The 72,089-nt window shown below is 42.9% G+C and overlaps 1 protein-coding gene and 1 non-coding gene across 2 annotated transcripts; both read left to right on the top strand.

The window, feature by feature from the left end:
* Positions 1-40,294: 40,294 nt before the first annotated feature.
* LOC130037220 (transmembrane protein 184C-like) lies at positions 40,295-41,512 on the top strand. The gene has a single exon (XM_056128903.1). It carries the CDS (start codon positions 40,295-40,297, stop codon positions 41,510-41,512), a length of 1,218 nt encoding a protein of 405 aa, XP_055984878.1.
* A 20,181-nt stretch (positions 41,513-61,693) lies between these two features.
* On the top strand, positions 61,694-61,820 carry LOC130037224 (small nucleolar RNA SNORA9). The gene has a single exon (XR_008794477.1). It is a non-coding gene; the product is annotated as a small nucleolar RNA SNORA9 (small nucleolar RNA).
* Positions 61,821-72,089: the final 10,269 nt, after the last annotated feature.

Here is a 72,089-nt window from a genome sequence, read left to right as displayed (position 1 = left end):
ACTAGTGAACAAGACACAAGAAAATGAAATTCACATTTCCCTCTGCTGTGAAATGTCTCTTCTGTCAGACGAATCTACAGGTGAGATCAGAGGCAGCTGAAGACCCTGTCTTTCATCTTCTGTGCCGAAACCTATGTTAAAATGCAAAGAAGTGGGGCTGGAGCAATAGCACAGTGGCAAAGACATTTGCATTACACCTGGCTGACCTGGGTTCTATTCCCAGCATCCCATATGGTTACCTGAGCACCACCAGGAGTAATTCCTCAGTGTAGAAACCAGGAGTAAACCCTGTGTATCACTGGGTATGACCCCAAAAGAAAAAAAAGAAAAAAGGAAAGAAAGGCCAGAGCTAGGTACTGGGGTAAAGGCACTTGCTTGCATGTGACTAAATCCTGCTTTGAAGCAGTAAACATTGATGGTCCTCTGAGCAATGCCAGGAATGACATCTGAACCCAGAGTAGGCCCTGAGCACCTTCGGGTATGTTCCAAAAACAAAATGGACAAGAAAAAAAATTTAAAAAATAAAGAGAGAATATCTCAGAAATCTACAATCAAAGGCCCTTACTTTGTCATTTATGAGTTTCTAGAAAAAGAAGCATGCATGAGATAATAATTTCTTTCTGCCATCACATCCACCAGGCTCTGTAGGAAGGAGATTCAAATAATATGGGCTCCTATGTCATTTAAATTTTTGTTTATTTATGATAACGTTTTTATCATTTCCTTCTGCTAATTTTTTGATCTATCCATCTCCATAGTCTTCACATGTGAGCTCAAATTGATTATTTGAAACTTTCTTACTTGTTTTTTTCTTTTTTGAAATGTAGGCCTGTATTTCTTTGATCTTCCCTCATTCCCATCACTTTCTTTGCCTCATACCCTAGTTTTTTTTGCTGTGTCTCTTGTTCATATTCATATTCATATATCTTATTTATTTCCTCATTGTTTTAAGTGTTTTTCAGAAGAATCTTGTTCTGTGTCTGTATAGTGTGATTCTTACTGTTTGCTTTGGGTTGATTTTTTTTCCTTCGTCATTTTGTAGTGGGAAAAGATGCTTAATTTCATTTAAATATTTATATGATTATTGAGACTTTTGTAGAGGTCTATGATTGATTTGAACTGGACAACGTTCCACATGCACGGAGAAGAATGTGAGTGCTTCCTCACAGGTTCATTCTCTTGAAGCCTGCGAGCTTGTGATTTCTCAATCGTCTCTTCTTCCAATACCAGCAGGTGATGCTGTGACCTTACTTCTGAGTTTCTTTGGGGTCCTTTTTGGAGGAGGGGAAAGGCAGGCCAGAGACAACTTCCCTTAGCCACCCACAGCCCTGGGTAGGGAGGGCAAACCTGAGCACAGAGTTCACAGTTCTCCCAATCTCAGCCCATATCTATGGTGTTGGTGGACAGCATCTGTGTTTCCCTCTGACCTCAGACTCTGAATCCCCAGGGAAGAGGGAAGGGCAGTGGGGAAAAGAACACACCTGTCACAGCCAAGTGTCCAGAGCCAAGGGGCTGTGTACAATGTCCAGTCTTGATAGTTAGCACAAACCTACCCTTTCTCTGTGGAGTTTACTAGGAGTGGGGGATGAAGCTCTACCTCTCCAGTCAGGTCAGCTGACACCTATGGCTCCACTCACGGGGCTCCATCAACTCCATGTGCCTCTCCCTCCTCCCCTTCAGAAAAACAGGTATGTGGTCCTCAGGCAACCTCAGATGATGAACCACTGACTGGTGAGAGAATTATGGACCCTTCTGGCCCTACTTTAAGGGTGATGTTTGGCGGTAGCTACTCATTCCCCATGATGATGAAATCATATTTGTTCTTTGATCCTCTCAGTGTTACAGTTATTCTTTCCTTTTTAAATGTAGAAAAAGTTTGTTAAGCATTAAGGAGTTGTTACTTACATAGTTATTCATAGCTGACTTTGAGGTATACAGTGTTCCAATACAATCTCACCCCTTGTGTTGACCTCTCCACCAGTTTCCCAAAGCTTCCTCCCACCCCCCAGCCTGTCTCCTTGACAGGTATATTTTGTTTTTACCATTATATTTAATGTAGGAGCACTGCTATTTATGCAGCCATTGATTAAGCTGATTGACTTGGCATGAACTCCACATTACTTTTTAAAATTTTGTTAATTGAATGTCCATGAGATGGACCAATACCAAGCTGTTCATAATTGGGTTTTAGTCATATCATGATCCAGCACATGACTACTCTCTATCAATGTACATTTGCCACCACCAGTGTCCCCTGTTTCCTTCCCACCATACCCCAACGCCCCATCCCTCATCCCCAGCCTCCCTCTATGGGAGGCACTTGTCTTCTTGTTCTCTCTCTCCTTTTCCTTTTATGCATAATGGTTTGCAGTACAGGTGCTAAGAGGTCATCGAGTTTGTTCAGAGAATTCAGTATTTTTATTGACTCTGTAAGGCTGGAGTAGCTTTTGAACTGTGTGGCAGCTTTGCGGTGTGGATGTAACTGCTGAGGCTTGCACAAGTACAGAGAGGTGGAGGCAGGTAGCCCATCGAGACACTGAGAAAGTCTGGCTGCTGATGCACTCTCCCCACAGATGCAGGTTGACTCATGGCAGCACCATACCCCTGGACGAGCACATTTTTTTTAATTGGCTGATGTAGTTTGAGTCTTACTCTTAGACTGTTGTTAGCTGTATTATTCAGACATAATATACAGATAAAACTCTCCCCTCTCTACTACTGTGCATGCCTCCTACCCCAGTTACCCTCCATCATTTTCTTCTCACTCCCTTCAGTTTCCTTCCTTCCCTTTATTCCTTACTTCTGTAATCAGGGGTCAAGGGTCATATAGGTATCCCATTTGTTACCTTGCATTCCGTACCCTGTTATTCTATATACCACAGACGTGTGACATTTGTCTGTGGCATTTGTCCTCCTTCTGACTCACTTAGTTCCATTCAGGTTGTGGCAAACTGTATGACTTCACCTTCCGTTATAGCTGCACTGTGTTTGCATATCATACTCTCATGAATTGTTTATCCGATGTTGGATACCTAAGTTGGTTCCATGTCTAGCTATAGTGTTGAGTATTGCAATGAATAATAGTGTGCATTTGTTCGTTTGAATGAATGTTTTTGTGTCTTGGAGGTAATACGAAAATGCAGCATTGCTGGATCATATGGCAGCTCTTTTCTTACTTTTCTGAGAAACCTCCAAACTGTTCCACAGGAGCTAAGCCAGACAACATTCCCAACAAGAGCAGGTAAGGATTACTTTTCCACCACATCCCAACAACACCACAGATTGTGCCCACATTTTTTCCCTGAGAGTTGTCATTCTCCTTTGTGTGATATGATACTTTATTATCATCTTGATTTGGATTTCACTGAAAGTAAGTGATAGCACTGTAAAACTGTCCTCCCATTGTTCATCAATTTGCTTGAGTGGGCACCAGTAACGTGTACATTGTAAGATTGTTAGTACTGTTATTGGCATATTGAATATGCCACGGTAGAGTGCCAGGCTCTGCCAAGATGGCGGGATACTCTCAATAGCTTGCTGTGCGCTCTGAGAGGGACAGAGGAATAAAACCCAGGTGAGCCATTTACAAGGCAAACACCCTACGTCTTGTGCTATTGCTCCAGCCCAGTGAAGACCAGCAAAACGTGATAATGAACCCTTTTTCATGTGTTATTTCATGGCCATCAGTCTACTTTGAAGATGCGTCTATTTCTTTCCTCTCACAAATTTTTAAATAGGGCTTGTGAATTGGGGGAGGGGGGTGAGTCCTCTTGAGTACTTTATAGATCTTGGATATACATATTTACCTGATGTGTTGCACATGAATATTATCTCCAATTCAGTCTGGTGTCCTTTCGTTGTAGACCATGTTGTTAGCTAGGCAGAAGCTTTTTAATTTTATGAAGTCCCATTTGTGTATTTTTGTTTGAGCTGTCCCTGTCAATGGGTCTGATCGTTGGAAACACCTTTGAGGTCCATAGCACTGCTTCCTTCTCCAGGGTGGAGGGGTCAAACCAAGCCCAATTTACCGCCCATAGAGCTCTGGAGCTAGCATGCAGCAGCCTGGCAGGCAGCCACCGGGTGGCATGTATCCAGTCCCTGTGTCTCCTGGGCAGCATTGAGTCACAGGTCCCTCAGTAGAGCCCCTTCTGGCAACTTGCAGGGAGGCCAAGAGTGCATGTCCAGCCAGAAGGCATGCATTACCTCCTCTTGGGACCACACCCAATCCCCTCTGTAGAAGGCTGGATTAACACTGGCCTCCATCTGGCTGGCCATAACTAGAGTCATCCACATACCAAGTTTCTACTAGAACCTGGGTTTGATCCAGCCCCATCAAGTAAGGGTTCGCAAGGAGCTCGCCTCTGGCACAGAGTTGAGGACCATCTACTCATGTAAGTCCCTAGCCCCTGCACAGCTTGAACCTGCCTACACAGGTTTGCAGAAACTCTTCTCACCTAGCTCTGGTGCGGGTTTTGTTTTCCCTTCCATGATCCAGTGCCTGAGCCCTTACTTAGCCCAAAACTGGATGTGCAGTTTGGACCCTCACCAGAGCTGTTCCAACTGTGGGGTGTGGAACTTGATCCTTTGGCTACTGCAGAGGCTGCTGCCATTTCCGGAGCCTATCCCAGGTGGCGCCTTTTGGAGAGGACACATACAGAGAGCACAGGACCTGGGCAAAGTGGGCACCAAAGCCTGCCGAAGCACCAACAATGCAAGGAATACCTGAAAGTGTTTTCCAGGCACGGTCACAGGTGTACCTGCATGTGCTCTGGGATGGCTTTAGTCTGACACAACCCAATTCCAAGAACTTGACACAAACAGCGAGACTCCTCTCGGGCTCCAGGATCCTCAAGGCCTGATAATGAGACCTTTGTTTTCCACCTATCCCATGAAAATGCACCCCTCACTCTTTATCCTGGGCCCATAAAACATGGCCCCCTCTCCAAGGATTTTGAGATGTGCATTTTCTTGGGAGCAGACTGTGTTAATACCTCCCAAGCCCCAGTTAGACCCTTTTCCACCCTCACTCCCGTCCCACTTCAGAGGAATGAAGAGCTGGTCTCAGCAAGCTGCCATCCCTGCTCTAACAGGTAAAAGCCAGGTCCCCAGGGCTTTCCAAATGCTTGATCCAACGTTTCAGATCCTTTATCAGCACCACCACCTCAGAGTCTCCTCCATCCAACCCAGCTCCACAGCCCGGCTGCCCCTCTAGGGTCTGCTACATGGAGGAGGAAGAGCCCAGGACCCCTCAGCTCGCTGACTGTGACTGCAGGGATTCCTCAGTGCTCCCCAGTGGAGAGCAGAGCTTTCTCCAGACACGTCAGTGTTGTTTAAACTCCCAGCGCTTGCTGGGGTGGGGCCAGGTGGCAAGGAGCTCGCCAACAGGAACAACCTGGAGGTTATGGGCTAGTCTATGGGAATGAGCACAGGCCCCGCTGCTGTATCTGGTTCCCCTGCAGGGCAGCTGATCTGCTCTGAAGTCTGGATGCTGGACTTTGTGTGCCCATAAAGGAGCATGCAGGAACAGTAGAAAGGTCTGACCACCTTGTTTCAGCTGTGCCATAGAGTCTGGACATACTTCATTTCTACCACACTGATCACACTGTTAGAGAGAGTAGAACAAAACTGGTGTGGTGCCCAGGAACTGTTCTTGCTTCTAGGGACCAAATGCATGATCAGGCATGTTGAGCCACTTCACACCAGAAGCAACTGGTGCTGTGGAGGATCCTCAAAGTTCCCCTAAAACATTCCCAACAAGAAATGAATCTCGGAACCAGGAAGCTTGCTGAAGAGATGTTTCCTGATCTTGCAGCAGGCCGATTTCACCCGGTTTCCTCAGACAGGGGCAGGTGTTGTCCCTCCACCTTCCCCTTATGAATTCAGAGCCCAATGGAAAACCCAGGAATGTGAGACGAGTGACTGCTAACTCTAGTCCTCAAGGGATCAGGGACAGCTGCTCCTTCCCATCTCCTCGCCTCTATGTTACGCCCATGAACTGCCTTCCTCCTTGTGCCATTTAAGCTCAGTAATGACCATGATCCAGAGACTCAAAAAATGTATCTCAGAATCGAGCAGCTAGCTGCAGAGATGTCTTCGGACACTAATTATTTAAAATTTTAGAATTCCAGGGCGTGCAGCCACTTTTGTGGCCATGTGACTTCTCATGCTATTGATAATAAGCTATACAAAATAAAGTATCAGTCTGTTAGGCAGGCTTGAGTGGTGGTGGTGGTAAGCTTAGAAATAATGGTGTTGGGATGGTATTATGGTGGTGGGATTGAAATATTGAATGTAATCCATTATTGTGAATAACTTTATGAAAATAAAATTTAAAAAATTATTTTGCGTACCAAAAAAAAATCCCATTCCTGACAGGAACTACCTGTGATTTTGAACTCTCTCCAAATAGGCAGAAAGTAACAGAGCACCAAAGGCAATATAGATCCTGAACTATCAGGGATAAAGAAAACTGCAGGTTCAGGACACCATGCTCAGTTTGAGAAGTCGAGACGGGACAGACAAGGAAAGATTAAGGACCTTGCTGTTTGTCTTAGTGTAAAGAAAACACCAAGAGAGGACACATGTTCTCTGGATAACACAAATCGTTGCATCCCTAATACAGTTATCAGAACCTTCGTGCCTGGGGTGCATTACACAGTGCATAAAATCTCTACCCCACAATCCCAAATTTGGGGTTCTCTGCCAGCAGTGAGAGGTTTTTTCCCAGGCTTGCATTCTCAATAAAATTCTTTGAGAACCTCACTTAAAATCTGCGTATCTGCTGTTAGCTAGTACAAGGGAGTAGAAAGAAGCACATTTTTCATCAACCATTGAAGGAATTGCCAGATGTAGCCCTTCTGCACATGGAATATGATTCTGTAGTTAAAGTTTGAACTGTGGACGTGTGCTGATGTAGGTGGACTAGGAAAAGCTGTTCTCAGTGAAAGAGGCCACAGAAAGCTAGATGGCCAGAGTGTGGGAATCTAGAGAAAGAAAGGAATATGAGGTTAAAGACTCAAGGATCAATGGGGAGAGAAAGGGTGATGGCTGAGTGGAGGAGGTTATGGACACCTTCTGAGGATACGAGCTCTATTTTAAAGTGTGGTGAAATTGTTTTAAAAGGTATTTTGGAACTGAAGAAGAAGTAGTACAGCTGATGGGGCAGTTGCTTTGAACATGGCCAACCTGGATTTGATTCCTGGCACTCCATATGGTCCCCTGAGCCCAGAAAGGAGTGCTTCCTGGGCAGAGCCAGAGTAAGCTCCAGGAACCATTTTGTGTGACACTAAAACAAATCAAATTGAATGTTGAGAATTGGGAAAATTGTATACACATTAAGGTGCTTGTGTTGCATGTGCACAGCCCTCGTTCTACTGATGTCTAGCACCACGTTGTCCCCTGAGCTATACCAGGAGTGAGTCCTAGAACAAGGAGCTCTGTAGAGCAGTCACTGTTGGGTGTGGCCCAGGAACTCAGGGAAGAAATAGAAAGAGTCTGTCTCCCACATCTGTGAGAGCTCCTTTGTGTTGCTCTCTCCCATGCTGTGATTTTTCCCAGCGTGATGCCCTCAATCTTTGATGTGCTTTTTGATGCATTCCAAGGAAAAGGCAGCAAACGTGAGCCTCGCCTATAATCAAAGAATTGGGTGGGTCTAGTGAAACTGAGCACATCTCCCTACGGGTGGGGAGGACTCCTCCCTGCTCCAGGGAGCACAATATCTTATAGGAGCCAACCCCTGTAACGCCCTTACCTATTTTCATCTCAGGATTGTCCAAGGAGCATGAGCGACAGGAGATACCAAGAGTGTTTTCAATGAAATGAAATTTATTAACTGTTTACACAATGACACAAAGGGGCTGCTCCAGCACAACCCCACCACTGGGCCCGCCAAACAGTACAGAGAAGTTCTAGCTGGATGAATATCAGGTGGAAGACAAGGCTACTAGGGGCAGCCAGGCTCAGGAGGGAGCCCCCCGGTATCCTACTGGATGCTGTACCCATCCTGTACTGTACTCCTCTGGGCTACAGCAGGCTGGAACCTTCTCTTTGGGGGCAGGGAAGGGCCCACCAGCTCCACAGTCAAGGCTGAGCCCCCAGACACCCTGGGGTGCTCCCCAGGGAAGGGGATCTTCTCAGTAGTGCCCAGTTCTGCGCTCCCACACAGAGACCGCTTCCTGGAAGGGGCAGTAGCAGGGGCAGCAGGATTGCAGGCCCTTCTGTGAGTGGGTTGGGGCCAAGAATCCCCCCAGGCCCTCGGGCAGCGGGGGCCAGTGTCTGAGCCAGGGCTCATGGGGAAGCCCCAGGGCTGAAGGTTGTGTTGAGAGACCTGGAGGAAGGCCAGGCTGGGCAGCTCCTCCTCCTTCTCATTGGAGCCCCCTGCTGCCCCATGTGGCCCCTGGCCAGGAGGGGCCTCTCCCAGCATGAGGGAGACCCTGTTGTCCAGAGTAGGGGCAGCGAGGCCAGGACAGGGGGCCTGTTCTGCATGAAGGGATGGGGATTCCAGGCTCCCCAAAGAGAGGACAGAGGCTTGAGGAGCCATCCCAGTGGCCTCAGCCTGCACAGGTCTTGAGGCATGTCCAAAGTCAGTCTCAGGGGGGCAGGATTCAGTGCTGGCCCCTGGCTTATGGCCCCAGGTAGGTGTTGGGTTGCAGTGACCTGCTACACTCTCAGATGGACTTGAGACCTTTGGAGTCAGCTGGTGTTGGAGACAAGCCTTCATGACCTCCTTGTCCTGCGCAGTTCGCAGATGCTTTTCCACAATCTGAAGGGAGGAAGGAGAGTGTGGGCATGTGGAGGTGCAGGGTGGGACAGAGAGTTACCCCGACTCCTCCCAGAGTAGAAAACCCAGATCTCTGTCCCACTAAGAGCCCTCACCCCCGCCAACCCTTCCCTCACCCCATATTCACGTCCTCATCTTCCCTGAGGACTCAGAGGGAGGCCCCTGGCCATGGCCTGGGCAGGGAGGGCACCAAGTGACTAGGCCCCAGTGCTGGGCGCCCCTCCCTGACTCATGACCCACCTGCTGCTCTGAGTGCCCTGGGACCTGTCCCCTGTGTCCCCTGCAGGGACTCTTTTCCAGCAATCACATGCAAAATGCCTCCTGTTTGCCTTGGGCCGCTACCCATTGCCTTACAGGAAACCCTCACATTATTCCCCTGGGTCCTGCATGGACCGCAGAGACCTATGTGCCTCACCTGTGTGGGGGTGAGTCCTTCCTCTTCCTCGAGCTCCTCAGCCAGGTCCAGGAGATCCAGTTGGGATTCTGGGGAGAGCAGGTGCACCAGGAAGCTGGGGTGAATGACTGCCTCGACCTGGGAGGGGGAAGCGGGTGTGAGGGTTCTCGTATGTACTAGGAAGGAATTAAGATGCAAACACACCAGTTTTCAGCACAGTGCAGGGTCTTGGACGGTTGCACAAAGTCTCAGTCATGTACACACATGACACAAAGACACACACTCTTCCACCTCTAGGCACATGTACAGGTATCCACACGTTTCTGCACAGAGCCCACACAGTACACACAGATGGAGACACACAGAGATGTTCACACATCGAACAAACCCAGAAATTCACAAACTAGGGCCAATTTTTGTACACAGGGAGACACATGTACACACATACACACAAACACAAGTAGAAATATGTCACTACCAAGCCCTGGACAGAAGCAACCCTGCGCCCTCCCCACCCTACAGCAGCGCCCAAAACCCACCTTGGTGACAAAGGCCTCCTGGGAGCACAGCTCGTACACATAGCTCAGGAGCCCTGGGTCAGGGCAGGTCCCAGCCTCCTCCTGCTGCTCCTTCCTGCCCACTGCCCTTAGGCCAAGGGGCGCCATGCAGACTGTGTCAGGGGCCTTTAGCAGCTCGTCCATGATATCCATGTTCTCATGCACGGTCTCAGGGGTGATCTCCTTGGGGGCCTTGGTTTTGGGGGCCCGCTGTGGTTTGTGCGTCTTGGGGCAGGCTGCCCGAGCCCGGGGTCTGGATTTCTTAGGGACACAGGCTGAGGAGGAAGAAGGAGAGAGGGACGTGAAGGGACCCGTGTCCATTGCCCTCAGACACACAGCACTGAGCACAGAAATGGGGACGGATACCTGTGGGCTGGGTCAGGTCAGGTGTGTGTCTACATCTGTGTGTACTAGAATCCCATAACTGCGTGAGGGATGAGGGGGCGTTCAAAGGTAGTAGGTGTCAACCGTGTCCCCAGGTTCTCCAACCCCACTTCAAAGATGAGTCTGACGCCCTCAGGCAGCATGCTGTGCTCAGGGAGAGGGAGAAACCCAGGAACAGGGGGCCGCTGAGCATAGGCCTGGGTATCCCCAGGAGAGTGAAGGCTCCCTGGCAGGGCAGGAACCCTAGCACCTTCCTGGGCCTATGAAAATTAGCTGGGGAACAGGGTCGGTACCTGGCTGCTGGCCTAACGGTGGGCCTGGAGCACCCTGAGGCTCAGGCCTGGGTGGGGCAGGGGTTGGCAGGCCCTGTACTCCGTTCATCCACTGTAGCTTCTGCGCTTCCATCTCTTCCTCAGCCTCAAACTCCATGAACCTGGTGTGGGGAGCACAGACCCCATTGAGTTGGGCTGGCCTGGACCACACTGGATGAGGCACGGACAGGGAACACTCACGGCCAAGCCCTCAGGAGGGTGGAGAATGGGTGGGCACAGACCCCAGCGCCCCCAGTGATTCCCCATATCAGCCTTTTGAGGGTCACAGAAAATAAGGGACTGCGACCTTCAGACTGTGGTCAGGAGCCCCAGAGTGGGGTGGGGAGAAGTGTCCTGGCCCCAGGAGGGACAATCTTCCGCAGGGGAAGGGCCTCACGGGGATGCCAAGGACCCCTTGGCCATCTGGGAGCAGCCCCTGAAGGCCGGTCCCGCAGCCAGCCCCAACCCCCACTCTCTGCCCAGGACTGACTTACTTGGCAGCCATGTTGTAGTAGATCATGCGGTCAAAATTGCTCGTGCCCTCCCATTCCCGCAGGGCCCGGCGCAGGCCTTCCTCCAGGCTCATGGTGGGCTTCAGGCGGGCCAGGGTGCGCAGAACCGGGCTGCAAGGACAGGCTCAGTAAGGGTCTGTATCTGCCGGGAGCCCCGGCTGCCCTACACCCATGCTTAGACCCCCAATGGCGGCCTGGTCTCCCCGCGCAGAGTTGAGTCTGCCTCCCACACCCCAGCTCAGTGGCCATGCTGGTGTGATCCCTCAGCTCTGGGGATAGGTCATGAGATGCCAAGGCCGAGCAGTCACGGCCTGTCTGAACCCTGGTGCATCTGTGATGTGTCTGGTCTTAGGAACAGAAAGTCTGTCCTACCGACCAGAGGTCGGGACCAACCCTGATGAGGGGACTGAGTTGCAGCTTTAGGGCATGACTGGTCACTATGGGATTTGAGCCGAAACCCCGGGATGGCATTCCTGAGGTCATGCTCTCATGGACCCTACCCTGGGGGTCACCCCAGTCCCTTCCTGTGAAGCTCCCATTAGGTCTAGGACACCCGAGGGACTTACATGAGGAAGCAGGAAACGGCCTCAGTGTCCGGAGTCTGAGGAAGGTACCTCCGGGTCAGGGCCTTAAAGCGCTGCCAGCGCCGAAAGTTCTCGTAGACGCTACTGGGGCTGCTGGAGGTTTCAGGTGATGCCTGGTTCCCGGTGGTGGCTGGACCACTCTCCCCACAAACCCACTGGGGCAGTGGTCCACCACTGGATGGGAGGATGATGGGAACCACCTGGGCCACTGGCAGTGGAGCCTGAGGAAGATGGTCTCCTGTCCCAGCCTGGGTGACAGTAGTAACTGGGGTCGGCATAACGGTCTCCGGCACAGATGACACCAAGTAGATGGGTGGAGGATGCCCATTCACGGCAGATGGAACTTCTGGGCCCCCGCAGTTGAGTGAAGCCTGTGTCAGGATGACAGGCTGGTTCTGGGCTGATTCCACAAGCCCCACATCAGAGCTGACCTGGATGATGACCTTGCAAGGTTCAGGCACTCGGGGACCATGGCTGGCAGCTCCTGCCACCACAGGCATCATGGGGAAAGGTGACAGCACCAGAGGGTTGCCAGGAGCGATGGCCGAGGTCACCAGAGGGGGCATCTGGATGGGCTCCCAGGGTGGTGGCTGGAGGAGCCCTGGATTGAGAAAGGGCAAGACCCGGAAAGCAGAGCCGGAGACCCCAAGGTTCATGGTCATCTCTGGGAGCAGCACAGGAGACACTGTGGAGAGGAGGGAGGGGAGTGAGAGGGAGACGGTGTAGTGGGGAGCAAGGCCTCACTGGCCCAACCATCTCTAGATCAGGCCCTTTGAAAGGAATGAGGTGGTGTGCCCTGTCTCAGCCCTCAGTCCCGGGCACAGGCCATCCCTCCCCTCTAGCTGGGTTATACTTCGTGGAGATCCTAAAGCTAGGGTTCTTGTTTTCTGGGAGAGTTCCATCAGGGATGGCAGCAGGTGTGGAAATGGCCAGAGATTTCACCAGTCAGACACTTGGGGATGTTTCCAGAGTTCTGGAGCGGCTAAGCATGTTAGATTGAAAATTGGTAACATCTTCTAAATAATCTAAGACTTTATCCCAGAGACAGATACAGGATAATTATCATCAGGCATAAACCAGGTGCCAGGAAAGAAAATTGTCTGCCACCATCGTTACTCAGGTGGAATTCACGCAGAGACTCGCCCTAGAGACGTCCCAGAGCCTGTGCGCATCTTGCTCACGACAGAGGCCCTGATGTCTCCAACTGCTCTGACGATGCTCTTTCTGCCTCAGTACACTCCACCTCTCCTCAAGGAACAGTCCTTCACAGACTTTTCTCAGGAAAACCACACATATCACACACACACACACACACACACACACACACACAGAAACACACACTCATTCTCACAAACTCACACATAGACTCACACATCCATTTATCCCTTGTCTGTGAGGGAAGTATGCAATTCTCAATCAATCTTCACCTCAGAGCTGAAATGCTTGCTGGGGCTGCACCATGAGATGCCAGACCATGGAAGAACAAACTTCACCAAAAGGAGAACAATCCAGAACAACTCAGGAAGCTGAGTCGTAACTACGCTGAAGTCACCTGTCTCCCAACCTGCTGACCCAAGATACCTGCTGGGCTCAGCCAGCAGAGAGTTTAAGTCTGCAGAAGTGTCAGGCTCTGACTGTGGCCGTTAGTCACTTGCAGCCCAGCTCTGGGGAGGACGCATCATGGCAGAAGTACACACAGACAGCCTCACTCAACAAGGTTCAGGCTGGACCATCTGTGCTGAGCTGTCCACATCAGGTTGAGCTCAGCCCAAGTCCAATTACTTCTAAACTTATTCTAGAGCACAGGAGGGGACATGGACTCAGCATGCCTGGGTCTTCCCTGTGCCACCACAAAACAGTCTCTCCAGACACATGACAAATGGCCTTGTTCCCCCATCCACCAGCGGGACACTCACATATAAAGCAGCCATATGACTGCTGCTTCCCTCTGTCCATACCAATGACCTTCCCCCAGGTATTTTGACACACCTCCAAGGATGCCCTCCCAGACCCCTCAGGTTCTCCTGGGCTCCCTTTGCTGTACAGGTGAGATATCTATGGAGCCCAGGTCTTTCTCCTCTTTCACCCACTCAAAACATGGTGTTCCCAGTCAGGGTGACTATGAACCCAAAGGATTTCAGGGTGGCAGAGACTTTCTCACATACACAGACACCCTCACAGGCTTACCTCCTCCTGACGCCATCGCCATAGACGTGGCCAGACGCCACTGCAGTTTATCAGTCTTCACAAGGGCAAAAATCAGGACCAGGATCAGAGAGTGAACTGCTCACGCAGACACTCAGGATCCCAGTGGGTGAGGGTAAAGTTTGAATTCAAACCTCAGAATCTTGGGCCCAAGACATTCTGCAGTGGGGGAGGGGAGGGCCAGGAGGGCCTGGCTGGGGAAACATTCCAGGAAGGGCTCTGATTGGACGGCCAGAACCAGAACTTTCCTTCAAACTTCTCAGTGGCAGAGCAGCTCACATGGCCTCTTCCAGCCACTTAGACAAAGTTTCCCGATTCTCAGCACACAGGTTGGCTTGGTCTTCGCTGTATTCCAATACTTTATCCACCAGTGTAGTTGTGCCCCTCAAATCTCTCTCCTTCCTCTCTTCCTGTTGACCTCCTTCAACAGAGTCTATTCTTTCTTTGCAATATTCAGTCATTTGTGACTTGTGAACCCATGGAGGTCAAAAATTAAAAGGAGTTTTCCCAAGCAAATGCAGTGGGTTTTGCTTTTTTGTTTCTTTGTTTTGCTGATCCTTCATTAGGGTCCAATCCCTAGGTCTGAAAGTAATGTAGATTTGTCTAACTGTTTGACTAGCTTTTTCAAAGTTTCTTTCTACTGGAAGCTCTTATCCTTCCTGGAATAGCCATGAAGTTTCATGTTAAAACAGCTACGAATCTCAAACTTACTTCTTTGTATTTGCAATACATTTTATGTATGATTTGCCTCCTAAATATAATGTTGAATTGAGGAATATCTTTAGTGGTTCAAAGCTAAGTTTTGCCAAAGGCTCAATGATGTGTTTTTAATGCATGGCTGGGTGTTCCCTTCAACTTTGCCTTGTAATACAATGCTCTCTCCCACACTGAACTGGTTTTCTGTTGTTAACATATTTCTAGACATGTACTATGAACTGAAATCCCTAAGGATCTCATTTTTATGAACTCATAACTGATTTCCACTCTGGTTAAAAGTACACGTACGTTCTACCAGCTGGCATGTGTAGTGATTTCCTTATATTGGTCAAACAGCTTCTGTCTTGTTCAGGAGACTCCACCCCACAGCATGAACTTCTGCAGTCCCTAACTGAATCCTTATTATGCCTGAAAAGCCACCAATCTCGTGCATGACTGGCCGACATTTGCACCACTGCAGCCTATAGGTGCGCGCGCATTGGGGCTGTCCTGGCTCAGTTCTAAGCAGTTAGAGGTAACGGACACGCACGCGCACCTGCATCTCTCGCGGGGTCTGCAACTGCCAACGTCCTACAAGCTATGGGTGTAATGACTCCTCTTTGGGATAGTCGCACCCATGCCTATGTCAGGCTCAACAGAGGGGTATGTGGCACTTTCCAGCTGTCTCGGGGGCGCGTCTCCTCCAGGCTCTGGCAGCGCTGCACACCTGCGCCAGATTGGTTCCGGATCTGGACGCTGAGAGCTAGGGTGGTAAAGACTCCTGGGACCATTCAGACTGCTACTTGGGGTCGGAGCGAATGTGCAGCGGGGGAGGGCCATTGCCTTGCATATGGCCAACCTGGCTTCCATCCTCTTCATCCCAGATGGTACCCTGAGTACCGCCAGAGCAATTTCTGAGTGCAAAGGAATTCCTCAGCACAGCCAGTGTGGCTTCAAACCAAAACAAAACAATCCCAAAATACAACAGCAATAAAACAGCAGGAGCAAACAAAGCCCTACTATCATGTGGACCTTTTGTGTAGGATGCAAAAGCAAACACAAAGTTTTTCCTTATTGAAAACTTTAGCCCTTGAACATGAAAAAAGTCAGGTCACTCCGAAATGGGGAAAATGGGAAGCTCTGACATACATAGAAAATACATACATAGAAAAGCTTCACCTTTGTTTCCCAAAACGTTTTAGAAACCAACAATTAGGTTCCATCACTATTTCTTCATCAATAATTGAAACAGTTTTCTTGACTTAAAATATTGAAGCAATCATAATCTGACATCCAATTGTTGTGCAATTGGTAGCCTGTTTGGCAGGAGATGCAAGAATTAAGCAAATATCGACAGACATATGTAAGGTTCAGTTGAGCTTACAATATTGACAGTGAAACTATGTTTTTGTATATTGTAATGCCTTAAAAACCTCTTAAATGTGTGTTCATCATGTGTAGTATTTTTGGACACAGACACTTCATTTATAGAGAAAAGGTAGAGGTGTCCAGCCATTGTCAGCTCACAAGTACATGGGTGTAATGCTGCAATCCCAGATCTGTTTGAGTTTAAGCATGGTGATTACCAGTTCCAAGAAAGCAGTATGATGGCCAGATGACAGAGACAGGGATTTCAGATTGTTTACTTCAGGAAGCAGCTAGTGAAATTTTGGGCCCAGCAGAGCAAGCTGAGCTTGATGACCCATTAAATATGAGGAACCTGTGGTGGTGGTGGTGGTGGTGATTCTGGTATCATGGTTACACTAATTCATTTTCCTTCATCCCACGAAGAATTTGTTAGGATGAGAAATATCTGCTTTAGAAAGGGGAGAGCAAAGATCAATTGGAAAGAATCTTAAGAAATTCCAGAGCGAAGGAGGATGGTGTACTGGGCAGACAAGGCAGCAGCTTATTGAGTGTGTCCAATCTCTCCTGGGAGTAGCGAGTCATGGAAGCTCTTATGGATTCTTTCCCAGGGCACAGAATGAAGGGTGTTCTTCACCCTGAGTTGTGAAGGTCCAGTGTTGATGTGTTTGCAAAGTTAGGCACATGTGTAGTGGTCATGGGATGTGGTTTTCTGCATGTTATAAGTGCATCGCACAACTAAGGTCATATATGTTGTCATCAGTAAGTCTCGACCTGGGTGTCTTTCCCCACCATTGTCCTCAGATCACTTTCAGTCTCCTTCTTCCTTGACTGAGGTTTTGTTTTGTAATCAAAAGTCAAGACATCTTTTCATTCAGGAGTTTTTAATTACTTTCCTTTGTTTATATAGCACGCTGAGATCCTACAATATTTGTCCTTTCTCTGAATTATTTTGCTTGTCAGGATGCCCTCCATCCACCCAATTTGCAGGAGTCTGCAAGATTTTACCTTTTCTTGTAGCTGAGTAGTGTTCTGTTGTGCATGTTTATACTACAACTTTATCTGTTTATGTGTCCATTTGGGGTTTTCCTGAGTATTGTACTTAGCATGGCAGTGAATATAGGAGTGCATATATCATTTTGATTTTTCTCTTAAGGGGTTTTGGTGGGAACATGCAAATGTGAAATCACTAGGTCTTTTGGAACCTATATTCTTGCTCCACTACTCAACTGCCGCCACACTCCATGCTGCTTTCCACACACTTGGGCCGAGCCTCACATACGAGTGAACATATTCCTGGCCACATCCCTATCCATCATTCCCACACCATATTTGATGGGTTTCAGACAGTAGGCAACAAATGATAAGTAAAGTAAGTAAAGGCCCTCCCGTTGATCATCGATTTGCTCGAGCGGGCCCAGTAACGTCTCCATTGGACACTTTGTTGTTACTGTGTTTGGCATATCGAATACATCCCGGGTAACTTGCCAGGCTCTGTCGTGCAGGCGAGGTACTCTTGGTAGCTTGCCGGGCTCTCCGAGAGGGGTGGAGGAATCGAACTCGGGTCGGCCATGTTGGCTGCCTGCAAGCCAAACACCCTACCGCTGTGCTATCGCTCCAGCCACAAGTAAATATATAAATATTACATATATTACATTTACATATTATATAAATATGTATTATATTTATATAATTCAGAGAGTCCGGTAATCTACTGAGAGTATCCTGCCCACACTCCAACTTAGGCTATTCATCTTTGGATATTTTTTTCCTGTCAATTTTGTTTATTCTTCCAGAACTAAGTAGTGAATTGGCTAATTTTTCCTATCATTTGAGAATTTTCTTATTTCTTAGTTTTAATTTTATTTTTATATAGTAGTTCACAATATTTGATTACATTTTATATTTGATCGCCAATCCCAACACCATTACACATTCCCACTACCATATTTCGGATGTTTTCATCCCAAACCCCAACCCCTGCCCTGTAGCAGAATGAAAATAATTTATTTTGCATTATTTGTTATGAATAAAATGCTAAAAATGCTCCAAAATGGTTCTTTAGAGAAAAGTGTGTGAATATTGTTGTATTTCATGCATTATCCACTAAACCCTTCTATAAGAGATTATGAGCATGTTGTTAAAGGTTCATTCCTTTGTGCATAGATATTGGGCTGGAGCGATAGCACAGCCCTAGGGCGTTTGCCTTGCATGCGGCCGACCCGAGTTCAATTCCTTCGTCCCTCTCAAAGACCCTGCAAGCTACTGAGAGTATCTCGCCCGCAAGGCAAAGCCTGGCAAGCTACCCGTGATTTATTCGATATGCCAAAGAAAGTAACAACAAGTCACAAAATGGAGACGTTACTGGGCTGCTCAAGCAAATCCATGAACAATGGGAGGACAGTAACAGTGATATACATACATACATATATATATATATATATATAAAGATATATTTCCCTCGAGAATTGGTTGCCTTCATCAAATGTGGTGTGACACCCTTGGAAGATGGGTTGTGTCAGGTATGAAATGCAGGCGCAGGGTCGAGGAATAGGTTCAGTCATGGGTGAGGCTCTGCCTGAACATGTGAAGAGCAGCCGTGACCATGGCAGTGGTTGAATTCTGGAGGGTTTTGGCTGCCAGGCCTTGACGTAGGCCTTCAGTGCTGTGAAATTTCTCTTAACTCTGCAGCATGTCACGTGTTTTAGAAAGATGTGTTTCCTTTTTTATTTGTCTCATTTTTCCCCCTCTAATTTCCACTTAACTTTCATTCTCCTACCATTGGCTGTTCAGAGTTTTTTTTTTCCTGCATATATGTAGTTCTAATTTTTCTTTATGATTAATTTTTACTTTCTTGCAATTGTGTTCACATTCGTTACTTGGCATGTTTTAGATCTTCTTGAAATTTCTAAGAAAATTTTTGTGGTCTAACAAATGATCAGTCCTAGCAAATATCCCATGTGCACTTAGGAAGATTGTGATGCATTGATTGCTTTATATATGTATAGTAAATAAGTATGCATGTATATTTTTCCTTCATTGCTTTAAATTTGACTTCTGATTCTCTGACTCTGCTGTGTTGGTTGTGCTCTGGGTTGTTTGCACTCCGACTCTATAGGTGGAGACCCCAGATAGATTGTTGTGTTCCCTTCCACCCATTCCGGGCTTGAATGAGCCCTAAATACACCAGGAGACCAGCACCCACTGCCATCTAGCTCCCAAGTGGGTTGAACACCAAAGGGCTTTATGGATGTCTAAGATGGTTAAAATAATAAGCCTGTGTGCATAGTTTGAGCTAGAGAGAATTTTTCTCATTGCAAACCATCACTACATCAGTCGGTAGCATTTCAAGTCCTCCTAAATGAGGATGATGAGTGACAGGTCTAAGTTTAATCTTTGCAGGTCATGTGTGCCTTCCCTGTTAACAAATAATTAATAACCAACAGTTCTAACCACTGCTTTTTTTGGGGGAACAGTAGTTATTATTACAGTCATTGCATTTCATCTCACCAAAATGCACAAGACTTTCCACCACTATCCATGTGCTACTTCCAGCTTCACATCTTGTTTTATCCCACTCCTCCCCCACGTGCATGGTAATCTCAGGTTTGGAATTCAAGGTTAAGGGGTTGCCATATTTGACACTCTCTATTTTCTTGTTTTCTGACTCCCAATATCACACACGAGAGAGATTGTGTGAGTTTTGTCTTAATCTCTCTTACTTATTTCAACTAAGTTACTTATTGAAATTAAGGCTTTTGTCTTTTTTTCCCCTTTATTATATTTTATTTTTTTTACAGTTGTAAATTTACAATTTTTTGTGCTTTGGTTTCAATTATACAATGATCAGATACCCATCCCTCCACCAGTGCCCATTTTCCACCACCATGGATAATATCCCTCCCACCCCCATCCCCCCATCCCCCCTGCCTCTGTGGCAGGGCAATCCCCTGTGTTCTCTCTCTCCTTTTGGGTGTTGTGGTCTGCAAAAGAGGCATTGAGTGGCAAACATGTTCAGTCCATAGTCTACTTTCGACATGCATCTCCCCTCCTGGGAGGATCCTCCAAACGTCCTTTATTTGGTGCTCCCTTCTCTATCTGAACTGCCCTTTCCTCTAGGATACCCGGCTGGCCTCTAAGTTATGGAGTAATCCTCCTGGTGCTGATCTCAGCTATTCTTGGGTATTAATCTCATGTTTTGTTACTTTTTATCCCCCAGATGAATGCAATCTTTCTATGTCTATCCCTCTCTTTCTGACTCATTTCGCTTAGCATGATACTTTCCATATTGTACCACTTGTATGTAAATTTCATGACTTCATCTTTTCTAACAGCTACATAGTACTCCATTGTGTAGATGTACCAAAGTTTCTTTAACCACTCATCTGTTCTTGGGCATTCAGGTTTTTTCCAGTTTCTGGCTATTGTAAAGAGTGCTGCAATGAACAAACAAGTGCAGATGTCACTTCGACTATACATTTTTGCCTCTCTGGGATATATTCCTAGGAGTGGTATTGCTGGGTCAAATGGGAGCTCAATTTCTAATTTCTTGAGAATCGTCCATACTGTTTTCCAGAAGGGCTGAACCAGTGGACATTCCCACCAACAGTGAAGGAGTGTCCCTTTCTCGCCACATCCACGCCAGCATCGGTTGCTTTTGTTCTTTTGAATGTGGGCCAGTCTCTGAGGTGTGAGATGGTATCTCATTGTGGTTTTGATCTGCATCTCCCTGATGATTAATGATGTGGAGCATTTTCTCATGTGCTTTTTTGCCATTTGGATTTCTTCTTTGAGAAAGTTACTGTTCATTTCATTGCCCCATTTTTGGATGGGGTTGGATGTTTTCTTCTTGTGGAGTTTAACCAGTATTTTGTATATCCTGGATATCAACCCCTTGTCAGATGTGTATTCGGTGAATATCCTTTCCCATTCTGTAGACTGTCTTTGTATTTTGGTCACTGTTTCTTTGGAGGTGCAGAAGCTTCTTAGTTTAAGATAGTCCCATTTATCTATCTCTGTTTTCACTTGTTTGGCCAGTGGCGTGGCATCTTTGAAGATACCATTAGCTTCAATGTCATGGAGGGTTTCGCCAACTTTGTCTTCAATGTACCTTATGGTTTCTGGTCTGATGTTGAGGTCTTTAATCCATTTTGATCTTACTTTTGTACATGGTGTTAGGCAGAGTTCTGAGCCCATTTTTTTGCATGTAGCCGTCCAGTGATGCCAGCACAATTTGGTAAAGAGGCTTTCCTTACTCCACTTCACATTACTTGCACCTTTATCAAAGATTAGATGATCATATGATTGAGGGGAGATGTCAGTGTACCATTGGTCTGCAGTTCTGCCTTTGTTCCAGTACCATGCTGTTTTAATTATTACTGCTTTGTAGCACAGTTTGAAGTTCGGGAGGTTGATTCCTCCCATTTTCTTTTTCCCAAGAATTGCTTTAGCTATTCGTGGGGGCTTATTGTTCCATATAAATTTCAGGAGTGTTTGCTCCATTTCTTTGAAGAATGTCATGGGTATCCTTATAGGGATTGCATTGAATTTATACAATGCTTTCGGTAGTATTGCCATTTTGACAATGTTAAGTCTCCCGACCCATGAGCAGGGGATATCTTTCCATTTCCTCATGTCCTCTTTTATTTCCTGAAGTAGCATTTTGTAGTTTTCTTTGTACAGGTCCTTTACGTCCTTAGTTAAGCTGATTCCTAGGTACTTGATTTTCTGGGGCACAATTGTGAACGGGATTGTTTTTTTTCATGTTGCTTTCTTCTCTCTCACTGTTTGTGTATAGGAAAGCCATGGACTTTTGGGTATTGATTTTATAGCCTGCAACTTTAATATACGAGTCTATTGTTTCTAGGAGTTTTTGGGTGGAGGTTATTGGGTTCTCTGAGTAGAGTAACATATCATCTGTGATTAGTGAGAGCTTGATTTCTTCCTTTCCTACCTGAATGCCCTTAACATCTTTTTCTTGCCTAATCGCTATTGCAAGTACTTCCAGTACTGTATTGAACAGCAGTGGAGATAGTGGGCATCCTTGTCTCGTCCCTGATCTTAGAGGGAAGGCTCTCAGTTTTTCCCCATTGAGGATGATGCTTGCTGTAGGCTTGTGGTAGATATCTTTAATTATGTTGACGAAGGTCCCCTCTATACCCATTTTGGCTAGGGTTTTCATCATAAAGGGGTGTTGGATCTTGTCAAATGCTTTCTCTGCATCTATTGATATAATCATATGCTTTTTATCTTTTCTTTTGTTGATATGATGGATTATGTTGATTGATTTCCGAATGTTAAACCATCTTTGCATCCCTGGGATGAATCCTACTTGGTCATGGTGTATGATCTTTTTGATGAGCAGTTGGATTCTATTTGCTAGTAGTTTGTTGAGGATCTTTGCATCTGTGTTCATCAGCGATATCGGTCTGTAATTCTCTTTCTTTGTGGTATCTCTGTCTGCTTTTGGTATCAGTGTGATATTTGCTTCGTAGAAACTGTTCGGAAGTGTTTTTTGTATTTCAATTTCGTGGAAAAGCTTAAAGAGGATTGGGAGTAAGTCCTTTTTAAAATTTGAAAGAATTCACTAGTGAATCCATCCGGGCCAGGACTTTTGTGCTTGGGGAGACTTTTTATTACCATTTCAATTTCCTTGATGGTGATAGGTCTGTTCAGGTATTCCAGGTCTTCTTGGTTCAGCCTTGGGAGTCTGTAGTAGTCTAGGAATTTATCCATTTCCTCAAGGTTTTGATGTTCCGTGGCATAAAGCTTCTCAAAGTACTCCCTGAGGATCCTTTGAATTTCTGTAGTTTCTGTTGTAATGACCCCCTTTTCATTTCTGATTCGGTTTATTAGGGTTTTCTCTCTCCCTTTCTTTGTGAGTTTTGCTAGAGGCTTATCGATCTTGTTAATTTTCTCAAAGAACCAGCTTTTGGTTTCATTGATCTTTCGGGTTGTTTTTTGGGTTTCCATCTCGTTAATCTCTGCTCTGAGTTTTATTATTTCCTTTCTCCTGTTCGGGTTGTGCTCCTTTTTTAGGTCCTTCTCCAAGCTCTTAAGCTGTGAGGTTAGGTTACTTATGTGTGCTCACTCCTCCTTCCTGAGGAATACTTGTGGAGCTATAAACTTTCCTCTTAACACAGCTTTTGCTGTGTCCCATCAGTTTTGGTAACTCGTGTTCTCATTTTCATTCGTTTCTAGGAATCTTTTGATTTCCTCTTTGATTTCCTGTCTAAGCCACTCGTTGTTCAATAGAGCACTGTTTAATTTCCAGGTGTTTGATTTAGTTTTCTGTTTTTGTGTGTGATTTACTTCTAATTTCAGCGCATTATGGTCTGAGAAGGTTGTTGATACAATCTCTACCTTCTTAATTTTATGGAGGCATGTTTTGTGGCTCAGCATGTGGTCTATCTTGGAGAATGTTCCATGTACCCTTGAGAAGAATGTGTATTCAGCTTTTTGTGAATGAAGTGTCCTGTATATATCTACTAAGTTCCTTTCTTCCATTGTTTCCCTCAGATGAAGTATGTCCTTGCTAAGCTTGAGTCTGGTTGATCTATCAAGAGGTGACAAAGCGGTGTTGAAATCTCCCACTAGTATTGTGCTACTATTGATGTCTTTTTCCAAATCTATGAGTAGTTGTTTTAAGTACTTTACTGGTCTCTCATTAGGTGCATATACATTTATTATTGTAAGTTCTTCCTGTGTAAAGATCCTTTGATCACTATGAAATGGCCTTCACTGTCTCTTATGACCTTCTTCACTCTGAAATCGATGTGGTCTGATATTAAGGTGGCTACCCCAGCTATTTTATGGGAGCTGTTTTCCTGTAGGATTGTTTTCCAGCCTTTGACTCTGAGTCTGTGTTTGCTTTGACTATTGAAGTGTGTTTCTTGCAGGCAGCAGAATGTTGGGTTCAATTTTCTAATCCATCCTGCCACTCTGTGTCTTTTAATTGGTGCGTTTAGCCCATTGACATTGAGAGAGATTATTCTTATGGGATTTTGTCCCATTGTTCTGTTGAAATTAGGTGTATTTGACGGTCCTGTCCTGTGTTAAAGTAGCCCATTTAGTTGTACTTGTAACCATGGTCTTGAGTCTATGAAGTTCCTGAGCTGTTATTTGTCTGTGAAACTGTGTGTTGTTCCTTCTATTATGAATGAGAGTCTCGCTGGGTAAAGTATTTTTGGAGAGGCATTTATTTCATTGAGTTTTTTCACTATGTCCCACCACTGTTTTCGGGCCCTGAGGGTTTCATCAGAAAAATCAGCAGTGAATTTTAAGGATGCTCCTTTGTAAGAGATTTCTTTCTTCGATATTGCTGCTTTCAGAAGTTTGTCTCTGTCTAAAGTTTTGGTCATTTTGATCAGGATGTGTCTTGGGGTATTTTTGTTCAGATTTCTTCTAGCTGGTACCCTTCGGGCCTCCTGAATGTGGTCACAAGTTTTCTTCAGCTCTGGAAATGTTGCAGCAGTGATGTCTTTGACAGTTTCTTCTTCATCAGGGTTTTCTTCCTGTCCCTCTGGGACTCCAATAATTCTTATGTTACCCCTCTCAGCTTTATCATGATCTTCTCTTGCCATCTGTTCCCGAACTGTGAGTCTCTTTTCCATTTTCTGCTCTTTTCTGGCGAGTCTCTGAACTTGATCTTCGAGCTCACTGATTCTGTTCTCAGCAGCTGTTACTCTGCTTCTTAGGCCTTCCACTGAGGTTTTCAATTTGCCTACCAGGTTTTTCAGGTACGACATTTCCGATCGCATTTTTCTCATTTCTGCCTTCAAATCCTCTTGTCTTTTATTGGCATTGCTTTCCATTGTTTCTTTTAGTTCCCTAAGCATCCTAAGTAGCTCCCTTCTGAATTCCTTGTCAGAGAGGTTGTCTAACACTGCAATACTGTTGGTGTTTTCTGGGCTAGCCTCTTCAATAAGAAAGTTTGGTGGGCTTTTGCATTGCTTTACCATTGTGACCAGTGTGCTTTAGTCCTTCACGTTCACTGTCACTATTCTGGCCATTCTGGTTGAGTGAGGAGAGAGTTCCAGGATCCGTTCAGCTTTGTTGCCGCGGGATGTGATGTTGCCTCAGTTCCCGTCCCGCGCAGTTCAAGGGGGAAAACTGGCAATTCTAGGGCATTGAGCTAGCTGCACATTCCCTGGGGGAGTCCCAAGCCGTGGGGGCAGGCTGTACCTGGTTGGATGAGGAGAGACTGCCAGGAGCCGTTCAGTTTTGTTGCCGAACAATGGGCCTCGGTTCCCGTCCGGCGCAGATTATACTGTTCCATCTTATAGTGGGAAAGGATTTTGGATAAGGTTTTGTCGATGGTAGGCACCCTTCTACGTTTCTGAGTTTGACCTTCTTCTCAATCAGGCGTTATTCTTTGTTTTATAACCGACATTGAGTGAAACTTTTGGAGGAGGTGCTATTTGGTACTGAGCTTATACAGCTATTTTCAGACAGGTCTTTGTTGGAAATTGAGTAGGCGAGTGGGATGTTGTTGGATTGTAGTAAAAGAGGAGGGAAATTTTTGGTTGGTATTAGGGGGCAAGTTGTGGGATGAAAGTCCTGAGTGCTTGATGTTAGTGATATAACTGCGGCCGAGTTAGTGGCCGCCTGCAGAGGAGAAGGCCACGCCTACTTTTAAGAGGCCATTCCCCTTTCCTGGTGGCCACGCCCCTAGCCCGTCCCAGGCGACTCCCACCCAGGATCCTGGAATGGAGGAAGGGTCATCGACAGTATCCCCGCTGGGCTTCAGGTGGGAATCTGAGGTGCAGCTGGGGGGCAGGAGCACTTCCTGGCTGGACGCCCCCTACCCACCTGGAGGGGAGGGGCCGACGGACTGGTGGGCAGTCCCGCGGAGCTGGACGGGCACTCTCCCCACTGGGCTTCAGGCGGGAATCTCAACAAATATTTCTTTAGCAGAAAATTAGTATAAATTGTTGTATCTCACCATGGAGACATTAAGTCCTTGTATGAGAGATTATTAAGATGTTGTTTCAGCTTAAGTCTTTTATGTTTATGTTTTATTAATTGAGATTGATTGCCTTCTTTGTTACGTCCCATCCAATCTGATGGGCTACTACTTGTTTATCTGTGTTGTGGAGTTTGAGATGTCATTCGCATTCACGGCTGTTCACTCCAGGAAGTCCGGAATTTTTAATAGGGTGGTGCAGCTGGAGTTAAATTTTTAATGGGGTGGTGGCTTTAGTGTGTGTAAGTGACTTCTGGGGCTTATGGAAGTACAGGAAGCGGGGCAGAAGTAGCCCATCCTGACTCTGAGAAAGCCTGGAATATCTCAGTCACAAAACCCACATACTTGAGTTTTTCAGCAGACTAATTTCTCTATGAGGTTGAGTCCCAAGACAATGGAGTCCCGTAGGGAGCATGGTGGCTATTTTGAAGTGTGGGAGCAAGTGCGGGCCAGGATTCTGTTTGGGTGGGTCAGCCCAGGACCCACCCCTCTTCCAGGGTACCATGGACATCTCAATCATGTGTGAGTGTCTGGAAAAAATATCCTTTGTGTCTTGTTGTTCTCTTGAGATTTATTTATGAATCTCTGGAGCCTGGTCTTACATGAGCCTACCTCTTGTTTTAGCTAATTGTTTTACCTACTTGTTTTAGTTTTACCATTTACATTTAAATTTGTCACATAGGTAAGCTATGATTATTGTTTGAATTTATTACTTTCAAAATATGCACCCAGAATAATATGTGTGGAATCTGTTATAAATTTTAATGTTACTGAGAATTAATTGGACACACTTGTGTGATTTCCTTTAAATAAAGCTGAGTTGTATAACTTAAAAGTGCTGTGTGGTCCATATATCCTTTGTTAAAAAGTCTATGAAATTACACAGCTTACTAGGGGTTGAAATGTACTTGAGAGCAGAAATGTTATGTCTCAGTTTCTTAAGTTTCTGACCAGTTTTTTTTTTAATTGAATCACTGTGAGCTACAGTTACAAAGCTTTCACGTTTGAGTTTCGGTCATACAATGATCGAATACCCATCTCTCCACCAGCGCACATTTTCCACCACCAATGTCCCCAGTATTCCCCTCCCATCTCAACCCCCCACCGCCCCCATGCCTCTATGACAATTTCTCCCACACTCTCTACTTTTCAACATTATGGTTTGCTTGAATTTTTCCACCACCATTCAAGCCTGCCAGCCAGGGGCAGATGCTAGATACTTTATTTTCTGTTGCTTATTATGAATAACACGAGAGGTCACATGATCACAAAAGCAACCACACACTTCTGGAATTCTAAAATTGTAAATGGTTGGGTCCAGAGACATCTCTGTAGGGAGCTAATACATTTTGAGATTTATTTGGGAGTCTCTGAATCAAGACTGTTGATGCACTGAGATGGCGCCTGGAGGCAGATCCTGGGCATGACAGCCAGGATCCCAAGCGGGCACGGAGACTGGGAGGGTCAGCCCGTCTCAGCTACTGCCATGTGGCCTGGAGTCTTAGTCCTGGAATCGGCATACCTGGGTTTTGCTTCTAGAAACTCGTGGACGCAGGGGTTTTTTCTGGAGTGGGCAGAGATGGCACGTCTGTTCTGTTCTGTCTGAAGTGCCCCAGTAGAATTGGCTCAGTAAGAGGTCTGGAAAGATCTCCGGTGACCTGCTGCCTGACCAGTTCTTTCTATAGTCTAAAAGACCATGTCATGTAAAGAAGTAGGGTTTGGTCAGTCCAGGCTAGGGACCTATAAAAGGAAATAGATATCTCTTAAAAGAAAAATACAGGGAAATTAGAAGTATAGAGGAAACAAAACAAAAATTCAGCTGACAAAGGTATAAAAAGAATTAAGAATAATAAGAGAAATATAGGAGATCTAAATATCACAGTCAAATATTATTTTCCTTTGGAAGCATCAAGATTACACAAAATACTGTAGGATATATATATATATATATACATATATAATATATCAGCACACAAGTCTCAACCTTTAACAACATGCTACTAATCTCTAATAGAAGGTGTTAATGGCTCCTGGGTGAAATACAAAAATCTTCACACATTTTTTTCTAAGAAAACTTTTTTGGATCATTTTTAGTGGATTATTCATAACAAGAAATACAAAATAAATTACTTAGGTTCTGCTTTGGGGGCAGGGTTTGGGGTTTGGGATGGAAACACTTGAAATATGGCTATGGGAAGGTGTAATGGTGGTGAAATTGATGTTCAAATATTAAATGTAATCAATTATTGTGAACAACTTTATAAAAATAAAATTTAAAATACTGTAGGACCTCAATATGTGGATTACGTTTTTATGCTAATAATTTTCTTAGGTAATTAATTTTAAGTAAAATAGTATATATAGACCATAAGGTTCAGGATACTGTCATTTATTATTTTTTTGTTTTCATCTTTTGTTCTTATCTTTTCCATTCACATTTTAACTCATTTACTACACCAATATAATAATATAGAGATTCAAAGTTTAAAAATTACAAAGACAATACTGGAAAAGAAAAATTACATCTCGTTCCTTTGAATTTACATTTCAAACCATCTCTATATAAATCAAGACAAAGTGAATCTTCTAGCAAAGTGAAGTTTATTGTCTGCAGAGTTCATTTTGACAAGTCAGTTTTATGTTCACAGTTTCTATGCAGAAAGACCATTCGACATAGTAATATCCATTCACTAAACACACTGGCAGAGTGACAAAGCCACGCGGGTTCCGGGGCCGAGATCTCCAAGCCTACTCGGATTGGAGTCGAGCATCCTCCACCCAGATCCTCCAAATTCCAGTAGGCGGGGGTCACACCCACCACATGGCCCCCTGGTGCCGTGTAATCCCATCAACGGCCAAGACTCAGAGACTATAAAATCCAGCTCCCGGACGAGACCAGTGCAGTCTCCTGCCCCTGCACCTGGCTGTTCCTCGCCGGGGTCCCTTAGAGGGGAGTGGGTTGAGCTTTCCTTCCCGCCCCGACCAGGGCTCCGGCAGCCGAAGACCTCCAGGACCAGCCACCACCATGCTGAGACCACTCTCCGCACACATGAAGGTACTGGCAGAGGGACAAAGCCACGCGGGTTCCAGGGCCGAGATCTCCAAGCCTACTCAGATTGGAGTCGAGCATCCTCCACCCAGATCCTCCAAATTCCAGTAGGCGGGTGTCACGCCCACCACATGGCCCCCTGGTGCCGTGTAATCCCATCAACGGCCAAGACTCAGAGACTATAAAATTCAGCTCCCGGAACCGCGTGGCCGCATTTGCGGCCGTGCGACATCTTATCAGGACATCTTTTTATGACATCTTATTATCTCATTCCTACTTTGGACAAATTTGCAGGCTATTGAATGTAGCCTGCCCACAGGGCAGAGTCTGGCAAACTCCCCGTGGCGTACCAAATATGCCAAATCCCGGTAACATTGATGGGTCTCATTCTTCTAAAGAGCCTTGAATATAATCTCAGGGCTAGGATGAAAGATGTTACTGGGGCCTGCTCGAGGCAATCGACGAAAAACAGAATGATGAATGAATGAATGAATGAATGATGAAACAAACAGCAGTTTACAAAGAAACAATCTTTAATCTGATAAGCAACTATAAAAAGCAGTGAGATAGTATCATGAAAATAATATTCAATGAAATACTTTGAGGAAAAGGGTACTATTGTAAAATTAAAATGTCCACCATTCAGGAAAAAATCTGTACTCAGAAGCTAATATAATGTACAAAATAATCTAGTACAAGTAAGTGATTCAACCAGATATGAGGCCCAAGATCTCAATATAGTAATTACTTTTTAAATTATTCTAACATTGTTGCTATATTTAAACTTGTAATCATATGCTTTATATGTATTCTAGCCTCTGACTTAACAGTTTGCGTAGACAAATGTATTCACCCATGTCTGTTTGTGAATATAGAACAGATTTCTTTTAGCTTGCATCAGACAGAAATGTTTATCTCAGAGGACTGAGCTCACCTTGCTGGTGAAATCGGCCAAGTCCACATTCAGACTCCTTCACAAGACAACCGAACAGCAGCTGTGATTTGAGAAAATGATGGTTTTCTCAAATATTCAAATTTAGTGGGGTGACACAAAAGCAGACTTCTGAGTAGATGGTTACTATTTTTTACTGGTTTTGGACCATTCCTGGTGGTAGTTTATGATAACAGTAATAAATTCGTCAGGAATGTCTTCTAACCTTTCAATCTTTTCTAATTTTCTTTCTTTTCTATTTGGAGATATTCAATCCTGTATTGTCTATTATATGTGCCATAAATACGTATTTATGCACTGTACTTTTGTCTTTAATAATTTTACTCATCCCTGGCTTCACATGTTTTTCTACACAGAATAAGCCAATTAGTCCTCCACTCCGCCTCTTTATTTTGTCTCCGGAAGAGATCCCTGCAGAAATTAATTCCTTTTCACTATATCACCGATCTACTTCCCAAGCTTTAAAAAGGTTTGTATTGTGACATATATAAAAGATAAAATTGACATCTTCAGGGGCTGGAGCGATAGCACAGTGGGTACAGCATTTGCCTTGCACGCGACCGACCCGGGTTGGATTCCCAGCATCCCATATGGTCCCCTGGAGCACCACCAGGAGTAATTCCTGAGTGTAAAGCCAGGAATAACCCCTGAGTATCACCAGATGTGATCCAAAAAGCCAAAAAAAAATTGGCATCTTTGTTCTTACGTGTGCAGCGATGCTAACTACAGTGATGATGTCGTGCAACCAACTGCCTTTCATCTTCCTCTCCCCTTCCTTCTGCAGGGCAGAGACTGCTCTGTAAATAATGCACATGCTTTCCCCTCTTCTCTCCAGGAACCTGCAACCACAACTCTGTTCTGTTTCTAAGATTCCAGCTACTTATTAGAGTTCCTGTCTAAGCTGATTCAATATGTGTTTCTCTGTTTCTCACTGATTTGTTCACTTGGCAGTATGTCTTTAGTGTTTACCATGTGTCAGAATTTTCTGAGAAGCTCAGTAGTGCTCTGTTTTATGTCTATACAGCATTCTGCTACTTCCTCTTCTACCGCTAGACACTTGTGCGTTGCTTCTTCTATGCTTGTGCTATTGTGAATAATGCTGTGTGCTTGGTTGTAATATCTATTTTTGACTCTTTTCAGTCTTTTGGGCAACTACCCTGGAGCCAAACAGCTGTACTATATGGGAGTCTTATTCTAATTTTTGTCTTTAGAATTTCATTTTAAATTACCGCTATTATTATCATTATTTTGTATTTGGGAGATATGGGTCCTGGAAGGAAGCCAGACCAGAAGGGTCCGTATTTAGAGGAGATGCAGAAACACTGACAGATATGGTGTCACAGTGTGTAGCCAGTCTGGTATGTATTCTACCAAATAAACCTTCCTTATGTGGGAGTCAACAGGGTCAGTACTTAATGGTGTGTCTGGACATCAAGTCGTGGACATGTGTCAGGAAGGAGGTGCCTGCAATTCTCTGTCATGCCGTGACCTGGAAGTACTGTGTCACTTGCTCCCAGGCTGCTGTCTTTCCCATTGGCTTTGTGAGGGTCCAGCTCTGACTCCAGGCTTTTTGTTTGTTCCCTTTTGACTTACTTGTGCTTTATTGACTTCTTCACCTAGGAGCCCTTGGGTCTAATATTTTCCCCTCTCTCTTTGTTTATGAGCACTGAGGCTAGTAATGTGTATGGATTTGGGTTTATACATAATAAGGTGGTGGTGGCAGGAGTGAAAAGGGGGGTTGGACTACATCCGGTGGTGCATAGGGCTTACTGCTGGCTCTGGGCTCAAGGATCACTCCAGGAAGCAGGAAGTACTCTGGGCTACCATATGTGGAGCTGGAGAACAAACTGGGGTCAGCTACACAGCCTTATCCTGGTTCTATCTCTTTGATCACACAAAATCGGGTTTAAGATAAACTGCTATTTAGTCATTGTATGACCATTAACAAATGAACTTTTCTTGGGTCCATTTATTTAAAAACGCAAATTATTTCTTAAGAGGTAAGTAAAAGGGATGCTGCTGGAACATAGTGTTTGTGTGTGTGTGTGTGTGTGTGTGTTTTATGATTAAAATCAGTTCTTTTATTGAGGGAGAGAAGTTACTCCAGTGTTCCCTGGTGGAGAGAAAGGGGGAAAGTGGGAAGTCAAGTTTGCTGGTGAGAACTGAAGGCTCTGCAAACATTGTCAGAATCCAGGCTTTTCTGGATCTTTCCATGCCTTGTGTCTACGGATCAGCAAAGGGTTCTAGAGACCAAATGAGAGGATTCTTTCAGCTGTCAACCAAGAGGCTTTAGGTCTTCTCTCAGCCAAGGCATCCAGTGAAAATACAATTTATTTTTCAGAATCCTCTGGGGAATTAAATAGTCTCTTTCGCATTGTATTACCATGCCTCTGCTCCTTCTTCAAGCATTTTTCTCATCTCTCAATCAAGATCATTGCAATGACCAAAACATTTCAGAGAGCCGTGATTTTTGTGACATTCCTCAAGCAAGCTTATCAAGATGTTGCACTCTTCAGTTGTGCAAGTGTGGAGATAAGTCGGGATGCATCCTTAGGAGGAGGTGACGGACCCCAGCAGAACAACCCGGACGGTGGCCCAGTTGGGTGCCTGCTGCAGAGCTGGTGCGGCGCGCTCGGTGCTGACCCGCCTAGCCTGGCCGAGACGCGGCTCAGGGCGCATGCGCGGACGCACCCAAGTACGGCGGCCGCGAGGGCCCGCGGCGGCCCCTCTGGAACTTAGTTTTGAGAAAATTAAATGTGGGGAACACTAGCCAATTAAAAATTATTATGATAATTCAGGTGATATGCTTATAATAGTGTAAATACCATTTATGGTTTTAATGGATAGAACACTTCCCTGGAAGCCACTGCCCAGTCCCCACCTCAAATGATACTTCTAGTCTGTCGCTTCATTCCCCCCACCCTACATCCCTTGCTTGGTGAGAGCAGTATAATACATGTAAACGAGTATATGTATATGTATATGTATATGTATATGTACATGTACATGTACATGTATATGTATATGTATATGTATATTCCACAATTGTTAAGCAGATTGAGTAGATGATAGAACTTTGTAGACCAGCATTACTCAACAAGAGATCAAATAACTCCTAGGGGCCCTCCAGGATGTTACAAGGGGAACACAGGTTTAAATCTATAAATGGGTGATTTTTGCCTCTAGTCTTGTGACAAGGTTAGAATACCAACTGATAGAACGGGGTGCCACAAGAAGAAACAAGGCCCGAAGGGAGTTGTAGTCAGTGAAAGGGTGAGAAACAACGATTTGGGCCACTAGTTTTGTTCACTGGTTCTGGAGATTACTAAGATGGTTCAAGTGTCAGCTCTGGATATTAAAGTATTTTTCTCTTCCATCAAATTTTACTCATATTGAGATAATATATTTGTGGTTATATATATATATATACATATGCATACATAGGTTGCATTTTGGTGATCAGTTCTTTGTGATTATTAATGGTTTTCTCTCTCCTTGGTGATTCTTCTTATTCTGAAGTTCATCCTAGTAGCATTCTAGCTAATTTAGATTTCATTTTTGGGGGGTCACACATGGCGATGCACAGGGGTTATTCCTGTCTCTGCACTCAGGAATCTTGGAAAATGTTCCCTGTGCATTGGAGAAGAATGTGTATTCTGCTTTTGGGGGATTAAAAGCCCTGTGAATATCTACTAGCCCTCTCTCTTCCATTTCTTCCGTCAGCACCAGTAGTTCCTTTTTAGTTTTAGTCTCATTGATCTATCAAGAGGTGATAAAGCAGTGCTGAATTTTCTGACTACTATTGTGTTGCTAACAATGTCCTCCTTGAAGTTTTAAGCATTTTGCTGACCCCTCTTGGGCATGTATAAACTTAGGAGTGTAATTTCTTCCTGATGTACATATTTCTTGATTATTGTGAAATTAAATAAATAAATAAATAAATAAAATAAAACCCAGCTCCCGGAAGTGTGCGGCCACATTTGTGGCCTTGCAACCTCTTATTCTCAAGCTCTTGCTCTCAGAGAACCCAACAGGCTACTGAGAGTATCATTCTCGCATATATTACTGACTGGAAACACCTGTAAAGGTGATTAGAGGCTGTCCCAAAAGCATCCATTGCTCTTGGAGAGCCTGGCAAGCTACTGAGAGTATCCCGTATGGCAGAGCCTGGCAAGCCACCTGTGGCATAGTCAATATGCCAAAAACAATAACAATGATGGTTCTCATTCCTCTGACCCTGAAAGAGCCCCCAATATGTCATCGGGCTACACTAGCATGTGACAGGGATGAATGGAGATGTTACTGGGACCGCTCGAGCAAATTGATGAACAATGGGGTGATAGCGACTGTGAAATGGCCTTTATTGTCACTTCTTATCTTTTTCATCCTAAAATTTATGTTGTCAGATGCTAGTATGGCTACCCTGGCTTTTTTGAAGAAATTGGTTGCTTGAAAGTTCGTTTTCCTTCCTTGACCTTGAGTCTATTTTTGCTATGACTGTTTGTGTTTTTCTTATAGACAGCAGAATGATAGATTTAGATTTTTAATCCATTTTTCAACTCTGTGACTCTTTATTGGTGCACTTAAACCATTGACGATAAGAGAGAATATTTTCATTGGGTTTTGTGCCAACATTCTGTAGAAGATTGTTTTATTTTGGGGTTTTATTTTGTGTTACACTAGCCCCTTCAGTTTTTCATTTAAGGTTTAAATCTACAAAATTCCTGAGCTGTTATTAATTCATGAAGTAGTATATCATTCAAATCTGAATGAGAGTCTAGCTGGATACAGTATTCTGAGGAAATCATTTCATTGAGTTTTTTTTTAAACTATATTCCAATATCTTTGGACCCGGAGCGTTTCATCTGATAAGTCTGCTGAAAATCTAAAAAGTACTCCTTTGTATGTGATTTCTTCTTTGATCTTGCTGCTTTCAGTATTGTGTCTCTATCTTTGCTATTTGTCGTTCTCATTATATTTCTTTGATTCGTTTTATTAGGGTCTTTTTTAGCTGGTACCCTTCGGGCTTCTTGGATCTGGAAGCCTGCATTCTCCAGCTCTGGGAACTTCTCAGTAGTGATGTATTTAACAGTTACTACCAATATTGGTAGTAATTGGGCTTGCCTCCCTGTTCTGGTACTCAGATGATTTTATGTTATGCCTCTTGAACTCATTTCATATATCTCTTACTCACCATTGAGCTATTTTGAAGTCTTTTACCATATTCTGTTGTTGCCTTTATGTTTTCCGGAGCACATCTTCAAGCTCACCGATTCTGTCTTTAGCCGTTGTCATTCTACTGTTGAGGGCATCCCCTGAGTTTTTTATTTCATCTACCAAATTTTTTATTAGTGACAATTCTATTTGTAGCTTTTTAAAAAATTTATGCTCTCATTTCTTTCTGTATTGTATTGACTGCCCCTTCCACCATTTCTTTCATATCCTCTCTATTTTATTGGATGTCCATTCCACTGTTTCTTTGAGCTCAATAACATCCTCTTAGCTTCACCTCAGAATTCTTTATCAGAGAGATTCTTAATGTGGGTATTCCCTGTTGAGGCTTCAGCTTGATCAATAGTGTTCTCTTCTTCCCCCTTCAAGTATAGTATCTTCCTCTTTCAAGTATAGTACGTTGGTGCTCCTGTGCGAATTCTGTGTGACCTCTAACACTGATCCAGGCAATATTTTCTTTTAAATTAGGTTTGTACAGATTCTTGTGTTCACAGTTATTTTGTTGAATTTTGCTTGGAATAGAATGGCAGACTACTGGCTTAATGCCGCTGGGGTAGCCAGGCTTCAGTCATAAGAGTTCTGTAAAGGAGGCTGAGATATGGGTCCAGTGCAGCATGAAAGGGAAATTAATTGTCATATGCATGATCTGCAGCAACCCAAGAGGCCATGACCCCTGCCACGGGTATACCTGGGGGGAAGGGTCCCTGCGTTGGTGCAGATCCTGGTTTACAATTCAAGTCTCACTTCTAGAACACTTGTAAAACCGCAGGTGTCCGCTCTCAGGTAGTTGCTCATTTGGGCCATGAGGTGCTTTTTAAAACTATTTTTGACAAGAAACTCGTGTGGAAATTTGAGTCAGATTAGGAGAGTTGAACGGGTTCTGAGATACTGTTTTCATTAGCACGATGCTGCTGCACATTCCTTCAGTGCAACCTGGTTATCAGGATGGAGCTTTGTTGCTGGAATTCTGCTTGGAGCTGTACTTCTCACTGTTTCCCTACTCACTGCTGTACCTGAGAAATTTTTAGTGTTCTGCCTTCCATCTTCCTCTCCCCTTGCCTCTTCCAGGTGGAGACTGCTCTGTAAATAACGCACACGCTCCTCCCTCTTCTCACCAGGAACCTGCAACTCTTCATTCTGTCTTCAAGATTCCAACTCATTAGAGTACCTGTCTAGGCTGAATCAACATAGCATTTCTGTTTCTTGCTGGTTTATTCACTTGGTAGCATATGTTTAGGATTGACCATGTGTCAAAATTTCTGAAAAACACAGTTTTTGGGGTCTTTTTAATTTGTATTAGTGAAACACCATGAGGTGCAGTTGTAGACTTACACATTTTTGTGCTTGGGTTTCAGTTATACAATGATCGAATACCCATTCTTCCACCAGTGCCCATTCTTCACCACCACTTATTCCAGTATCCCTCCCACTCCCCTACCCCCCATACCACCCTGCCTCTGTGGCAGGGCATTCCCTTTTGTTCTCTCTCTCCTTTTGGGTGCTGTGGTTTGGAAAAGAGGCATTGAGTGGCAATCATGTTCAGTCTATAGTCTACTCTTAGCACGCATCTTCCATCCTGGGAGGATCCTCCCAACACCCTTTATTTGGTGCTCCCTTCTCTATCTGAGCTGACTTTTACCCACAACATGTGTGACTGGCCACCAAGCCATGGAGTAAACCTCCTGGTCCTTATCTCAGCTATTCTTGGGTGTTAGTCTCTTATTTTGCTACTTTATGTTCCCCAGATGAATGCAGTTTTTCTATGTCTGTCCCTCTCTTTCTGACTTATTTCGCTTAACATGATACTTTCCATGTAGTACCACTTGTATGTAAATTTCATGACTTCATCTTTTCTAATAGCTACACAGTACTCCATTGTGTAGATGTACCAAAGTTTCTTTAACCAGTCATCTGTTTTCGGGCACTCAGGTTTTTTCCAGGTTCTAGCTATTGTAAACAGCGCTGCAATGAACAAACAAGTGCAGATGTCACTTTGATATACGTTTTTGCCTCTCTGGGATATATTCCCAGGAGTGGTATTGCTGGGTCCAATGGGAGTTCAATTTCTAATTTTTGGAGAATCGTCCATACTGTTTTTGAAAAGAGTTGAACCAGTTGACATTCCCACCAGAAGTGAAGGAGGGTTCCTTTCTCTCCACATCTGCGCCAACACCGGTTGCTTTTGTTCTTTTGGATGTGGGCCAGTCTCTGTGGTGTGAAATGATATCTCATTGTTATTTTGATCTGCATCTTCCTGATGATTAATGGTGTAGAGCATTTTCTCATGTGCCTTTTAGCCATTCGAATTTCTTCTTTGAGAAAGTTTCTATTCATTTCCTCGCCCCATTTTTGATGGGGTCGGATGTTTTCTTCTTGTGGAAGTGTTAAAGGGGTCAGTGCTTAATGATGTGCCCAGAGGAGGGAGGTGTCTGCAAGTCTCTGGCCATGCCATGACCTGGGGTTACTGTGTCACCTGCTCCGGGCTGCTGTCCTTCCTGCTTTCTCAAGGTCCAGCTCTGTCTCCAGGCTTTCTGTTTGTTCCCATTTGACTTGCTTGTGCTTTATTGACTTCTCCACCCAGGAGCCCTTGGTACTAATATTTTCCCCTTTCTTTGTTTATGAGCACTGAGACTAGTCATGTGTATGGATTTGGCTTTTTACATAATGAGGTGTTGGTGGTAGGAGTGGGGAGCGGGGGTTGGGTCACACCTGGTGGTGCTTAGGGCTAATTGCTGGCTCTGTGCTCAGGGATCACTCCAGGCAGTGCTCAGGGGGACCATATATGGAGCTGGAGATAAAACTGTGTTCAGCTACACAGTTTTACTCTTGTTATATCTCTCTGAACTTACAAAATTGGGTTTAAGATAAACTGCTCCTTTGTAATTGTAATAGCAAATGAACTTTCCCTGTGTCTGTTTCTGTAAAAATGAAAACTAAGTATTTATTAAGAGGTAAGTAAAGTGGTTATTGCTGGAGCATAGTTTTGAGAAAATTAAAAGTGGGGAACACTAGTGAAATTTTAAAAAAATATGACATTTTAGGTGATGTGCTTATAATAGTTTTAATACCAGCTATGGGTTTGACAAACAGTTAGAACAGTTCCCTGGCCAACAATTGCCATGTTCCCACCTCCAGAACCATGTTATACTTTTAGTCCATCCCTTCACTATGCCACCACAACCCTTGCTAGGTAATTGCAGTATTATGCATAGAAGCATACATATTTAATAACTTTTTGTATCTTGAAATGCTGTAAACTTGTGCCTGTTTCTTATTTTCACAAAGAGTTTGAAATCAGGTTGAATATGGAAGCTATTTTTTGAAAGTAATTTATTCATATGATGCTTACTTGTATAGCCTTTATGTCTATTACATAGAGTAGGTAGGGATTGAAGGAGATTTTGTTACTGGGTTTAGGTTTGTAACATTCTTTAACTGTTATGGAATTGGAGAGTTACAGTTAAACCAGAGCCCTTAGGTAAGATTTTCAGTTGTAACTGTAGTCTGACAGTGTATGAGATGAGTTTCTAGTTCTCATCTGACAGGGTAGGAGATAAGTTTCTGTTGTTCTCGGTGAGTCTGTCTTGAGATTTCTCAGTTGTGTTAATATTTCAAAATTATATATTCTGTGTCAGCTGAATCATGTCTTTATTTCTTATTTCCTTCATCTACTTTTGATATGGTAGTTCTTCATGGCCTACTTTCTTACTTTTGCTGGGTTCTCCTCAGAAATTCTCCAGAGTCACTCCTGTAGTACTCAGGGCCTCTGGATGGTGCTGGGCACCATGTGATTGTTAAGGATTAAGCCCAGGCCGTGCCCATACAAGTCATGCCTTCCATCTTGTGTAGCTCACGCCCAGCCCTTTCTCTAGCTTTTAAGGGTAGAAACTTTGGGGATCTATTTGAAGACTTGCCCTTTGGGCTCAGAGAGTCCACAAGTCCCTGGTGGTACTTATTGACTACTCCTGCCTCAGTCTGTGCGTGTTGCTGCTGGCATTTCTGGGGGCCATATGTGGTGCTGGGGGTCAAACTAGGGTTGGACGTGTGCAAGGCCAGTCTCTTAACCCCTGTGATATATCTCTACACCTCACTAGAAGTGCATTTATAAGTTTTTTTTTCCTGAAGAGACTGCATTAATCGCACTAATTTGTTTCACATGTTTATGCAACTAAAAATGCTGATTTGAATTTTGTATTCCACATGCCTATGCTTCTTTGGAAGTTTACTGTTTAACTTACAAGGGTATTGATGCTTTTCCAACATCTGTCTTTTCCTAATTTCTATTTTAAGCCAGGTTTTTCAGAGGATAAATTTTTGAAATCTTTTCAATCTTGTTACATTTTATCAGCATTCATTATGAGCTTTGGAGAACAAAATCAGTGTTTTTTTTTTTTTTGTCCCATCTGAAAGTGCTCTGGGTGTACTGCAATCCATATGATCAGGCCTCATTCCTGGTGGAGGTCAGAGCAGCCATACTGTGTATCGGGGATCTAAGCCAGGTCAGCTATCTACAAGGCAAGAACACTTTTGCTGTTCTAACAATCCAGCCCTTGAAATCAGTATTTATATTGGATTGTTGCTGGGTTTTATGTTCCAAACTAGGCTTCTGCAGCGATCACACATTCAGGACATACCACGATCATTAAGAATGCCAGGATGATCAGCATTAGGGGAAGGATTAACTCCCTCCACTTATTTAATTGCTTAATGTGCTTAATGAGACAGGAACACTGTATGTAGTAGATGATTCCACAAAAACCTGAGGCCGGGAAAGCAGATCTGCCCGGGAATGAGGCAACCAGGGCGCTCTGCTCTGATGAACTGGACTCGGGGTTTGCGGCTCCAGGCAGATTTCCTTAGAGCCCTGCAGAAGCAGCTCCAGAGTCTACAAACAGTCCGGGGAGTTCCCAGGGAGTGAAGGACCCTCTTGGGCCTCACCCCTGTACATCATCAGCAAGATTGGACCAGGAGAGCCAGGGTGGAAGGTTGGCCCCGAGAGAAGGGGCCGGGACCATCTCAATGTAGGCCACTGCTCTCCTTTAGAGGCCAGACAGAGTGCAGGGGTTCAGGGGCAAGGGGTCGCGCCAGGGGTCCCAGGACTTTGTAAGGGGCCAGATGCAGGCAAGCAGCGAGGATGCTGCCCGCAGCGCCCCCGGCGGCCGTCAGTGGTACAGCGGGGGCGGCGCCCAGCGGTACCCCTGATGTCACACTGCTGCTTTGTTACATGGAATGCGCATCCACCTATAACCTTGGACCTCAGCGCAGGGGCCTCAGAGACTTTCTGCGCTCTTTGCCTTCAGCCTTTGAGAAATGCTCGACACGTGCGTGCCTAAACTTAAGAACTGGAGGCGTTGGATCCGACCCTTAGTGCTGACCCTCTATCTGCTGGCCGTGGTCGTGACCATCCCCCTGGGTGTGTGGCACCTGCAGAAGCTGGAAGTCAGTATCCACACCAAGGCGTGGTTTATCGCCGGGATCTTCGTGCTGTTCACCATCCCCGTGACCTTCTGGGAGATTCTGCAGCACTTGGTGCACTACACGAGGCCCGAGCTTCAGAAACCCATCATGAGGATCCTCTGGATGGTGCCCGTGTACAGCATAGACAGCTGGGTGGCTCTTAAGTATCCGTCCATCGCCATCTACGTGGACACCATGCGGGAGTGTTACGAAGCGTATGTCCTCTACAACTTTATGAACTTCCTATTCAACTACTTGAAGAGCCAGTACCCCAACCTGGAAGCTATGATGCAAGGCAAAGAGAAGACGCAGCCCCCCATACCCTTCTGCTGCTGCCCGCCCTGCCCCGTGGGAGAGGTGTTGCTGTACCGGTGCAAGCTGGGAGTGCTGCAGTACATCGTCATCAGACTGATCACCACCTACGCCGCCGTGATCTGTGAGATATTCAAGGTGTACAGTGAAGGAACCTTCAGCTTGCACAGAGCCTGGATGTATTTGGTCATCATCAACAACGTGTCCCAGTTCTTTGCCATGTATAGCCTCCTGATATTTCATAAAGCCCTGAAAGAGGAGCTGAGGCCCATCCAGGCAATAGGAAAGTTCCTTTGTGTGAAGCTTGTCGTTTTTGTCACATTCTGGCAAGCAGTGTTGATTGCTTTGCTGGTGAAATTTGGTGTAATTTCCCAGAACTCCACCTGGGAGTGGCAGACAGAAGAGACAGTGGCCACGGGGCTGCAGGACTTTATCATCTGCATAGAAATGTTCATTGCCGCCATAGTCCACCACTACACCTTCTCTTATGCCCCTTATATGGGAGACGAAGAACGAGGAACATGTTGCTCTTTGTTCCTAGAAATATGGGATGTCTCTGACATCAAAAGTGACATTTCTAAGCAGGCGAAGAACATTAGCAAAACGTTAAGGGGGAAACCAAAAACTAAAAATGTTCCAATGGACGAAGATGAGCAATTCAACCTGTTGTCTTCATCACCAGACACTTCAGTCACTTCTTCCACATCACTGCCACACATTGGTAGTCACCAAGAGCTTGAAGAAGTCCTGGTAGAATAGAATGTGCCTAGTACAGTTACATATACGTAAGTCATGTAAAATGACACACAAGAACACATGGAAGAAGCTGAGACTTCAGAATCCATAATCCATAATCCATCATCCAGTGCTGTACTCCTCAATACTTTTTATTTCTCTGTGTTCCTCTTTCTTCCCTTCTTCATTTCCTCCTACTGTACTCCCCTGTCCCTTTCTCCTTTTTATTTTATTCTTTTTCCTCCCTCCCATCCTAGAGCAATGCAGAGGACCATCGCTTGGACAGCCAATCTATGGAGAAGACATCAGACATAAGGACGGTCGGTCCAGGTACAAGTTCCAGTTCTGCACAGACTCATTAGGCTCACCTTGACCTGCCTCCAGTGAGGCTCCCACACTCCCACAGGCAGACAGGGAGTGTCCCAGTGTCTGCCCACAGGAACTGAGGGGGGGGGTTTCTTTCATTCTTTTCCTCCTTCCTTCCTTCCCTCCCTCCTTCCCTCCCTCCTTCCCTCCCTCCCTCCCTCCCTCCCTCCCTCCCTCCTTCCCTCCCTTCCTCCCTCCCTGGGTCCCCTCCTCCTATCCTTCCTTTGTTCCTTCCTTCTTCCCTCCCTCCCTCCCTCCCTCCCCTCCTTCACTCCTTCCCTCAGTCCTTCCCTCCCTTCCTCCCTCCCTCCGTCCTTCCCTCCTTCCCTCCCTCCCTCCCGCCCTGCCTCGCTACGTCCCCACCTACTATCCTTCCTTTGTTCGTTCCTTCCCTCCCTCCTTCCCTCCATCCTTGGCTCCCTCCTTCCCTCCCGTCCTTCCCTCCCTCCTTCCCTCCCTTCCTCTCTCCCTCCCTCCCTTCCTCCCTCCTTCCCTCCTTCCCTCCCTCCCTCCCTCCCTTCCTTCCTTCCTTCCTTCCTTCCTTCCTCCCTCCCTCCCTCCCTCCCTCTTCCCTTCCCTTCCCTTCCCTTCCTTCCTTCCTTCCTTCCTTCCTTCCTTCCTTCCTTCCTTCCCTCCCTCCTCTTCCTCCTCCCCCTTCCTTCCTTCCTTCTCCTTCATACCATCTTTCTTTTCTATTTCTTTCTCTTGTTTTCTTCCTTTATTTTTTCTTATTCCTCTGTCCCTTTCTCTCCTTCCCTCTTCCTACGTCCTTCATCTTTCTCTTTTACTTCCTTCTTCTCTTTTTCCTTTCTCCCTTTCCTTTTTGCTCTCTCTACACCTTCCTACCTCTGTTCTTAACTCTTTCCTTCTTTCTCTTCCATTTCTTTCTTTCCTTACTTCCTTCATTCCTTCCTTCCATCCTCGTTTCTTTTTCTTCCTTTTATTTTTCTTCCTTTCTTTCTTCACTCATTTATTCCCTCCTCCCTCACTTCCTCCCCATTTCTTTTTCTTTCTTTTGTTTCTTTTATTCTATTTTATTTCTTCCTTTATTTCTCTACCTTCCTTTTTCTTCCATTCTTCATTCCCTCCTACCATACTCCCCTCTCCATTTACCCCCTTTTTTTAATACGTTCGTTCTTTTTTCTTCCTTCCATCCGATTTCTTTCTTTCCCTCCCTTCCTTCAGTCCTGGAATCCTCCAGTTTTCTTCTTCTTTCCTTCCTTCTGGATTTTCTTCCTTCCTTCCTTCCTTCCTTCCTTCCTTCCTTCCTTCCTTCTTCTCCTCTTCCTTCCATTCTTTCCTTTCTTACTTTTGATACTTGCTTCTTTTGGTTTTTCTTTCCCTTATTTCTAACTTTCTTTCTTTGATTTCTTTCTTTCATTCTTCCTTATTCCCTTCTCCTTCAATTCTGTCTTCTTTTAGCCTTTCCTCCCACCATTCTTTTCCTTCTTCTTTTTCACCAATTCTATCCTTTTTTTATCTTCTTTTCTCAGGGCTTACTCCACAGTCCCCGCTTAGGGAACACTCCTATTGGTGATTAGGGGACCACATAAATTGCCAGGGATCCAATCTGGGTTGGCTGTGTAGAAAACAAATGCCCTACTGTAATAATAGTACAGGCCCTCCCGTTGATCATCGATTTGCTCGAGCGGGTCCAGTAACGTCTCCATTGGAGACTTTGTTGTTACTGTGTCTGGCATATCGAATACTCTCGGTAGCTTGCCGGGCTCTCCGAGAGGGGCGGAGGAATCGAACTCAGGTCGGCCATGTTGGCTGCATGCAAGGCAAACGCCCTACCCGCTGTGCTATCGCTCCAGCGTAATAATAGTAATAATAGTACAGCAGGTGGGAAATTTTCCCTGAACAAGACCGCCCTGGCTTAGATCTGCAGTATCCTGTATGGTGCCCCGAGAACTGCCAAGAGTAATTAGAGTGCCAGGAGTAACCCATGAGCATTGCCAGTGTGACCCAAAGAGCTAAAGAATGGCAAATGCCATACCTGCTGCACTCTCATTAGCAAGAAAGCGGTGGTGGGTTTGGGAGAATTGTATGAAATATTTGCACCTAAAACTCAGAAGATTGAAAGTTAGTTTCTTGTACAGAAAAATAAATGGTTCCAGGTCCTTCCCTAGATGTCCAGGCCTCACCTTTACTTGTGAATGATAACCATGTCCTGTCCCTGACACTTTCTGGACCCGTGGACGACTTCCCTGTCCTGTCCCAAGCTGTCTACTTGCCCCCCCACGAACAATGCCTGGGTCCTGTCCCTGCGTTGCTCTCTATCTCATCTAAGCTTTCCTCTGTCTCCAGCACAGCTGCCCAGGCAGATTAGATCCTATGTTCTGTACCATCAAATGGGCTTCACAGCTCTATCCCAGCAGTTCCTGTCATGCAGTCCTTGCTTTCCTACTCTCTGGCCATGTTCATGTGTGTGTGTGTGAGAGTCCTGTGCTCAGTGCCTTGTCACTACAGGGCATCTTGAGCCCTGCCTGGGTCTGAGCCCCATGTCTAGGAAAGACCTGATCCATGGAGAGAGGAGAGAGTCCAGAGAATGTGTGCTCAGAGACAGAGGGAGGGGGGCTTCCTTTTATCTACTGCCGAGTCTCACCCCAAGCCATCCTATTCTACGTTCTGATTGCCTGGTCCATAGGCAGAGATTGAAAGTGACCTAGCACTCTACACCTCAGCTTCTACTGAAGAATTCCCCTAAATTATTAATTTATCCCCTAAAGCATTAACTCCTAATGTCAGGAGTGATTAACCTAAATTTATTTTAGGGATTGGGCCAAAGGCCCATCTTCTGAAATGACTTCTTGTTGACATGTGGATGCTGGTCTTTCTTTGGACCCCTAGGATACAACTCCTGTTCCCTAACTGGAGCTCTGGTGAAGCTGTGGTTAGTTTCTATGATGGTGGTCGAATGATCATTGGGGTTTCAAGACTCTAGTGTGACAGACATGGTTAGACATGTGGCAACTAAATCCCATTTCACTAAAACCAAAGAACATTAGAGCAAATATTCTCATATTAAGAAATAGAAAATATAAAGTACTCCCTTGCCCTTATAGAAAGACATAGAACTATTTCCAAGAGAAGAAAACAATTATTAACCTTGAAAATATATATCTATTTTGTAGATGCTGTGCTTCAAACTTCTTGTCCCTGTGGTTTGCAGTGTTGGATTCTAGAGCAACTATTTCTGGGACCTAGGACTTGGTGGGTAGTCCTGTAACCAGTGCTTGTTATTATCATGGACGGGGTCTCTGCAGAAGTTTCTCCTATTTGGACATTCACTTTTCCAGTGCCCGTCCTGATGGCAGAAATGGCATATCCCTTTTGAGTTTCTGTTGAAGTCCTCAAATGCAAAACCACTCTTGGGCTCTATTTCTTCCTGTGCCCTCTTGTTCTCTGTTGCAATAGATTGCCAAAGCCCCTTTCAATAGTTCTCCAAGGACAACCTCCAGACCCACACCTATCTTCTGAAACTTTCTCCGTATATCTGGGGCAGCCTGCAGAAACATTTTTTTCCATAAGATTAGTTCACCTTGCATAGGATTTAGGTAGTGTATTTTCTAATTGCTTCCCTGACACTCTAAAGATATTGTGGGTGTTTTCTCTGGTTCCTGCTCAATAATGATCAACAAAGCATAATTAAGGGGTCAGTCTCTGCTTCTTGTTATTTTCCCTACTCTGTAACTCACAGTGTCTAGGCACCAAGCAGCAGTTGGCTGCTTGTAATTCCATCCTGAGTCTACAGGACAGACTGCCACTGCGCTGTGGAATATATTTTATTTATCAAAGGATTCTGAATTCTCCAGAAATGATTATAAGACTCAGATAAGTACATAATCAAGTTATGTACTTTTGTACAGTACTCTTTTGTTTGTTTTTAAGTTTTGATTTAAGATGAGTATTATAACTGTCCATGCCATTTCACACATTTGCAGAAAACCCTGGAACTTCATTATGTACTTCTCAGGGTCATTCGAGAATCACCCTAGATCTGGCTTTATCTGGCCTATAACTTTCAAGGAGAAAGGCACATGGATCCTGGATATTTCCTGCATCCCTGGGGAGCCTCCTGAAGTGGGCACAAAGCCATAAATCCTAAGTCTCCTGCTTTCCTGATAGTCAACAGGTCCATTTGTGGGTATGGATAAGGGAGAAACAACTCTGGGGCTATGAGCACTGCAGGAAGAGGGCTCTTAGGGGTTGTCCATTGTTCTAGTCTCATGGTATTTGGCAAGAAAAGAGGGTACCAATTTACAATTCCAACAAAGTCCAGGTTTTTCTCATAAAGCATAAAGCAGGTGAACATAAGGTGAACAATGTGCTTACCCATATTTTTACAAAACTAATAGAATTCCCAGACAGCACTATGGTTTATACTTCCTTGTGCTGGCCATACTTGACCTCCCAAATTGTGTTGTGGCCAGACTTGGTACAGAAGTGGCTGAGTCCTTCTTTATGGAGAAACTTCAAATCAAACTTTCCCCAGTTGTTCATTGGACAGCCCGATGGTGTGTCATCTGGAACCATTTGGTGGTTTCTCCATCTGAAAACATACAAGTAGAAGAAATATTTCGGTGGCTGCTGTGTCACCATTCAGTGAATTACACAAGCCTGAGGATATAGCCTTCCTGAGTTCCTCAAGTCAGTTTAGGAGACATTTTCTTGTACCACCTTAAGTCTCTTTGCTCATTTCTCAGTGCTCTCTGGTTTCATATTGGCTAGGCCTGGAACTCACAGCTTGCATTAGAAGCTTTTTCCTTATATCAAAGGTTAGCTGTCTGATAACTGTACAGGAGCAAATTATCCAAATGACAATACCTTCCTTCCCTCACCAGACTCAGCATCCTTATTGTCTGATGGTGAGCACCCATGAATGAGGCGTGTCTGTGCCTACTGGCAGCATAGACTGCCCTGGACATTCAGAGAAAGTTTCAAATAGTAGGCTTGGTTTCAAGGGTTAGCCTTGGAGAACTACTGAAAGTGAGAAAGAAAGTCGATTGAAATAGGGAACAGAGGACACAGGAATCGAGCCCGAACTGCTGTTGCACTTGAGAACTTCAGAACTAGCTCCAAAGGGAGATGTTATTACTGCCATCAGGAAGGGCATTGGAAAAGTAAATGTGCAAATAGAGAAAACTTCTGCAGAAACCCATTTCCATGATAATAGTCACTGATTAGAAGACTACCCACTAAAACCCAGGTCACAGAAATAATTATTTTAGATTCCAACACAAACTACAAGGACAAGAACTATGAAGCACAAAATCTAGAAGATGCAAAATATCTCCTCAAGGCTAATAGTTAAATGTGTTTTTCACTTGTAAATGGTTCTATATGTTTCTATGGGTGTTAAGGGATGTTTTTATATTTTCTGTTTCTTCATATGGGAATATTCTCTCCAAAGTTCCCTGGTCTTAGTGAAATAGATTTTAGTTGTCACAGGTCTGAGCGTGTCTGTCTCTCAAGTCTTGGAGCCCCACTAATTATCTGACCAGCCATCAGGGACACTGACTCCTACCCCACTGTTCCAGTTAGGGAACAAGTGTGGCACCTAGGAGTCCCAAGCAAAACGAGCGTCCACATGCCAACAGGAAGGAGTTTTAGAAGATAGGCCTTTGCCACAATCCCTAAAAGAATTTAAGGTAACCACTACTCAGGGCGGGGGGAGGGAGACACAGCAGGAGCTGAGGTGTAGAGTCCCAGGAACAGGGAGCCAATCTCAGCCCATGGAACAGGGAGTCAATCTGAACACAGAATTGGAATGCTGAGGGTAGGATTTGGCAGCAGATTAAAGGAAGTCCCGAGTTGGGGTGCTCTCTCTATCTGTCTGTCTCTATCTCTCTTTCTCTGTCTTTCTCTGTCTGTATCTCTGTCTCTGTCTCTGTCTCTGTCTCTGTCTCTGACTCTCTCTCTCTGACTCTCTGTCTCTCTCTCTGAGAACATGCATTCTGGATACTGTCCTCCCAATAGATTAGGTAGTATGGTGTACCCTGACACGAGGCACAGTATCACTCGTGCCCAGATTCTGGCAGTTAGAGGCAAGGCTCTGATGCTCAGGATAGCTCAGGTACAGACAGGGCTCAGACATCCAGATAGTTACAAGGTACTGAGCACAGGACTCTCAGCAGCAGACACATGGCCCTGGCTAGAGAGTAGCAAAACCAGGACTAAAAGACAAACTGCTGGGGCACAGCTGACAGGTCCAGTGATGGTGCGAAACCTAGGCATCTTGTCCCCATGGGTGGCGGTGGCCCCATGTGAGGATAGAGAACAGCTCCTGCTGCTCAACTATCAATTGGTTCCTTTGCCAAATGCAGCATCTCTTAGGCCCATCTCAGTTTTGAGGGGATACCTCAGTGCTCAGTGGTTACTCCTGGATCTGCCCTCATTACTTACTTCTGGCGATGATCAGGGAACCTTACTGGATGCTGAGGATTCAACCCGGGTTGGCTGTGGGAAAGTAAATGCCCTACCTCCTATACTATCGCTCAGTCCTTTCCTCCACCCACTTCTTGATAAGGTCTTTGGATATTTTTCTTTGATCTTTTTAAGTAGTTTAAATATCCTGGAGATCAACCCTTTATGATGTGTTGAATGCAAGTTTTTTCACATTTCGTTGGCTGTCTTTTAGTTTCAGCCTTTCATTTTTCCATGCAGAAACATTTTAATATAGTCCCATTTGTTTATTTTTCATTCTGTTTCCTTTGCCAATCATATTATTGCAGACATCTTTGAGGTTGAAATCTCAGACTATTCTGCCTATATCTTCCTAAATGTATTTTAGTTTCCAGTCAGATCTCAAGATCTTTTATTCACTTTGATTTGACTTTTGGATGTGGATCCAGCTTTAATGTTTTACCTGTGGTTATCCAATTTTCTCAGCAACATTTCTTGAAGAGGCTATCTTGACTCCTTTTCATGTTCTCACCTCCTTTTATCAAAGTTATGTCTATAAATATTTTTTTACCTTGAGTATTCAATTCTTAACATTGATCATAAAACCAAACGTTATTCCAGTACCTTGCAGTACCTTTATTCCAGTAACTTGAATAAAGCCTAATTTTAGGCCAGTACCTTGCAGTTTTGATCCGTATAGTTTTATAAATGTAGTTTCAAATTATAGGTAATGAGATACCTACAAATCTCTTCTTTTTCAGTATGGATTTGACTTTTTGTGGTTTCTTGTGATTCCGTACAAACTATATTGCTGACTTTTCTAGGTCTTTGCAGAATGTCATCTGAATTTGGATGGGCATTATGTTGAATATATGAGCTAAGGTAGATTAATAATTTTAATAAATTTAGTCTTTCTGTCTGTAATTGTGCATGGAATTGTTTTTTATTTCCTAAGGTCTTCTATGTCTTTATTAAGTGGTTGAAAGTTTTCATGATGTAGATCTACATCTTTTGTTAGGTTTAATCAGAGATTCTTGATATTTTGGAAACTGATATATTTATTTTGGACACTAATATAATTGGGATAGACTCCTTGGTGGCTTACTCCTCTCATTCACTGATTTGTATATAAGAATGACTCCAATGTTTGTGCATTGGGTTTTTTACAGCGAGTTTTACTGTATTGATTTATTAATTTTAGTAGCATTTGGTTGACTCTTTAGGGTCTTCGAAATATACTATCATGTCATGGTCAAATAGTAATGATTGGACTTCTTTCACAATTTGAGTCCCTTGATTCATTTTTCTTGCCTTGTTGCTGTAGCCAGGACTTTTAATACAATATTGAATAAAAGTGGAGTATGAAAGGATTGTGGACATCCTTGTACCTTATCTGAGAAGAAATATTTTGCATATTTTATTATTAAGAATGATACTGGCTGTTGGGCTGGATGGATAACACAGTGATTAAGGTGCTTGCCTTGCATGTGGCTGACCCGGGTTTAATCCCTAGCATCCAATATGGTCCCTGAATCCGTCAGGAGAGTGACTCCTGAGTTTGGTAAGAAAACTGAAGGGTGTTACCAAAAATCATGAAAATAAAATAAAAACAATTTAAAAAAAAAACAAAGATCTTGGCCTTGGGCTTGTTACAGATGGTCATTACTGCCTTGAAAAGGGTTTCTTCCACCCCTATTTTAATAAAGTTCTTTTTTTCAACATGAATGGATTCTGAAACTTGTCAGAAGTTATCTCTGCATTCACCAATATGGTCTATGATTTTTTTCTTCCATTTTAGTAAAAACCTTCTTTGAAAGTCAGATAGAACTTTCCAGTAACCCCATTGGACCTGGAATGTTGTTCTTGATGAGACTACTTAGTCATGATTGGTCTATTAATAAACACTACATCCTTCTCATTCAGATTTTTTAAATGATATAATTCTAAGAGGGCTGGAGCGATAGCCCAGCGGGTAGGGTGTTTGCCTTGCACGCAGCCAACCAGGCCGACCTGGGTTCAATTCTTCCGCCCCTCTTGGAGAACCTGGCAAACTACCAAGAGTATCTCACCTGCATGGCAAAGCCTGGCAAGCTACCCATGATGCATTCGATATGCCAAACACAGTAACAATAAGTCTCACAATGGAGACGTTACTGGGCCCGCTCGAGCAAATTAATTTACAATAGGAGGACAGACAGTGCTGATTCTAAGAATCTGTTCATTTCTTCCAGATTCTTCAACTTAATATCATAAAGTTTTTCATAGTGACCTCTTACATACTGAAATTCCAAGGGATCTGTAATGATCTACACTTTTGGTCTCTGATTTATTTTATTTGAACATTTTTTTCTTTTCTCTTGATTGTGAGTGTAGTGAAAGGTTTGTCTCTCTTGCTTTTCATTTGAGGAAGCAGCTGCTAGTTTTATTGATTCTTTGAATTTCTTTTGTGCTTTCTATATTATTGATTTCCTCTCTTGACTTCAATTTTATCCTTTCAGTCTTTGTATTTTATTTGTGGGCTGGAGCGATAGTACAGCGGGCAGGGTGTTTGCCTTGCACGTGGCTGACCTGGAATCACTTCCTCCGTCCCTCTTTGAGAGCCAGACAAGCTACCGAGAGTATCCCGCCCACACGGCAGAGCCTGGAAAGCTCCCTGTGGCGTATTCGGTATGCCAAACACAGTAACAACATGTCTCACAATGGAGATGTTACTGGTGCCCGCTGGAGCAAATAGATGAACGATGGTAGGACAGTGCTACAGTGCTATTTTATTTGTCGTTCCTTCTCCAGATTTTGAGACATGTATTTAGGTTGTTGATTTGGAGTTTTGGGTGTGTAGGACACCTGGTCCTGTTCCCCAAACTACAAATTGGCTTCAGGCCAATTTGTTTTCATTTTCCCAACCCCTTAGTTTCCTTGTCAGTTGCTTCCTTAAGCCTTTTCCAAAGAAGAGCCATTATCCAGTTATAATTCATGTGGGTCCAGACACACTCCGGTGTAGAAGTCAGGCTAGTATAGAGCTTGTCTCAGGGCCATCCAAGGAGGTATTAGGATTTAAGACCAATTTTAAGGCAACTCAAGCTTAAAATAAGTGAATGTGATGAGTGCCCAGGTTCTTTAATCAGAGTCCACCTGCATTGCTAGTATTTTAGAATTAATCCACTCACACATTAATTTATAGAAAAAGCATAGCTTTATAAGTATTCCTTGTCCAACACAACAAGAAATTGACATGAGCAAAACACACAAAAGACATTAAGGAAAGATACAAGCAAATATCTCACTAACATCCTGATGTGTAATACTCAGGTAATTAACTGAAAGAACACAATGTTTCTAAATTCATTTCAAACAAACATTTGGTATGATCATGCACCAAATTATTTAATTTTATGCTCATCTTCAACATTTTGTTACACGCATGACAACTCTATTTTTCCTTTTCTTTGACTTTCTCTTTTTCTCTTCTTTACTTCAGTGAAAGGTTGGGAGTGAGGAAGCTGAGGTCTTGTGCCTGGCTCTGTGCTCAGGGATCCTGGCAGGACTCAGGGGACCATATAGGGATCAAACTGGCCTGTCACATGCAAGGCAAACACTCTACTTGCTGTAATATCGCTTGGGCCTCCTCTATTTCTTTTAAACTTTAAAATTGTGTAAAAACATTCTATTTGATGTAAAATTTAGCTTAACCACATTTTCCCCATCTGCAGTACACAGTTTAGATAATGTTAGACACTGTTCATATTTATATCTTTAAAACAGTGCTTGAAAATTAACACAATTTTATGAAAGGGGACAATATTTAAAATCAGTTATGTCTACCTTAGTTTGAAGTCAAATATTTCTTCTAGCTTTCTATTTTTCCTCCTTTTTTAAAAGGCCATTTTCCCACGAGACAATAACTTCTACTACAGTATTTAAAATCCTAAGTTCCCTTTACCCTAAGACATATTTTGTTTTCCTAAAATTCCCTATTCATAAAGCACTCAGAACTGTTCTTAAAAATATCATACTATCCAACCATCGCCATCCTGAGATGGTGATGTCTTCATAATCCCAGCTCTCAGTTTTGCAAAGAGGGACGGGGAGCTAACTGTCATCAGGTTGTGCTCCTTTTTCTTTCTTCATTTTACTTCATCAGGGGAACCTTTCTATGAAGAGCCCAAGTTGTGGTCTCACGTAGTAACAGAAAAGCATGGACACGTGGGTTCTCATCCTATCACAGTTCTGAGTTAAAATACTGGAGACATTCGCAAACTTGGTTTAAGAGCCACCGTTTCACAGCACCGTTTCACATGCATAGACCAGACAATATTGGTACACTGAAAATTACAAAACTTTCAAGTGTAACAAAAACCAAACACAAACACATTATTCTATAAATAGCCAAAATCTTTAGAATACTTAAGAGTTAACTATTACATACTACACTTTTGCTCCAGCGAAACTTTGCTACGTGGCTGGAGCAATAGCACAGCGGGTAGGGCCTTTGCCTTGCACGCGGCCGACCCGGGTTCGATTCCCAGCATCCCATATGGTCCCCTGAGCACCGCCGGGAGTAACACCTGAGTGCAGAGCCAGGAGTAAGCCCTGTGCATCGCCAGGTGTGACCCAAAAAGCAAAAAAAACCCAAAAACACAAAAAAAGCTTTGCTCCTGTTGTAAATTAACCTAGGTTTATTTTGCATCCTTAAAACCACAATTTCTAGGAAAACATATTAAAGAGTTTTAAAAACTCACATATATTATCATATATCAAGAATTATTTAATTTAATCACATATTAAGCACTATAAAAATTTCATATTTATACTTAAGACTTAGGTCATGACTGTGTTTCAGACCAGGTGTCAAAACTACCATATAAGATGATTTGTGTTAATGAAATGCATTTTCATGTTCTAGGCAAAATAATTAGCAGTATAGCCTAAAAATTCTTATTAGGGCTCTCTGGCTTTGCAGAATCCAATAAAAAATTCAGAAACAAACAAAAAATTCTTCTTATAACTGTGTCCCGTTTTTTAAAACTTAATCCTTTATTTTAGAAATCACCCAAAGTCACAGGGTAACCTAGCAGTTTGAAGTTTAAAACGCCCCCATTTCTCTTCCCTTTCATCTGTAATCCATAGTGAAGAAACAATAAATTCCTGAGCTGGAGACTTCCTCCAGACTCTTCAGGAGCATCGAGGAATGGAGCTATTGCTAAGGTTACCAAATCAGCCTAACAATTTAAACTTACCAAAAATCTCAGAGATCAAATATTGCTAGGTATGTTAAATTATTGGCTTTTTTGAAGTTTTTAATTGAATCACTATGAGATACAGAGTTACAAAGCTTTCATGACCAGGTTTTCAGGCATACAATGTTCCAAAACCCATCCCTCCACCAGTGTCCATTTCCCACCACAAATGACCCGGGGGAAACTCCTGTCACTGCCCCTCCCCTAGCCTGCCTTTATGGCAGGCGCTTTCCTTCTCTCTCTCTTAATTTTGTAGTCAAATACTTAATTTAAATTATGTAGCACATAATAATTATTTGAACCAGAGTGAGAGCATAGCCGGTAGGGTGTTTGCCTGTACGTGGCCAACCTGAGTTTGATTCTTCCACCCCTCTCGGAGAGCCCGGCAAACTACCAAGAGTATTCTGCCCGCACGGCAAAGCCTAGCAAGCTACCCATGATGTATTCGATATGCAAAAAAAAAAAAAACCCAGTAACAACAAGTCTCACAATGGAGATGTTACTGGTGCCCGCTCAAGAAAATTGATGAACATGATGAACAACGGGAGGACAGAGTTATAGTGACAGTGCTATAATAATTATTTAATAATATAACATAAATTATTGTACTATATAACTAACTACAAGTTATATACTTAACTTTATAGTCATATAATTAAAATAGTAAAGATTTTTTTAAAACGACAATGTCTTCCAAATGGATCTTAATTTATATAAAAGCAAATATCATGCAATGTTTTATTATTCCATTCTTTTCATGGAATGATTATTCCTGAGCACTTCCCTTGCTTCCTATCCAAAATTTTCCTTAGAGTCTAGTTCTGGGAAGCCTTGTTCCACCAAAGTTCTCACAAAACAATAGCTACTTATTAATTTCAACATCATAATTGTAAAACTTTCAAGACAAATTTAAATCAATTACTTTAACATACATACTAACAATTTAATTTAAAATGGTGATTACAATTAATTATCTTGATTTATTTGATTTGTTCTTTAATGAAACTGCAAGGAAAGACAACTTCCAGGCTGCTCCCATATTAAAGTGGCCTCTTCCATTTAGTATCAGGGCTAACTCTTCACAAGTAAACCCTAAGTTCTCCAGGGTATGGCTGGCTTGCTCTCCTTTCAACTTCACTAAGTAGCTGGGTGGAGTCCTCAGTCTAGTCATCCTAGAATCATTAAAAATATATCAAAAACCAGATAGTTCTAAATATTGGTACATGAGACTTCACAACTGAACTCCAGCTTGTCCTAAGGGCCTTTAATTTTTATTTTAACCTGGCTTTAACGTTCCAGTATTTCAAATATACACAGATACAGTGACTAAAAAGATAGTCTCTCTCGCTCGCTTGCTCGCTCTCTCTCTCTCACTCTCTTGCTCTCTCACGCGCACGCACACACACAGATTTGAGGGGCACTTCAAATATTTTTTATTGCATTGAATCACCATGAGATACACAGTTACAAAGTTTCTCATGATTGGGTTTCAGTCATACAATGTTCCAACACCCATTTCTTCAGCAGTATGCCAGTATGCATGTTCTCCATATGTCTTCCTTCCCCCCATCTGCCTGCCTCTATGGCAGACCACTCTCTCTCTCTCTCTCTCTCTTTCTTTCTTTCTTTCTTTAACACCCCCCCTCAGTTCCTGTGGGCAGACACTGGGACACTCCCTCTCTGCCTGTGGGAGTGTGGGAGCCTCACTGGAGGCAGGTCAAGGTGAGCCTAATGAGTCTGTGCAGAACTGGAACTTGTACCTTGACCGACTGTCCTTATGTCTGATGTCTTCTCCATAGATTGGCTGTCCAACCCATGGTCTAGGATGGGAGGAAGGAAAAAGGAAAGAATAAAAAAAAAAGAGGAGAAAGGGAGAGGGGAGCATGGTAGGAGGAAATGAAGGAGGGAAGAAAGGAAGAGAAATAAAGGAAGAAAGAAAAAGCATAAAGAAGTGCAGCACTGGATTATGGATTCCGAAGTTTCGGCTTTTATGTGACGTTCTTTGTCATTTTAAAGGTCTTCAGGTACCTCTAACTGTACTGAGCACATTCTGTGCCATCAGTGTGTCTCCAAGCTCGTGGTAATTACCAGTGTGTGGTTGTGAAGTGGAAAAAGTGACGTTTCGAGGAACAAAGAGTTGCACACTCGTAATTCTTGATCTCCCATATAAGGTGTAGTGGTGGACTATGGCAGCAATGAACATTTCTATGCAGAATGTTTCTGTCTCTGCTGTCTGAAATCACATGAAATTTTACCAACAAAGCAATCACCACTGTTTTCCAGAAGATAATGAGCTTCACATGAAAGAACATCCCCATTTGCTAGATGGGCTCAGATCCTCCTTTGGTGTTTAATAAAATATCAGGAGGCTATACATGGCAAAGAACGGGGGCACGTTGATGATGACCAAATGCACGCAAGCTCTCTGCAAGCTGAATGTTCCTTCACATAGATGTTGCACGTCTCACAGATCTCAGCGGTGGTGGTGGTGGCCAGTCTGATCGTGACATACTGTAGCACAACCCCCTTGCACCAGGGCAGCAGAATTTCTCCCATGGAGCACGGAAGGAAGCAGAAGAAGGGAAGTGAGGACTTGTGCTTCTCTTTGCCTTTCCACATGACTTCCAGGTTGAAAACAGCTCTTCAGGAAGTTGACTAGGAAGCTCGTGAATTTGTAGAGGACATAGGCCTCCTATCACTACCATAATGTGTCCACGTATTTGGTGATACTTCAGAGACACCCAGCTGTGTGACATGTGGGTGTGACATGGGCAACATCCTGATGATGGGCCTCTGGAACTTAGGCTTCGTGTAGGGCACCAAGTGCTGCAAGTTCCCCCAAGGGACATGAGGATGGTGACCATACAAGGATCCCCAAAATGAACCACGCTTTGGTGTGGAAACTGACTTCCAGAGTCTGCAGCTGCCAAACACAGGGACATGGCCACGACTATGGGCCATGAGAGGGTCAGCACTGCAGCTTTAGGCTGCATTCAATTGCCTCCAGTTTTTTTTTTTCCTTTTGTTTTGCGGCCACACCCTACAGTGCCTTGGGTTGACCCTGGCTCTGCATTTTAGAGGTCTCTCCTGGAGGCCTCAGGGACACCTGGGGTCTCAAGGATTGAGCTCGGGTTGGTCTTGTGCAGGAATCTGGCCTTTGCCCATAGTTCTTGCACATGCACACACGCGCTAAGCATCCTTTTGCTATTATGCACCTCTTTGGAGCGAGGGGAGAGCGCAGACAGCAATATCGGTCAGGCAAGACCATTGATTGAATATGATGTGGTCAATTTCATTGTGGAATCATCCACTGGGAGACTCCCATATCCAACGTTTAGATTTAGCCTTCTGCAATTGTGAGATACCATAGATGGTCTTGGTCGACATGATGAACTCGGACAATCTCTCACCCTGTTCGTTCCATTCTAGGCCATGGGTCCTGATGTGGAGTTCTTCGGCTGATCTTCTCGGTCCTATCTTGGTATTAAAATCACTGACAATGATCTTGTAGAAGGTGTGGTCTTCTTTTTAGAACTTCTCCAGCCACATCTGTTAAGTGTAATTGTCCAATTCGGGTTGTTAGGCATTCGAATGAATCAATGTTTATGGCCAAGTTTGTGTTGACAAGGACACCGACACCACCGACGCCTCTTTTGTCACATGTTCTGAGGAATAGCTCTTCCCCAGTGTCAAAAATGGCATGATGTGATTGATGCCTTCTCGTCTCGGTCAGACCAATGATGTTCTACTTGATTTTTCGCGCCTGCACCATCAGGTCCTCGATGGATGCATCTGATGCCAGCATACGTGCACTGAAAGTACAGTCATTTTTGTCCTTCTTCATTTTGGCAGCCTATTTTGGCCCTGAGATTTTATCAGCCCAGCCTCTTCTTCCTCATCTTTTGATATGTGCCAGTTTTGTAGTGTAAAGTGCTATCTCATTGTTTTGATTTCCATTCCCATAATGATTACTTATGTATAGCATTTTTTCATATGCCTTTTGATCATTTGTATGTCTTTGAAGAAGTTTCGTTTTATCTCTTCTCTCCATTTGTTTATGGGGTTGGATTTTTCCCATGGTTCTATCAGTGCTTATATGCATCTTGGATATTAACAATTTATCAAATGAATGATGGTCAATTATCTTCCAGTTTGGGGGGAATCTTTGTGTTTTTGTAACAGTTTTCATTCAGATAAGTTGTTTTGATATTGTCCTGTTTATCTGTGTTTCTGTTTGCTTGGCCAGTGGCAGTTGGCTCCTTAAAGATGCCTCTAGCTTCAAGTGTCCGTAAGTGTTCTTCTGACTATGTTTTTTTGGGTATTGAGGTACTTAACCATTTTGATTTGACTTTTGTACATGGTATTAGAAAAGGTTCTGATTTCTTTTTTGTTTTTTTTTGCATTGACCAACTAGTTTTCCCAGCACCATTTGTGGAAGAAGTTCTCATGCTCCACCTAAGATGTTTTGCTTATTTACTCAAGATTAGCTGTCCATATACCTGAGGATCTGTTCCTGGGTTTTCAGTTCTATTTCACTGGTCTTAATGTCTGTTTATTATTTTACATACCAAGGTCTGTGGTGTTATTCTAATACCACACTGCTTTACTTACTACAGCTTTGCAGTATAGTTGAGATTGGGCAGAGTGATTCTTCCAGTTTTCTTTTTCCCTAGGATTTCTTTGGCTATTTTTGGTGGGGATTTGTCAGTCCATATAAATGTCAGGAACATTCAAGGGGCATTTTTTATAAAGAAGTGAATCTATTATGATTTATTGAATCATACAATTTCATTGAATCTGTATAATGCTTTGGAGGATTATTGCCATCTTGGCTACATTAATCCTTCTAGTCTATGAACAGATTGTATTCTCACTGGTGTGAGGTGGTATGTGTCCTTGTTGTCTTGATTTGGATTTCTCTGATAAGTGATGCTGAGCATTTTTTTATTTGCCTACTGCTCATCCACCTATCTTCCTCTGAGAGGTGTCTATTCTCTAGCCTTCTGCTTTATCATTCAATTCTCTTGTTTCTAGGAGGGTTTTTTTTAGGTAGAGTGTTCAGAGCTTTTAAGTACAGTATCATGTAATTTGCAAATCAAGAGAGCTTGACTTTTTATCTGGTTACCTTAATATCTTCTTGTGTGATTACTATGGCATGAACTTCCAGTACAATATTGAATAGAAATTGTGAGAAAGCCCATCCTTTTCTTGTGCCTCATCTGAAAGGGAAGGCTTTTAGTTTTCCTCCATGCAGTACTATGCTTTCTATGGATTTGTGTTAAATGGTTTTAACTATATTGAGGGAAATTTCTCCAACTCCATTTTTTAATTGAGAGTTTTTAATCATTAATGGATGTTGGATTTTGTCAAATGTGTTCCCTGCACCTATTGATAGGTTCATATAATCTTTATTTTTCAGGGCTATTGGTTTGTAGTTTTCCTTTTTTGTGCTGTCTCTGACTGCTTTTGGTATCAGGGTGATTGTTGGTTGCCCTGTGGAAACAAAAGAGCAGGATTTTGCTGCTGGACAGGATGGGAGATCTAAGAGAGCTCCTCCCTCCTTTGACCTTTCTAAGCTATTACACAAATTCTGGAGCTTTTTCTACTGGGATCTAAGCAGATAACATCCTCTTCTATGCCTGGTGAAGGCTGTTCGTGGAAACATGAACCCATTTCATTGGGGAGCAAATGCCCTGGTTGCCTCATTTCCTGCTGCAGACCCGTTTTCCAGACCTCACAGTTCCGTGGATTCACTCACTGCTCTAAAGATTCCTACTTCTCCAGCACCAACGCTCAGGTCTCTTGGCCGCATGCGCTCATCCAAACACTCATACAGGCTTTTCTTGGTAAGTGTTTGTCTAATATTACTGTGGTTACATTTGTGGCTCCTTTTTGGCTATTATTTGCATGGGAATTTTTTTTTAATTTTTATTAGTGAAACACCATGAGGTACAGTTGTAGACTTACAAATTTTTGTGCTTGGATTTCAATTATACAATGATCAAATACCCATCCCTCCACCAGTACCCATTTTCCACCACCATGGGTCCTGGTATCCTTCCCACCCCCCATCCCCCCATAGCCCCATCCCCGCCCCCCCCCCCCCGTCTTTGTGGCAGAGCATTCCCTTTTATTCTCTCTCTCTCCTTTTGGGTGCTGTGGTTTGCAAAAGAGGCATTGAGTGGCAATCATGTTTGGTCTATAGTCTACTTTCAGCATAATTCTCAAATCATGGGAAATCTTTTTCCATTTTTTTGACCTTTGTGTGTCGCTAGAGCTGGAGAATTTCTTTAGACAATATAAAGTAGGTTACTGGCTTTTGTGTGTCTTTAAAAATTTAGCACAGCGGTAGGGCATTTGCCTTGCATGCAGCCAACATGGCCAACCCGAGTTCGATTCCTCTGCCCCTCTTGGAGAGCCCGGCAAGCTGCGGAGAGTATCTCGCCTGCACGGCAGAGCCTGGCAAGCCACCCGTGATGTATTCGATATACCAAACACAGTAACAACAAAATCTCCAATGGAGACGTTACTGGGCCCGCTCGAGCAAATCGACGAACAACGGGAGGGCCTTTTTTTTTTTTAATGTATTTGGCCATTTATGTTTTTTTATGGGGAAGAGTAAACTTATATTAAAAGTAATTGCCACTGGGGACAGAGTCATTATTGCCCTTAAAAAATAATCCTCTGTCCAGAGCAATCACTCAAATGGCTTGAGAGCATGTTTTGCCATGAATCTCCTGTGCTGGGTCCCTGGCACTGCTTGGCCCCCAAAGGTCCACAGGAAGTCCCCAAGCAAATAACTGGGAGTCACTCTCAGGTACCACTGAGAATGGCCCAAATATCAGAAAGGGAAAAATGTTATTTCTGTCTCACTTTTCTTGGGTTTTGTATTTTTCTTACTGCCTTTGTTCTCTGTAGGTGTATGTTAGCACAGTGTGAATCCCTTATTTTATTCTGTAAATACATTATAGTTTTTTGTTTGTTTGTTTCACAGATAAAGTATTTTCTAGTGTTATGGTGACATGGTTAACCTGAAGTCGGCTTCAATCACAATTTGTTTCTTTAGTGCTTGACTTCCCAACGCTGTTATGGATGTAACAATATATTGAGAGCACTATTATTCAATACAGTTCTGATAGCTGCTGCCACAGAAATTAAGAAGAAAAAAATTTAAATTTGTGTTCAAATTGGCAAAGAAATCAAATTCACTGTTTACAAATGACATATCAAGAACCCTAAGACTGCATAACCAATCATTCATTAAACACTCCTAGAAGCAATAAATCTTTACAGGAAAGTTGCAGCTTACGAAAGCAAACAGGAAAATCTTTTGTGATTTTATATGTAAACAATGATAAACGAGTGATTTAATTTAAAAATCCTGCTTATAGTTATGAAAAACATTAGGTAATGTGTAATCAATTTTTAGAAAGGAGGTGAAAGATTTACTTATTAAAACCTACGAAGCACTGTTAGGAATTTCGTATGTAGGAACCCAAAAAGGCTCCTCTGAAAAACTCCTCAAAACAATATATTTATATAGTAAAGTAGCAGGCTACAAAACCAGTGCACAGGATTCTAATTTATTCTTACATGTAAACAAACAAACAACAACAAAAAAAACCCAAATTCAGAATAGAAATAAACCCGATTGCAATCATGTAAAAAACAGAAACCCCTTAGTTTAACAAAGGAGGTAAAAGACCTATTTAGTGAAAACTGAAAAACTTCTGAAAGGAATTTAAAATGAACTAATGTAATAGAAAAATATTCTTCGTTTAAGGATCATAATAATTGCCATCTTGAAAATGACTATCTTAACTCAAAGTAGTTTACAGAAACAGCAATTCTGAAAAAATTTCCGTGGCATTATTCAAGGACGTGGAGTAAATTTTTCTAAAATTTGCATTAAGCTACAAAACTCCTGACATAGCCAAAGCAATCTTGAGGAAAAATGGGAGGCATTGTGTCCCCAGACTTTAAATTCTGACACAAAGCTTTAGCAATCAAAATTGGTTGGTACCGGAAGAAAAAAAGTCTCTTCTCAATGGCATAGGATTGAGAAGTCAGGGAGAAACCCTCAGATGCATGAGCAATTTATTTATGAAGAAGTGCATGAATTGGAGCAAGGAAACCTCTTTAGCCAATGATTACGGGAAAACTAGATAGTCACAATTAAAAAAAATGAAATTAGGTGCAAGCCTTCATCATACTTGGGTCTGGAGTGACCCTGTGCTTTCCCACAGTGCTTGCAATTATGAAACGTTGTGAGATCTTGACCTGCTCCATTCAGAGTAAGGTGTTAGAAATCTCAGACAATCGTGAAAAATAAGAAAAAGAATAAAACAGAAGCAATAAGGGAAAAATAGACCCCTCTTTCACCCTGTAAACAAAAATCAACTCAAGTAAATTAAAATTTTTATATTGCACTTGAATCTTGAAAAATCCATTGGGGAAACATAGGCAAGACTCTCCAAAATCATGACCACAGTGAAGTCTGAAATGTAAGAACTCAAGTGGCAAAGGTAATAAAAACAGAAACGGAACTATATCAAACTAGAACACTTCTGCATTCTGTGAGCAATGTGCCCTACAATTAAAAGACATTCTGCTGATTGAAAGGATTTTGAGACCATACGCAAGATAAAGGACTAATACCTAAGATACATAAAGTGCTCTTAAAGCTCTCCATCACTACATGCAAAAAAATGGGCTCAGAACTCTGCCTAACACCATGTACAAAAGTAAGATCAAAATGGATTAAAGACCTCAACATCAGACCAGAAACCACAAGGTACATTGAAGACAAAGTTGGCAAAACCCTCCATGACATTGAAGCTAATGGTATCTTCAAAGATGCCACGCCACTGACTGAGCAAGTGAAAACAGAGATAGATAAATGGGACTTTCTTAAACTAAGAAGCTTCTGCACCTCCAAAGAAACAGTGACCAAAATACAAAGACAGTCTACAGAATGGGAAAGAATATTCGCCGAATACACATCTGACAAGGGGTTGATATCAAGGATATACAAAGTACTGGTTGAACTCCACAAGAAGAAAACATCCAACTCCATCAAAAAATGGGGCAATGAAATGAACAGAAACTTTCTCAAAGAAGAAATCCAAATGGCAAAAAAGCACATGAGAAAATGCTCTACATCATTAATCATCAGGGAGATGCAGATCAAAACCACAATGAGATACCATCTGACACCTCAGAGACTGGCACACATTCAAAAGAACAAAAGCAATTGATGCTGCCACAGATGTGGCGAGAAAGGGACACTCCTTCACTGCTGGTGGGAATGCCGACTAGTTCAGCCCTTTTGGAAAACAGTATGGACGCTTCTCAAAAAATTAGAAATTGAGCTCCCATTTGACCCAGCAATACCATTCCTGGGAATATATCTCAGAGAGGCAAAAATGTATAGTCGAAGTGACATCTGCACTTGTTTGTTCATTACAGCACTCTTTACAGTAGCCAGAAACTGAAAGAAATCTGAGTGCTCAAGAAAAGATGACTGGTTAAAGAAACTTTGGTACATCTACACAATGGAGTACTATGTAGCTCTTAGAAAAGATGAAGTCATGAAATTTACATACAAGTGGTACAATATGGAAAGTATCATGCTAAGCGAAATGAGTCAGAAAGAGAGGGATAGACATAGAAAGATTGCATTCATCTGGGGGATATAAAATAACAAAATATGAGATTAATACCCAAGAATAGCTGAGATCAACACCAGGAGGATTCCTCCATAGCTTAGAGGCCAGCCGGGTATTCCAGGGGATAGGGCAGTTCAGATAGAGAAGGGAGCACCAAATAGAGGGTGATTGGAGGATCCTCCCAGGAGGGGAGATGCATGTTGAAAGTAGACTATGGACTGAACATGTTTGCCACTCAATGCCTCTTTTGCTGACCACAACACCCAAAAGGAGAGAGAGAACAAAAGGGAATGCCCTGCCACAGTGGCACGGGGGGATGGGGGGATGGGGGGAGGGATATTATCCATGGTAGTGGAAAATGGGCACTGGTGGAGGGATGGGTATTTGATCATGGTATGACCGAAACCCAAGCACAAAAATTTGTAAATCTACAACTGTACCTCATGATGTTTCACTAAAAAAAAAAAAAAAACCTCTCCATCAGAAAAACCGATTCAAAAATGTGGAAAGGAAAGGAATGACATGGTCTCAAGATGTGAAATTGACCCAGAGGCAAAGGAAATTCGTCATCATTGATTATAAGGGAAATGCAAATCAAAGTGAAAATAAAACATCACTCACATGGGGACTCACAAATGTGTAACACAAAGCCAGAAATGAGTAAGTGCCAGTGGGGGTGTGCCAGATAGGAACCTCATTTTTCATTGGAGAGACTGGTTTGGCTCAGCCTGAAGGACATCTCCACACCTGTACTCATCACAGCATTGTTGACTGCAGCCAGGATCTGGAAACAACGCAAGTGCCCACAAGAGATGAGTGGTTAAAGAGCTTGTACAAACACACGTGCAATACCGCTCAACTGTGAGAAGAGGTGAAAGCTTCACCTGGCTGAAACTTGGATGGAATTGGAAGCTGTTATAATAAGTGAGCTGAGAAGAAAAAGACAAATGCCAGATGATCGGCCTCATGTGGAGGATGAAGAAGCAAAGTAAGTGTATTTGACGGTCAGCAGTGGGAATGAACCCTGAGATGTGATTGTGACAGAACAGGGAATTGAGGGAAAACATTTGTGGGTGGGCTTTGATTAAGCCACACCTGGGCGTGCTCAGGACTTACTCCTGTCCCTGTGCTCAGGGCTCAGTCCTGATGATGATCAGGGTGCTGAAGATCAAGTCTGGCTACATGCTCAATGAGAGCATTCTGCCTGTTGCACTACCTGATATTTTGCCCATTTTGTGCCTAGTATTCATTTGTCCTAGTGAATTTTTAAGCTCAATTCTTTTTTATGAAGTAGTTTATTTAAAGAAACTCTTAGAGAAATTAGAAACACATAAAATATGAGAAACTAATCAGTTGCTGAAAATTTGCCTAGTTTGTGCCTACTGTTAGTTTGTTCTAGTGAATTTCAGGCTCAGTTCTGTTTTATCAAGTTACTAGTTTATTTAAAGATGCTTTCTTAGAGAAAAATGATAAATATCTGAAATGTAAGAAATTAATCTATTTTTTGTTTTGATAGATTTCCTTTTTTAAAATAATTCCAAGAAATGACTGACATGTGCATCTCAAGAAGATTTTACGTTATATATGACTGGTTAAATCAAATACTGGACACCATGCATGACTAGGTAGTTCGTATTTCTATAAAACTTTTCCCTTAATTATATTGTAAAGATTAATCTCCTTGAATTTTGTAAATTTAATTTTTATGAGTTTAATTTATAATTATATGTTGTAATGATAATATATATATATATATATATATATATTAGTGAGATACCATGTACAGCTACATGGTAACTAGTTTGTAAATAGACTTACAAACTTTCGTATTTGGGTTTCAGTTATACAATGATCAAGTACCCATCCATCCACTAGTGCCCATCCATTCTCCACCAATGAACCCAGTAGCCTGCCCACTACCCCACCCCCACCCCACCGCACCTCTATGGCAGGGCATTCCCTTTTTCTCTCTCTTTCCTTTAGGGTGTTGGGGTTTGCAATAGAAGTATTGAGTGGCCATCGTGTTCGGTCTATAGTCTACTTTCAGCCTTTCAGCACGCATCTTGCATCCCCAGCGAGTCCTCCAAACACCCTTTACTTGGTGTTTCCTTTTCTGTCTGAACTGCCCTTTCCCCCAGCATGTGCTGCCGGCTTCCAAGACGGGGACCAGACCTCCTGGTACTTATTACAACTATTCTTACCACTTTGTAGTAGAGTTTGAGAATGGAGAGGGTGATGCCTCCCCACCCTTTTCCCCAAGAACTGCTTTAGCTATTCGTGAGCATTTGTTACTCCAAATGAATTTTAGGAGTGCTTGATGATCCATTTCTTTGAAGAATTTCATGGCTATCTTCATAGGGATCACATTGAATCTGTATAGTGCCTTGGGGAGTATTGCCATTTTGACAATATTAATTCTTCCTATTCATTAGCAGGCGATATGTTTCCATTTCCTCATGTCCTCTTTTATTTTGTGGAGTAGCGTTTTGCAGTTTTCTTTGTAGAGGTCCTTTACTCCTTAGGCTGATTCCGAGGTACTTGATTTTCTGGGGCACAATTTTTGGGTACTGCGACTTTATTGTCCAAGTCTATTGTTTCAAGGAGTTTCTTGGTAGAGGCTTTTAGGATTCTCTAGATATAGTATCATATCATCTGCGAATAGTGAGAGCTTGATTTTTTCCTTTCCTATATGGATGATAATAATATTATTACACATAGTTTAAATTCACTAAAGTCAAAGATAAAAGTTAATTTAAACCCTTTACATAATTTTATAGAAAAGAAGTATCCATTAATTTTGCTGAAGTGTATGTGTTTTAAATGTGTTGCATATTTTTTAGTCAGCAGATATACCATTTAAAATTAAAGTTGGTCGGGGCTGGAGAGATAGCACAGCGGGTAGGGCGTTTGCCTTGCACGTGGCCGACCCGGGTTCTATTCCCAGCATCCCATATGGTCCCCTGAGCACCGCCAGGAGTAACTCCTGAGTGCAGAGCCAGGAGTAAGCCCTGTGCATCTCCAGGTGTGACCCAAAAAGCAAAAAATAAAAAAATAAATAAAATTAAAGTTGGTCATATATTCATTGTGTGAATTAACGTTGAAAGCTGTGTTTATTCTCGGAATTTCTTTCAAAGCGAATGGCCATAATAATATACCTATCTCTGTAATATACCTTTAATGTTATTGAGCATTATCGGAAACAATTGTTTTTACATAAATCTGAGTTGCATAACTTAAAAATGTTGTTAGTTCAGTGTATTCTTTGTTAAAAGACTAAGAAATTATATATATTATTAGGTATTAAAAGTTACTTGAAAGCCAAAATGTCCCATCTCAGTTTCTTAGGTTTCTGACAGCTCTTTCTGCAGTCTGAGCATCCATGTGGTATAGAGGAGTAGGGGTTAAGGAGTCCAGGCGAGGCACCATTATTTCTGCTTTTAATACCTGCTCCTGTTTTCTGGGTTTTCAGACAGCATGTACGCTTTCTTGTTTTCTAAAATTTTTCTGTGAATAATGAAATAATCTATCCACATAACTAATCTGAAGATTGCAATTTGTTATTAAGGATGCAGTTTTATTTATTTTATAATGTCATGACAATACTGAGTAAGTTTCGCATTATAAACTAATGTGTTTGATTTTTAAGGTGGCATTGAACTGTATTGACTTAAACATCCTTTTTAATACATATGTAGGTTAACTTGATCTTATAATCCTATGGATAAACTTTTATACCCAACCATTTGAAGCTGCATTGGAAGACATTTGGTCATAGTGCCTTCTTCTACTAGGTCATTTATTAAGCACTTTCTCCTTTATGTTGATGAAATAATCCTCTATATTTGGCAGTTTGTTCAGAATTCTGGTTAAATTTTCTGAAATATTTTATATGTAAAATTTGTATTTGGGGGCTGGAGCGATAGCACAGTGGATAGGGCGTTTGTCTTGCACGCAGCCAACCCTGGTTGGATTCCCAGCATCCAATATGATTCCCTGAGCACCGCCAGGAGTGATTCCTGAGTGCATGAGCCAGGAGTAACCCCTTTGCATCACTGGGTGTGACCTAAAAAAAGCAAAATAAATAAATAAATAAAATTTGTATTTGGTAATAATATTTGCTTAAAGTTATTGTACACTTAAAATTTGAAATATTTTCAATATGCTTTGTATACTATATATTTACACTGAAAATAATTGACTTTATTTTAATGTTTAGTATAGAGCTAAACCATAATCCTATAAAAGATGAAAAACCAAGCACGTGGAATTAAAAAAAATAGGAAAAGCAAAACCAAAATTAGCAAATACAAGTGAGAAAACAATAAAGATTAGTAATAAGAGAAATAGGAGAGATTTAAATACTTCAGTAAAATATAATTTTACTTTGGTGACACTGTGACTACAAAACATGTGGTAGAATCTTAATATAGTAATTACTTTTTAAAGCTCTTTTTGTAGGGCTGCTCTATGAAATTTTTATACCATCATATTTAATAGTAAATAATAAATTAGTATTAGTCTACAATCATATTTAATAGTTTGCTTTTATGCATGTATTCACCCATGCTTGTAACTATAGAAAAGATTTCTTTTAGCTTCCATGAGATTTACATAGAAACGTTTATCGTAGAGGACCGAGCTCACCCTGCTGGTGAAACAGACCATGTACACATTCAGTCTCCATCACCAGACAACTGAATGGCAGCAGTCATTTGAGCAAATGCTGCTGTTTTCTCCAATATCAGAATACAGTGTGGTGTGCTTTTTCTCTTCAGCATTTCTTACCTGCATGCATTCCTTAAAGCTATACTTTTATTCAAATAATTTATCAGACTATTTGAAGTGTGCTTCCACTTATAAAAGTTATATTTGCGTTTTGAGAGGAGTTCACTTGACTTTTTTTTGTACTTAAAACAATATTAATTTGAGGCTGGAGCCACAAATTAAGCTGCACAGCGGGTAGGGCATTTGCCTTGCACACGGCCAACCTGGGTTCGGTCGCCAGCATCCCATATGGTCCGCTGAGCACCGTCGGGAGTAACTCCTGGGTGCATAGCCAGGAGTAATACCTGTGCATCGCTAGGTATGCCCCCCCCCCAAAAAAAAGAAGTAATATTAATTTTAGGTAGCACTGTAGCAACGTCCACCAGTTGTCCATCGATTTGCTCGAGCGGGCCCAGTAATGTCTCCATTGTGACACTTGTTGTTACTGTGTTTGGCATATCAAATAGGCCACGGGTAGCTTGCCAAACTTTGCCATGTGGGCGAGATGCTTTCGGTAGCTTGCCAGGCTCTCCGAGAACAAAGATAAATAGTACTATTTAATATTATTTAGGAGTGAACATTTCATTTGAGCAAATCTTTGAGAACCTAGGAATTATTGAAAGTAAATAAAACAATCCTTTACACTTGTTCCCCTTAGTACTGTGAATCACTTAAAATATAGCTCAGTTTAAAAAATTAAATTTTTTCCTATTATTTTATATTTTATAGTATATCTGATGATGACAAACTTGATTCTGATTTTTCTGCCCCTAAAATAAACCTGAAAATTGAGTTATATGGCATAGTAATTGAATTTAAAGTTCAAATATTTATTTTTTGACTTGTTTTTTACTTTTTATTAGTGAAACACCATGAGGTACAGTTGTAGAAGTACAAATTTTTGTGCTTGGATTTCAGTTATACAATGATTGAGTACCCATCTCTCCATCAGTGCCCATTCTCCACCTCCAGTGCTCCCAGTATCCCTCCCACCGCCCCATTCCCCCCATTCCATACCACCCCTGTGGCATTCCCTTTTGTTTTCTCTCTCCTTTTGGGTATTGTGGTTTGCAAAAGAGGCATTGAGTGGCAATCTTGTTTGGTCTATAGTCTACTTTCAGCATGCTTCTCCCATCCTGGGAGGATCCTCCTAACACCCATTATTTGGTGCTCCCTTCTCTATCTGAGCTGCCTTTTCCCTTTCCCCCCAGCATGTGCGGCTGGCCTCCAAGTCATGGAGTGAACCTCCTGGTACTTATCTCGGCTATTCTTGGTTGTCAGTCTCTTATTTTGTTACTTTAGATTCCCAGATAAACGCAATCTTTCTATGTCTGTCCCTCTCTTTTTGACTCATTTCGCTTAGCCTTGGAGTGTTTTTATTCGGGTCTCTTTTAGCTGGCACTCTTCTGGCTCCTTGGATCTGAATGTCTGCATTCTTTAACTTTGGGAACTGTTCAGCAAGATTTCTAAGAGTTTCATTGTATTGGTGGTGTTGTTTCTGTGCTGGTGATAGAGCCCAGGCCCATGTACATGAGGAGCAGATTCTTCATCTTTCAGCTGCTTCACCCCTCCCCCCACAACTCAGTTTAAATGTAAAGGTAAAGGTAAAGGTAAAGGCCCTCCCGTTGATCGTCGATTTGCTTGAGCGGGCCCAGTAACATCTCCATTGGAGACTTTGTTGTTACTGTGTTTGGCATATCGAATACTCTCGGTAGTTTGCCGGGCTCTCTGAGAGGGGCGGAGGAATCGAACTCGGGTCGGCCATGTTGGCCGCTTGTAAGGCAAACACCCTTATTTTAAGAAATTCATTTATATAGTACTTTTTAGAATTGAGCAAGTAAAAATGTGAACAATTAAAGAGCTTTTTTAAAAAAATTTTATTGTATTTCAGTGCTATGGATCTTCTTGACTCAGTTGATATGATGAAACAAAATCTGCAAGATGGCAAATTCAAACCTGATGGATGTTTTTACAACAACACAAGAAAATAGTAAGCTTCCTTAAGTTTTTTTTAATTTTTAAGAATACAAATAAATTTATTGGCATTTAATGATTTTTTGAATTAAAGATCTGCTGTAAGTTATTATTTGATTTATAGCTGGAAATAGAGTGACTTTTCTTTAAAAAAATTTTAAATTGACAGGGCCAAAGAGACAGTACAGCAGAAAGGGAGCTTGCCTTGCAGGCTTCTGACATGGGTCCATCTATGGTCCCTTGAACCCTCAGAAGTGATCCCTGAGCACAGAGCCAGGAAGAAGCCCTGAGCACAGCTAGCTGTGGCGCCAAAACAAAACAAGACAAAACCAAAAAAATTGACTTGTGGTAAGTTAATTCTAATTTACAATTAGTATTACTGAAGTATCATTTACTTATATCTTTTTGACTTGCTCAATTCTATATCACAGTTTGTTATATATCATTATCAATATAACATAGTATCAGACACATTAAAACTGCATTATCAAACTTGTTTTTGAAAACCTAAAAATGTCAAGGAAGTCTATATGTTGCAATCCCTTTAGAAAATCCAAGCCTATAGTTACTCCTCTAAATTTTTTCCTTATTTCTAGAGCTGACAGTTGACTTATTAAAACTACTATTTAGGATTTAAATTACTAATTGGATTTAAATTACTATTTGGTCATTGTCATTGTCATTGTCATTGTCCTCCCGTTGTTCATTAATTTGCTCAAGCGGGCCCAGTAACATCTCCATTGTGAGACTTTGTTGTTACTGTGTTTGACATATCGAATACGTCATGGGTAGCTTGCCAGGCTTTGGTGTGCGGGCGAAATACTCTCGGTAGCTTGCAAGGCTCTCTGAGAGGGGCAGAGGAATCGAACTCGGGTCAGCCATGTTGGCTGCGTGCAAGGCAAACGCCCCACCCACTGTGCTATCACTCCAGCCCTGGGTAATTTAAATATTACCCAAAATGTTACCAAAAATATTTCAATGATTTGATAGAGCTATATTATGTTTATTCTAATAAAACTCATTCCTTTGCTTATTTTCCAAAGAGAATGAGAAAATTATTGTATTAATTCAAAAAGGGTTGAATATAAGTAAATGTATAGGTAATGTTCACTTGGGATTGTATATTTAGAGAAAAATAATATAAAAATATTTAATGCTATTGGTTTGAGCATATTAAATGTATGGGTTTTTTTTATTTGAATATGGGAATTCTGCTGGTAGAACAATTCTTGAAGTAAATTTTGCTCTCCAAGTTACAGATGTAATCATGGAAGCATATTGGAAAACATAGGCTAAAAATGAAGCAATGAAAACAACTATCTTAAAAACAAATAATAAACTAACAGTAACGAAGCCATCTTCTCTGCCCATCTTCTCTGAAAACTAAAAAGAAGGCCAGGAAGGCATCCGGGACTCTGGTTTGAATTCAGGGACGCCAATTTGCTCCCCAGGTCAGTATTAAACCCCACCTATGAAGAGCAACATCGTGGAATGAAGAGGAACAGCCATGTATTTCTTCACCTCTCCATAATTAATAATAGACATACACAGACATTCTAACTACAACAATGCACAAGAAACAACTTCAAATTACAACAGTCACAATAGTAAAGCAACACAGAAACCCACTAAACAGTGCAGATTCTAGCCCAGATGAACCAACCAGTAACAATGAGCTATATAACCTCTCTGATAAAGAATTTAGAATGAGATTGATGAAGATCCATAGGAAACTCAAAGAAACAATGGAGTGCACCGCCAATGAAACACAAGAGGATATGAGAGCAGAAATAAGGAAAATGCAAATGAAAATACAAGCATAAATGCCAGATCTAAAACCTGGAAGATGAAATGAAAAACTCACTGGGAAACCTCATTAACAGAGTAACAGCTTATGAACACAGAATCAGTGAACTCCAAGATGAGGTGCAGGAAATCTCCAGAAGACACCAGAAGATAGAAAATAGCCTCAAAATAAACCAATAGATGACAGGAGAACTTTGGGATAAATTCAACAACAATGTAAGAATCCTTGAGTTCCCAGAGGGACAGGGGAAAAAACCCTATGAAGAAGCAACTGTCAAGGCCATCATTTCTGAGTTCCCATAGCTGAACAGCACATGCACCCAAATCCAGGGGGCCCAACAGGTGCTAGCTAAAAGAAATAAAAATGAAAATACCATG

Source organism: Sorex fumeus, unplaced genomic scaffold (assembly GCF_029834395.1).
Source record: "Sorex fumeus unplaced genomic scaffold, SorFum_2.1 ptg000071l, whole genome shotgun sequence".
Classification (NCBI taxonomy): Eukaryota; Metazoa; Chordata; class Mammalia; order Eulipotyphla; family Soricidae; genus Sorex; species Sorex fumeus.
This window is presented reverse-complemented; position numbering and strand designations above follow the sequence as displayed.

Excerpts from the sequence above, each read along its gene's own strand:
- LOC130037220 (XM_056128903.1), top strand. The coding sequence starts at position 40,295 with ATGCTCGACACGTGCGTGCCTAAACTTAAGAACTGGAGGCGTTGGATC.